Genomic DNA, 72,089 nt, shown 5'->3' with positions numbered 1-72,089 from the left:
AGTGGGACACAATCATGAAGTGGAACGACATTTATTGGATATTTCAAACTTTTAACAAATCAAAAACTGAAAAATTGGGCGTGCAAAATTATTCAGCCCCTTTACTTTCAGTGCAGCAAACTCTCTCCAGAAGTTCAGTGAGGATCTCTGAATGATCCAACGTTGACCTAAATGACTAATGATGATAAATACAATCCACCTGTGTGTAATCAAGTCTCCGTATAAATGCACCTGCACTGTGATAGTCTCAGAGGTCCGTTAAAAGCGCAGAGAGCATCATGAAGAACAAGGAACACACCAGGCAGGTCCGAGATACTGTTGTGAAGAAGTTTAAAGACAGATTTGGATACAACAAGATTTCCCAAGCTTTAAACATCCCAAGGAGCACTGTGCAAGCGATACTATTGAAATGGAAGGAGTATCAGACCACTGCAAATCTACCAAGACCTGGCCGTCCCTCTAAACTTTCAGCTCATACAAGGAGAAGACTGATCAGAGATGCAGCCAAGAGGCCCATGATCACTATGGATGAACTGCAGAGATCTACAGCTGAGGTGGGAGACTCTGTCCATAGGACAACAATCATTCGTATATTGCACAAATCTGGCCTTTATGGAAGAGTGGCAAGAAGAAAGCCATTTCTTAAAGATTTCCATAAAAAGTGTTGTTTAAAGTTTGCCACAAGCCACCTTGGAGACACACCAAACATGTGGAAGAAGGTGCTCTGGTCAGATGAAACCAAAATTGAACTTTTTGGCAACAATGCAAAACGTTATGTTTGGCGTAAAAGCAACACAGCTCATCACCCTGAACACACCATCCCCACTGTCAAACATGGTGGTGGCAGCATCATGGCTTGGGCCTGCTTTTCTTCAGCAGGGACAGGGAAGATGGTTAAAATTGATGGGAAGGTGGATGGAGCCAAATACCGGACCATTCTGGAAGAAAACCTGATATAATAATAATATATGCCATTTAGCTGACGCTTTTATCCAAAGCGACTTACAGTCATGTGTGCATACATTCTACGTATGGGTGGTCCCGGGAATCGAACCCACTACCCTGGCGTTACAAGCGCCATGCTCTACCAACTGAGCCACAGAAGGACGATGGAGTCTGCAAAAGACCTGAGACTGGGACGGAGATTTGTCTTCCAACAAGACAATGATCCAAAACATAAAGCAAAATCTACAATGGAATGGTTCAGAAATAAACATATCCAGGTGTTAGAATGGCCAAGTCAAAGTCCAGACCTGAATCCAATCGAGAATCTGTGGAAAGAACTGAAAACTGCTGTTCACAAATGCTCTCCATCCAACCTCACTGAGCTCGAGCTGTTTTGCAAGGAGGAATGGGAAAAAATGCCAGTCTCTCGATGTGCAAAACTGATAGAGACATACCCCAAGCGACTTACAGCTGTAATCACAGCAAAAGGTGGCGCGACAAAGTATTAACTTAAGGGGGCTGAACAATTTTGAACGCCCAATTTTTCAGTTTTTGATTTGTTAAAAAAGTTTGAAATATCCAATAAATGTTGTTCCACTTCATGATTGTGTCCCACTTGTTGTTGATTCTTCACAAAAAAATACAGTTTTATATCTTTATGTTTGAAGCCTGAAATGTGGCAAAAGGTCGCAAAGTTCAAGGGGGGCGAATACTTTCGCAAGGCACTGTATTTACTTTCAAGATCCCTACAGGTGCTGATACCATGGAGGTCATCCTGATGCTCACAGCTTGAAGATGGATAACCAAGATCTATGTCTGCTCTGTTCTCTCTCCTTTCGCTCTTCTGAAAGTCAGCAGCCTACTAATTCTTGCTCCAGTAATTTACGCTCCTTCAGGGCTTAAAGCAATATAACATATTATCCATAGTATACGTTGTCATTTTTGTATACATAATATATATTTTAAATGCCTTTTCTTATACACACAATACAGTAGGTCTTATGTGATCACTACAGGGGTATTTTCTGAGTTTGCACACTATTCAATGTCCTTAAGTTGACCCAAATGATAACTGCATGTGTGGAATGTCTTAGCACATTTAATTTAAAATAGATTCTAACTGTGCATACAACATGTGCGTTAGATTTTTTAGAACAAACCCTCCATGTCTCTGTGTGTGAGAGTAAGGGATCTAAATTGTTCTGTTGTTGATGCTAGACTAAGGGCTCTGATGTTCTCTACTCAATGAAGCCCTGGGCTGTGGGTGTATTTGTGTCATGATTTCCATGGTTACCCCCAATGATGATCAAGAGTTTGACATTCATGTTGCTTTGAGAAATTCTTCATGAGCCAATTAGAGACTGGGAAAGAGAAAATTGTGAAAGACTCAAAATAATGTATTGTTGTAATATTGTGAGTCACATATCTACTCCATTCTATCGTATCTTTCCTTTAGGCAGCCGCACGTCTGACTCCTATTACTTTTCCATGCAATGGGAATGTTTTACAGAAGGTGACCACTTTAGAATATACATGTCCTTATGCTCTTTTGGCAACAGAATGAGAACAGAATGGCTACTTCTGTCCCACAGACCACAGTTTACCCCCGGTTGCCTGCTTTCTTTCATTCTGGTGGCCTATACAGCAAATGTGTACGCCACCAGTGTCATCCTGTAGATGAAATGGTAATACACAAGGAGTTAACCATGAGATGTAAAGTCATTCACAGAGGTAATTGTAACAGCAACAGTCGGAGTGCAACATCATTTCATGAAAAAGTCACATGACATTTTAATGTTTTGCACATGTGGAATCATGTGAAAACATCTGTTTTTGGAACACGTGTGATGATATTTCACATGAAGTTTCACGTGGATTTTCACATGTGATCATATAACCTTTCACATGTAAAATCATGTGAAACCATTTTGTTTTGGGACATTTCACATGAAGTTTCACATGTGGATTTTCACGTGATCTCAACCTTTCACATATGGATTCATTATATTGTGAATATGTTTAACTTTCATGCAGCAGGTGATGTCCTGCAAACAAAAAGGAGCCATTACGATGTCCCTGGAACATCACAGAATATTTGCAGTGTTTTCAATAAACATGATTACATTGTTTATGTTCATTTATACAGTAATTATTATTCAACATGTCCTTACCTGGGATTTTAACTCGCAACTTCTTGGTTCACGCCATTCTGATCTTCCTGCTACTTCACCATGTCTGTTGTCAATGACGAATTTCACTTGTATTCCTACACTTTGGACAAAGTAAATCTCGGCTTTGTTAAAAATACACTAAAGAAAAATGATTATAGTTATTATAGTTATTCAGGAGTAACATTAAACAGAATAATATGCCCCACCAACATTAGAGTATACAGAAAACCCTCAAATAAGTCAATTAAATCAATGATGATAGGGCAGTCAGATTAACCGATAACTAAAATAGAAGTACAGATGGTGCTTTATTTGTAGGTAAGGAATGTGTAGGGGACTGTGACTGCTATAGACGTTGTAGCACTGCGGCAAGACCAGTGTACTCTAAATCCAGAGGTTGTGAGTTCAAATTCCAGTCAGGGTGATATTGAAAAGTCAGTACTATGTAATCATATTGTCATTGATTAAAGACTTTTACTCTATATTAGCTGAACAGCGTTCCACTTACCTTAACATCCCATTCCGTTACTTCCCATAAAAAAAACCTCATGCGATTAAAAAACCTCAGCCAAATGTATAGACCCGTTGGAAAATAGAAATATTTTATAATGTGAAGATTTTTTTTTTTTAAATAAATAAATACATTGCATTTATATTTCAAAATCAAATCACATTGTATTGTTCACATACACATGGTTAGCAGATATTAATGCGAGTTTAACGAAATGCTTGTGCGTCTAGTTCCCACAGTGCAGTAATATCCGACAAGTAATCTAACAAATTCACAACGATTACCTTATTGACACAATGTAAGGCGATGGAATAAGAATATATAGATGGTCGTGTGGCATAGATGCAGTAGATGGTATTTAATTTTTTTCCCCCTATATTTAACTAGGCAAGTCAGTTAAGAACAACTTCTTATTTTCACAAATGGCCCAGGAACAGTTGATTAATTATCTTGTTCAGGGGCAGAACGACAGATTTTTACCTTTTCAGCTCAGGGATTCAATCTCGCAACCTTTCGTTTACTAGCCCAACACTTTAACCACTAGGCTACCTGCCGTATAAGATACAGTATATACATATAAGATGAGTAATGTAATATGTAAACATTATAAAAGTGGCATTATTTAAAACTACTAGAGATACCTTTATTAAATCAATGTATTAAAGTAGCCAGTGATTTCAGTCTGTATGTTGGCAGCGGCCTCTCTCTGTTAGTGATGGCTGTTTAACAGTCTGATGGCCTTGAGATAGAAGCTGTTTTTTCAGTCTCTCGGTCCCTGCTTTGATGCACCTGTACTGACCTCCACTTCTGGATGATATAGCGGGGTGAACAGGCCGTGGCTCGGGTGGTTGTTGTCCTTGATCTTTTTGGACTTCCTGTTGGGCCTTCTTCACCACACTGTCTGTGTGAATGGACCATTTAAGTTTGTCAGTGATGTGTACGCCTAGGAACTTGACTCTTTACACCTTCTCCACTGCAGTCCTGTCGATGTGGCTAGGGGGTCGTAAACATAATTTTTTTTTACAGTACAATGGGATAGTCATGTGAAAAAAATGGATGTTGGGGAGGGGGGTGCATTTTCTTATGACACCTTGAGTTCTGTTCTCCCCATTCATTCTAGTGGCCTGAGTATATCACATATATGTACCCTGTTGTTGTTTGTGTGCTATATTTTGGCATGTTATTTGTGGCTAGAAAGGGTTAATCTGTTCTGCTCTTTTTTTCTGAATGACTTCCACACACCAAGTGTCCTTAGAAACCACAATACGACAGAGCAGACATACTGTAGAGAAACAAATGATCTGATAAGTTAGCTTTGACATGGAGAATCAGTGAACCAAATGTCATTAGGCAGGTCAGTAATGAAATAAAGAGGATTATGTAAGGATTTGTTGGTGCGTCATGGACTTGTCTTCATGTCCTGGTAAGACCTAGACAGAACCCACCGGCATATCTTGTGAGTACAAGCTGTACAGAGTAGTGAGCCTGAGGGTAAAGACTACCTACAGAGCAAATTGGCCAGTGTTATTGATTTTTCAGTGTAACATTTCTACTGTTGATTCAGGTGTTAACTCTGAAGGTGTTCAATTAACACTCATTGGGGTAAAACAACCTAAGTGTTGGTGTTGATAACCAGTGTTAAACCAAAACAACACCATCATTATCATATTACCAGCATGCTCTATTGCTGGTTGGTTTTTAGAATTGTTTGTTTCTATATCTATCTGTACATTGCTACTCAAATAAAAATGTTTGTCACTGATCGCTCTGGAAATTTCATTATGCACACCTGGCCCCTATTGCCAGTGATTAGTAATTGTATAAGTGTGCCCTTGGTTTACCATTGTCTGGTCTATTATTGTTACAATGTCCGTGGGTCGTGCGGGTACCTGTGCTGTGTGATTTGGCTTTCGTGCCATTGTGGATTATGATTACGGGTCTTGTCCCGTGTGTTAATCATTGCGCTTGTGTTATTCATTTGAGGTACTCCTCGCCCTTCTGTTTGGGTTTCAATCCTTTGTTGTGTATGGTGTTTGTTTGGTCTTCGTCCCTGTGCCTTTACACGGCACACCGTAATTGGGTATAATAAATTATGCATTCCTGCGCCTGTCTCCCGACCCTTTTACCGACGTGACAATGTTTCTGAACTAATCCAATCTGTGAAGTGGACTGACTGCACCCGTTACCGAAGTGGTTGTTCCAGTTTAGATGGTTTAGCCTCCTCCAACGTCATTTTAGAGAAGGTATTCACAAACTGGGGTAAGTGCATTGCCATTGTGGGTACACCAAATATTCTCTGTTTCACGGAAACATGGCTCATTCGGGATATGTTGTCAGAGTCGGTACAGCCACAGGGTTTCTTCATGTGTTGCAGCGACAGAAACAAACATCTCTCTGGTAAGAAGAGCGGGGGTGTATGCTTCATGATGCCTCCTGATTAACGACTCATGCTTCTACACCTGCATTGCTTGCTGTTTGGGGTTTTAGGCTGGGTTTCTGTACTGCACTTTGAGATATCAGCTGATCTAAGAAGGGTTATATAAATACATTTGATTTGATTGATTTGATTTGTGTAATCATAACAACATACAGGAACTCAAGTCTTTTTGCTCACCTGACCTAGAATTCCTTATAATCAAATGCTGACCGTATTATCTCCCAAGAGAATTCTCTTCGATTTTAGTCACAGCTGTGTGCAGATACTTCAAGCAGATTTTAACAAAGCTAATTTGAGAAAAAGGCTACCTAACTTCTACCAGCACACTGATTGTAGTACCCACTTGAGCAAAACACTGGACCAGTGCTACCCTAACTTCTGTGATGCATGCAAGGCCCTCCCCCGCCCTCCCTTTGGCAAATCTGACCGTGACTACATCTTGTTTCTCCCCTCCTATAGGCAGAAAATAAAACAGGAAGTGCCGGTGCTTAGGTCTATCCAATGCTGGTCTGACCAATCGGATTCCATGCTTCAAGACTGCTTTGAACACGTGGACTGGGATATTTTCCAGGTAGCCTCAGACAATAACATCAACGTATACACTGACTTGGTGAGTTTTTTTAGGAAATGCATTGGAGATGTTGTACCCACTGTGACTATTTAAACCTTCCCTAACCAGAAACCGGGGATTGATTGCAGTTTCTGCGAAAAACTTAAATTTAATCATGGCAAGGCGACTGGAAACATGACCGAATACAAACAGTGTAGTTATTCCCTCCGCAAGGCAATCAAACAAGCAAAGCGTCAGTATAGAGACAAAGTGGAGTCGCAATTCAACGGCTCAAACACAAGATATATGTGGGTGGGTCGACAGACAATCACGGACAACAAAAACAAAACCAGCCCAGTCGTGGACATCAATGTCTTTCTCCCAGACAAATTAAACAACTTCTTTGCTCGCTTGAGGATCATACAGTGCCACCAACATGGCCCGCTACTAAAGACTATGGGCTCTTCTTCTTCGTGGCCAACATGAGTAAAACGTTTAAACGTGTTAACCCACGCAAGGCGGCACCCCAAGTCACGTCCTCAGATCATGCGCAGACCAGCTGGCTGGTGTGTTTACGGACATATTCAATCAATCTCTATCTCAGTCTGCTGTCCCCACATGCTTCAAGATGGCGCGCATTGTTCCTGTTCCCAAGTTAGCTAAGGTAACTGAACTAAATGACTATCGCCCCTTAGCACTCACTTCTGTCATCATGAAGTGCTTTGAGACTAGTCAAGGATCATATCACCTCCACCCTACCTGATACCCTAGACCTACTACAATTTGCTTACCGCCCCAATAGGTCCACAGATAATGCAATCGCAATTGCAATCACACAGCATTTATTAATGTCTTCATATCTCGCATTTTGTTATTCTCTTATTTATTTTTGCTTTTTTGATTGCTCCATTTTATTTAATGGTACAGTGTTGTATATTCCCCATGGGCTTTAAAGGGATGGTTTTGACCATATATGGTTAATTAGGGCGTTTCAAAATGCAAATAGGCAAGGTTGGCAAGGTATGTTGATGAATGGTTTTCTTTAGTGCAGAGTTGTGTCAATGGGGTGGTCAGTTTTCATTTGGCTAACTCTTATCAAGTGGTTTGTGCAGGGAGAAATATAATGTGTTGAGATGCTATCGGAAACTTTAACATTTGTAACAAGCATGGTAACAAGCATTCATTGTTACACCCCTGTAATCAAGTTGTGCAGAGGTCTAAGGCACTGTATCTCAGTGCTAGAGGCATCACTACAGACCATGATTTGATTCCAGGCTGTATCACAACCGACTGTGATTGGGAGCCCCATTGTGCGGTGCACAATAGGCCCAGCGTCGTCCGGGTTAGGGTTTGGCTGGGGTAGGCCGTCATTGTAAATGAGTATTTGTTCGTAACTGACTTGCCTAGTTAAATAAAGGTTAAATAAATAAGTAAATCAAATTACTGAATGTAATTGGTCCCTTGTAGCTCAGTTGGTAGTGCATGGCGCTTGCAATGCCAGGGTTGTGGGCCCATGATGGACCAGTAGGACAAATTAATGCACTCGGTCTGGATAAAAGCATCTGATAAAATACTAACATGTATTTGTAAAACGCAATTACCACCAGTAACATGTAGTTATTACAGTGTAGGTATGAATTATTATAATTAATTGCAATACTTGTTACAGTGTAATTACATATGTTCTTACCAGATAGACTCTTATATTGTGGCGGCAGGGTAGACTAGTGATTAGAGCGTTGGACTAGTAACCGAAAGGTGGCAAATTTAAGCTGACAAGGTACAAATATTTTGTTCTGCCCCTGAACAGGCAGTTCACCCACTGTTCCTAGGCCATCATTGAAAATAAGAATTTGTTCTTAACTGACTTGCCTAGTTAAATAAAGGTAAAATAAATATATATTTATAACAGTGAATCTTAGTCTCTGGCTGGTGGACATCTCTAACAAATGAAAAATTGTATAGGTACCTGGGGGTGGGGGTTGAGTCCATAATAATTCTTTGGACCAGACCAAGTTGAATTAATACTACTCTTTTTTCCACAGATAGCCAGCCTAGCTGCTTAATATGCTCGACCTCCAGATGAGTATGAGGGGAGAGTTTAGGTACAATTCTTACAAGCTTGTTTTGGCTGGTCTGTAGCTTATACTTTAGATGTTTGTGGCTGCTGGTGAGGTGAATAAATAATCAAAGTGACACTGGACTAGCGTACTTGCCAGAGTCTTTAGGGTGTCTATAGCTAGTTTTCCATCCACTGGCTGGCTCCCTAGCAAACATTAAGTGTATGACATTATTATTCGTATCCCAGATCCATTTGCTTTACTAGTTAGATTTACCTAGCTAGGTTCATTGTTTACCTCGCTAGCTATCCACATGTCTTAAGCTAAAGTGTACTGTTAGCTAGCCAGCTAACGTTAGCTGTCTGGCTCCCTAGCTGGTGTTATTATTTGTATCCCAGAGCCGTTTGTTTGGCTAGTTAGATCGTAATGTTAGATAGCTAGTATTGAACCTGGTTAGTTAGCTCCCAGCAAATTCATGCAGGGCAGTCACAACATGATTTGGCACTATTGTAACGACCCTGGGTTTATAAGCACGGACATCGACTCTGCCGCTCAAGCATGCTTTTGCGGCACAGTCGATAGCGCGCCGGACCTCGGGCTCGAAGGTCGAGGGTACGAGACCTGCTCCATGCTGTTTCATTGCACTATGTTCATTGTTGTTTAACTATCTAATGTTAGCTGGCTAGCTGGCTTGTTAGCTAACATCAAGTAACGTGTGTGATCTTACACGTTGTTAAGCTAGCTAGCTACATGTCTTAAGCTAAAGTTGAATATGGCCTGTGTGAAGTAGACATCTACAATAAAGCGTAATGAAATTGTTGCCAGCAGAGCTGGTTAGGCTGTTTTCATGTTATCCAGAGGTAAACAAATCATTGGCCAGAGTGTCAAGTGTGCGCTCTGAACGCTCCGAGAGCGAAATGAGATGGGTGGGGCTAAAGCTTAAGAGGGTGTGAACAATGCTGAATGGGTGCAGACAAAGAGGAGCTCTTCACTAGATACCAAAACTCAAAAGTGAGTTTACAAGTTTAGAGGAATTACTGTCCAATTGTTCCTCAAAAATGCAGTGTTTGATATGCCATTTTGTAGCTCTGAGTCTCTACTTTTATCCAATGTAGAAAACACAATTTCAAGTTTTGCTACGTAAGACCAAATCCAGGAGGGCAGGTAGTTTTGAAGGAGCCTAATCAGATTAAAACATTGTGAATGCTTGGGTTTATCCCACACATAAAAGGTAATGCATTGTGAAAGTTCAATGACAAATAATTACTCTATATTGAAGCATTAGGTTCTGGGTGCGCAAGGAATAGCCGCTCTGATTGGAGAGGAGGCAAATCCCAGAATAACTTGGCCTTCCGGGAGGCTATGTGGCCGCATTATTATAGGACTTGGGAGAATGATGATCTGCAACAGACAGCACAGTATCAGTAGTAACAAATATAGCCAGACTGGCCTGCTACTGTGCCTTTCTAGACCTTCTAAATTTTTAAGAGTAGACCTGTCTGACAACAGTCTCATGGTCAGGCAGTCTCAGGGTCAGGGCAGGCAGGGGTCAATAATCCAGCGAGGTGTGGCAAGGTATAGAACGGCAGGTTCAGGGTCAGTGCAGGCAGAAAGGTCAAAACCAGAAAAGACTAGAAAACAGGAACAAGAACAGACAGGAGCAAGGGGACAAACACTGGTAGGTTTCACAAAAGAAAATGAACTGGCAACAGACAGAGAACGCAGGTATAAATACCTGCAAACAGGAGACAAAGGGCTGTGAGACATACGTTTAACCTCTCTTGGGTAGTGGACAGTATTTTCACATCCGGATGAAAAGTGTGCCCAAAGTAAACTGCCTGTTACTTAGGCCCAGAAGCTAGGATATACATATAATTTGTAGATTTGGGAAGAAAACAGTCTAAAGTTTCTAAAACTGTTAAAACTCCGCATGTGAGTATAACAGAAATGTATTTATATAGCCCTTCGTACATCAGCTGATGTACAAAGTGCTGTACAGAAACCCAGTCTAAAACCCCAAACAGCAAGCAATGCAGGTGTAGAAGCATGGTGGCTAGGAAAAACTCCCTAGAAAGGCCAAAACCTAGGAAGAAACCTAGAGAGAAATCAGGCTATGAGGGGTGGCCAGTCCTCTTCTGGCTGTGCCGGGTGGAGATTATAACAGAACATGGCCAAGATGTTCAAATGTTCATAAATGACCAGCATGGTCAAATAATAATAATCACAGTAGTTGTCGAGGGTGCAGCAAGTCAGCACCTCAGGAGTAAATGTCAGTTGGCTTTTCATAGCCAATCATTAAGAGTATCTCTACCGGTCCTGCTGTCTCTAGAGAGTTGAAAACAGCAGGTCTGGGACAGGTAGCACGTCCGGTGAACAGGTCAGGGTTCCATAGCCGCAGGCAGAACAGTTGAAACTGGAGCAGCAGCAAGGCCAGGACTGGGGACAGTGGACAGCAAGGAGTCATCATGCCAGGTAGTCCTGAGGCATGGTCCTTTATTTCCTCCGAGAGAGAAATAAAGAGAGAATTATAGAGAGCATACTTAAATTCACACAGGACACCGGATAAGACAGGAGAACTACTCCACATATAACAAACTGACCCTAGCCCCCCGACACAAACTACTGCAGCATAAATACTGGAGTCTGAGGCAGGAGGGGTCAGGAGACACTGTGGCCCCATCCGATGATACCCCCGAACAGGGACAAACAGGCAGGATACAACTCCACCCACTTTGCTAAAGCACAGCCCCCACAGCACTAGAGGGATATCTTCAACCAACAACTTACCATCCTGAGACAAGGCCGAGTATAGAAGAAGCATGTGTTTCAGACATAAGGAAGTGGATGGCTGCAAACTTTCTACTTTTAAACTCGGACGAAACAGAGATGCTTGTTCCTGGTCCCAAGAAACAAGGAGATCTTCTGTTGAATCTGACAATTAATCTTAATGGTTGTACAGTCGTCTCAAATAAAACTGTGAAGGACCTCAGCGTTACTCTGGACCCTGATCTCTTTTTTGAAGAACATATCAAGACTGTTTCAAAGACAGCTTTTTTCCATCTACGTAACATTGCAATAATCAGAAACTTTATGTCCAAAAATGATGCAGAAAGATTAATCCATGCTTTTGTCACTTCTAGGTTAGACTACTGCAATGCTCTACTTTCCGGCTACCTGGATAAAGCACTAAATCAACTTCAGTTAGTGCTAAATACGGCTGCTAGAATCCTGACTAGAACCAGAAAATTTGATCATATTACTCCAGTGCTAGCCTCCCTACACTGGCTTCCTGTCAAGGCAAGGGCTGATTTCAAGGTTTTACTGCTAATCTACAAAGCATTACATGGGCTTGCTCCGACCTATCTCTCTGATTTGGTCCTGCCATACATACCTACACGTACGCTACGGTCACAAGACGCAGGCCTCCTAATTGTCCCTAGAATTTCTAAGCAAACAGCTGGAGGCAGGGCTTTCTCCTATAGAGCTCAATTTTTATGGAATGGTCTGCCTACCCATGTGAGAGACGCAAACTCGGTCTCAACCTTTAAGTCTTTACTGAAGACTCATCTCTTCAGTGGGTTATATGATTGAGTGTAATCTGGCCCAGAAGTGGGAAGGTGAACGGAAAGGCTCTGGAGCAACAAACCGCCCTTGCTGTCTCTCCCTGGCCGGTTTCTCTCTTTCCACTGGGATTCTCTGCCTCTAACCCTATTACAGGGGCTGAGTCACTGGCTAACTAGGGCTCTTTCATACCATCCCTAGGAGGGGCGCGTCACTTGAGTGGGTTGAGTCAATGATGTGATCTTCCTGTCTGGGTTGGCGCCCCCCCTTTGGGTTGTGCTGTGGTGGAGATCTTTGTGGGCTATACTCGGCCTTGTCTCAGGATGGTAAGTTGGTGGTTGAAGATATCCCTCTAGTGGTGTGGGTGCTGTGCTTTGGAAAAGTGGGTGGGGTTATATCCTTCCTGTTTGGCCCTGTCCGGGCGTGTCCTCGGATGGGGCCACAGTGTCTCCTGACCCCTCCTGTCTCAGCCTCCAGTATGCTGTAGTAGTTTATGTGTCGGGGGGCTAGGGTCAGTTTGTTATATCTGGAGTACTTCTCCTTTTCTATCCGGTGTCGTGTGTGAATTTAAGTATGCCCTCTCTAATTCTCTCTTTCTTTCTCTCTCTCTGAGGACCTGAGCCCTAGGACCATGGCTCAGGACTACCTGACATGATGAGTCCTTGCTGTCCCCAGTCCACCTGGCTGTGCTGCTGCTCCAGTTTCAACTGTTCTGCCTGTGATTATTATTATTTGACCATGCTGGTCATTTATGAACATTTGAACATCTTGGCCATGGTCTGTTATAATCTTCACCCGGCACAGCCAGAAGAGGACTGGCCACCCCACATAGCCTGGTTCCTCTCTAGGTTTCTTCCTAGGTTTTGGCCTTTCTAGGGAGTTTTTCCTAGCCACCGTGCTTCTACACCTGCATTGCTTGCTGTTTGGGGTTTTAGGCTGGGTTTCTGTACAGCACTTTGAGATATCAGCTGATGTACGGAGGGCTATATAAAATAAATTTGATTTGATATAGCCCACAAAGATCTCCGCCACGGCACAACCCAATGGGGGGGCGACAACCCAGACAGGAAGATCAGTGACTCAACCCACTCAAGTAATGCACCCCTCCTAGGGATGGCATAGAAGAGCACCAGTAAGCCAGTGAGGCAGAAAATCCCAGAGGCAGAAGCAGAAAATCTCATCCATGGGAATAGAGAGGGCTGAATGTGGATTTCCAGTACGGAAGCCAGGGTAGCGTCTATAAAGCTCTCATCGGCCCCAGAGTCGATACGTTCCCAGAGAGATTTCGACTAGTTTCCACACAGCAAGTTCTCAGTATGAACCACCAGAGTACTCACTCCTACCGGGGAGCCTGGTCTTTTAGTGGACAGGTGGAGACGAAATGACCCGTAGTCCCAGAATACAGGCAACTCTTGGTGTGAATCCAGTATAGCAGCTCAGCTGGTGAGAGCCTAGCTCTGCCTAGTTGGACAGGCTCGGGAAGATGTGAATCGGCAGTCTTCGGAGACTCTCGGGGGAACTCAGGTAGCCTCGGGTTCTCCCGGCAACGGAGCCATTGGGGACTTCCGGGATACCTCGGCAGCGAGGTGGAATCCGTGGAAGGGTGAATAAAATCAAATCTCGTCTACTTCCTTCGTTCCCGTAGTCGCCCAGCGATTCAACTGGTCAAGACGATGAGCGAGTTGAGATCTGTCGGTATTTCCCGGGCAGCAAGCTCATCCTTTCTTCCTCCAAGACTCTGTGCAGAAACATGTCGAACAATGCTTCCAGGTTCCAGGCACTCTCAGCCACCAACTTGCGAAAATCCACTGCGTAGTCTGCCACATTATGAGAATCTTGACGTAGCTGGAGCAGCTTACGAGCAGCTTCTCTCACGGACTACGGAGAATCAAACACCTTCCGAACTTCCTCCACATACTCCTCCAGACTGTGGCAGATGGTGAATGGTTGCTCCCACACCGCTGTGGCCCAGGCGAGTGCCCTCCCGGACATCAGCGTTATGATGAACGCTATCCTCGAGCGGGAATGAAGAACGGAATGAAGAAGGTTGCAACTCGAAAATGAGTGAGCCCTGGGAGAGAAAAGCCCGGCAGGTTCCCAAATCTCCAGTGTAGCGCTCCGAAGGAGGTAAGCGGGGTTCTCGGGACACTGGGGTTGGCTGGAAGATTACGGGTGTGACCCGCTTCCCAGTGGGGAATCCGAGGAATTTCTCCAGCAAAGTATCGAACGCCTGGTCATGGCGTTCTGCCAGGGTATGGAGTCCCTCCATAAGACCTTGAAGTAACTCTTTGTGTCTTCCAATGGTTGCTTCTTGTAGGGAGACAGCACTGTGGAGCTGGTCTGAGTCTGCTGGGTCAGTCATGGCCAGTTCATACTATGAGGTTTCAGGTATGACCCAGAAGTGTCGAAGTAATAAAAGTTTAATTCTAGTACAGGGGCAGGCAAATAACTGGTCAAGTACAGGCAGAGGGCAGTAAACTTAGAAAAAAATGTGAACAGCTTTTTAATTGTATAAGGGAAATTTAGAAAAGGCATAAGCAACATCAGAACTGTATTTACTGTAATTGACATGAAGTCAAAATCAATTAATTTTGAAACATTGAAAAGTTGAACTGTTTGATTTGAATACCATTGTCAGCTAAATGTGAACTTGGATTAAGACTGAAGATGCTATGAAAACAGGTCACAGACCCTATTTTTTTTATTAATGTTTTTTTTTTAAACATAGCTTTCTATTTTCTCTTCATATTTGACTTAAGCTACATGGCCTTGTAACTATCACTTTCCGTTGAACTACAAAATACCCAATCTGGGGTGAAATCTCCCCATTGTAGGTGTAGATGCACATTTGAGTTCTGGGCTGCATAGTTTTGAGCTGCGATGGATGGTTCTGGCTCTGAGCTGACTGCTTGCACATCAGATATGTAGTAAAAGATATCAGGTGTTTTTGGCCATATTGTTTTTTTTCTCAGAATTTACCTCAAATTCATACCCCACCAGCTCAAAGACTTGGCCGACAAAACGCTGGCCATCATGCTTCACGACAACAAACTTCCAAACGAAATCCTGTGTTCTTTTGTGTAGGCTGTGGTGTTGAGTTTGATCTTGTAGTGGCGGTTTCCTCAGATCTTTCTTGTTTTAAGTCCACCTCATTTGGACTATAGCATTCACAATGGTTCCCTCCGCAGCTGCAGAAGCAGGACAGCTCTCTGTGACTTATCTTCCCGGGGGGTTTGTGAGGCAACTTGGTGCATTTTCATTTTGCCTTTAATTTAACAACTTGCAACTGACTCAGCTCTTCATCATCATGTCTACACGTCATCTTCAGATATCCAAAGGTGCTTTATGCTTGAAATTGTGTTCTCCTGTAGTTTGCGGTACAGATCATTGGCATGATGAATTGAGTGACCTGTGCATACTTCACTGCTGCCAGTTTTTTGGCCCCCCTCGGCTTATATTTCTCCATCACAATTCTCCTTTTCCATTTAAATAGGTGAATAACAGAGCCCAACAAACCTGCCTTGAGTTGAGGCGTTGTTAATGCGGAGATATTCCAGATTATTACGGTCGGTCCACACTAAGAATGGATGTTCCGCCCATTCTAGCCAGTGTCTCCACTCCTCCAGTGCCATGTTGACCGCAAGAAGTTCCAGATTTCCCTCGTTGTAGTTCCTCTCGGTGTGATTAAGACGATGGGACAGGAAAGCGCAGGGATGCAGCTTTCCGTCCCGGGCAGAACGCTGGGACAGGGCGGCTCCTACTCCAACATCCGAGGCATCGACCTCCACCACGAACTGACGGGATCCGAAAATTTGAGATGCTTGAGATCCGAAAATGCCCGGTCTGCAGCTGGGGACCATGTGAACGCAACCTTAGGTAAGGTGAGTGCAGAGGCGGGAGAAGCCAGGGTGCTGTAGCCCTGGATAAAGCAGCGGTAGAGATTAGCAAATCCCAAGAAACGTTGAAGCTGCACTCTGGATGTGGGTTGGGGCCACTCCACCACCGCTCTCACCCTGTTAAGATACATCTGAATGTTCCCTGCAGCGATGACGTATCCCAGAAAATAGATAGTGGAGCGATGGAATTCACATTTCTCAGCTTTACCAAACAACTGGTTCTCCAGGAGGAGCTGGAGGATTTGTCGGATGTGGAGAACATTCTCTCAACATGTCATCAGAGCACTTTGTTGACCAGGGCCTGGAACACTGTGGGAGCGTTGGTCAGTCCGAATGGCATAACCAGGTACTCAAAGTGCCCACTAGCCATGTTAAAGGCTGTATTCCATTCTCCTTCCCGTATCCAAACCAGATGATAGGTGTTCCAAAGGTCCAACTTCAAACAAATGGTTGCCCCCTGGAGAGGCTCAAAAGCCAAAAAGAGGAGCGGTAGAGGGTAATGTTTTTTTTTTTACTGTGATGTCATTAAGGCCTCAGTAGTCGATACACGGGCGCAGGGTTCTGTCTTCCCGTCAGCCCCAGAGTCCATGAGCACCCGGAGAGATTTAGACTGGTCACGCCACAGCAGGATAGCATGGAACGGAGTATGAGAAATGGGAGACTCCCTTTCTGGCCCACCAGCGTACTCGTACCTACTGATGAGCCGGGTATTTTACTGGACAGGTGGATATGTAATGTCCTGTAGTACCACAATACAGATAACTTTCCAAGCTCAGTTTGCGTAAATGTTCCGCAGGAGGCAATCTAGCCCTGCCCAGTTGCATGGGCTTCGGAGGAGACGAGTCTACAGTCCTCGATGATTCCAGAGGGAACTCGGGTGACATCGGATTCTCTCGGGTATGCAGGGGTCAGGGACTTTCAGGGATTCTTCGGGGGCAAAGGGGAATCGGGAACATTATTAACACTATTTAAAGCTCATCTTTAATTTCCTCTGATAATCTGTGAAGGGAGGTGTCAAACAGGGACTCCGGGTCCCAGGCACTCTCGGCGGCCAACGTGCCAAATCTACCGCATTGTTTGCCACAATACGGGAGTCTTGTGGCAAACGAACACCTTCCTTACTCCACCATGAAATCCTCCAGTCTAAGGCAAACAGTGGATTGTTGCCGTAGCCAAGGGGAGCACCCTCCAGGACATCAGCGTTATAAGATACGCCATCTTCAAACAATCCAAAGGAAACAATGTGGGCTGTAGCTCAAAGATGAGGGAGCACTGGGAGAGAGGCGCCTGGCAGGTTCCAGGATCCCCAACGTAATGCTCCGGAGGTGGCCGGGTTCTCGGGAAGCCGGGGTAGGCTGGGGAGAAGCACCGCTGGTAGCGGGGCAACTGGGAGTCTGTAAGGTTACCGTTGTGGCCTGCTGCCTAGTAGACAGTCCAAGGAATTGTTCCAACAATGCATTGAAGGCATGGTCATGGCGTTCTGCTAAAGTATGGAGTCCCTCTACAAGGTTATGCAGTAATTCCTTTTGTCTTCCAATGGTGGAGACCGTGTTGTGGAGCTGGTCTGAGTCTGCTGGGTCAGTCATTGCCAGTTTGTAGTATCATGACTCAGGATATGACCCAGATGCAGACCCAGGAGCCCGATTTTTCGATTCTCAGAATATTTATTATAAAAAATGGGTAGGCAAAGGGCAGGCAGAGGTTTGTTATCCAAGGCAGAGTCAACCAGGGACAGAACGGCAGGCGTGCTCAGGATCAGGACAGGCAGAAAGGTCTAAACCAGGAAGACTGAAACTTGAGAACAAGAGAAACGGGAAACACGCTGGTAAGACCTAACAAAACAAGACGAACTGGCAACAGAGAAACAGAAAATGCAGGGAATGGGGAAAAATAAGCGACACAGATCAGGGTGTGACATTTTAGCATCCCCAGTGGCTCTGCAAGTGCACAGCTCTCCAGGCACCATCGAATGGGCCTGACTCACAGACTCAAATTCGTGTTCTAAAAGTGAATTCAACGGCACCGAGCATAATAAGGCATTTTTTTGTTTTACTATTTAATTTAACGTCATAGCCTTTATGCACAATTTGTAGACTATAATGATTTAATACAACGAAACGTTATTTAAATGCTGAGCGCTTAATGCATTTCTGCCCAGCCTGGCAGAAGTGGCCAAAAAGGTGTTTATTATCTCCAGTGGCTGGCTCTCCAGGTACCATCACATGAGCCTGAAGCCACAGACTGGCTAAACTCTTGTTTCTAAAAATGAATTCAAAGCACTAATAAGACATGATTCATTTAATTTGTATTCAATTCTAAGTAAGTCACAGCCTATATGTGCAAATGTTTAAATGCTAAGATCTTTATGTCCCTACCAGCCTATTGTGTCACACACAAATACTTCACAATGTATTTCTTGGTAGGCTATAGCCTTGAAATAATTGGAATAATATGAAAATAATAGTAATTCATTTTCGTTCCCTCTTAGGCTCCCTGTCTGGCTCCTAGCCCATTTAGAGTGTTTATATGGTGTTTAATATGACATGGAGCCTATTTGAACTCATGTACATTTCTTACATTCACCTTTTCATGTTTATTCATACGTTTAATTAAAATCTGTCACGACTCCTAACGAAGGTGGCTCGCCTTCCCGTTCGGGTGGCGCTCGGCTGTCGTCGTCACCGGCCTTCTTGCTGCCACTGATCTTTTCCTCCCGCTCATTGTCTGTTCATTAGTTATAACCTGTTGTTAATTAAGGTTTATTATTTGGGCTTTATTAGCCAGCTGGCCCGCCTGCTGGGTGTGCGGGATTGTTTATTGTGTATACTTTAAAAACAATTGGTAGGTCCAGGTAGTCACAAAAAATAGATGGGTGTTGATTCAATTGTGATTTTAATGAAGCAGTTTCATGAAGCAGTTTTTTTCCCCTGTGAGCATGGAGCAGTTTTTAGAGACCTGGGCAGTAGGAAAGGACCATGGAGCGCTGGAGAGGGATTTCCAACAGCTCATCTGCTCAAATACTCTGTTTGACACCATCCGGTGTGTCTGGCACCTACTACCATACGCCGTTCAAAGGCACTTAAATCTTTTGTCTTACCTATTACTCCTCTGAACAGCACACATACACAATCCATGTCTCAATTATCTCAAGCCTTAACCTGTTTCATCCTCTTCGTCTACACCGGTTGAAGTGGATTTAACAAGTGACATCAGTAAGTGATCAAAGCTTTCACCTGGATTTTCCAGGTCAGTCTGTCACCGAAAGAACCTAATGTTCCTAATGTTTTTTACACTCGGTGTATATCAACACTAATCAAATGTAGGTATTTTCGTACACGATCGAAAAACAACATCCAGCCCATGGCAGTTAGATCAGCATGTGATTGGACATGTGCAGCCTTTTCTCTCCATTTTCTGTAGCAGTGATTTTTGACCAATGTGAGCGTTCTCTGCGTGATCATACGTGTGAGTTTGCCAGCTCCAAATGTCTCTTTGTTGCTTCCAGAAACTTTGAAAGTGGGTTCAGTCAGTGGCACTCAACAACAATGAAAAAAGGGTGAAATAGGCTTAAAAATGATATTGTTTTATTGCCATGAGTCACCAATCTAATTCAATACATATGTGTTAAAATGCATATTAAGTAAGAAGTTGTTTTGAAGGATGTGATCGAATCCTCTCAAAGTTCTAGACTGGCCCTGTGATGTCCATCAGGTATCTGGCAGGTCACAGACAAAAACTCCCAAAATAGGGGGCAACATGCAGCTCGAAGCCACAGAGATGTGTTGTCTCCCATCACAATGGAGGTCCCCTACTCTCCATTTTCCATCTAGAAAGAAGACGATTAAAAATAGGATTTAGCCTACAGTAACTCCTCGAGTGAATATTTTCCTTCATAGAAGACTGTGTGAAATATTACATTTACAAACTCTCTTTTCATTGCCCTTGCCTTAAATAGCCGGCATACTGTAGTCTATGAGAGCTGGCTGACATGCATCTCTTTGCCAATTTAAGACAATGGCGTGACTGAGAGATTCAGCAGACTGACATGAAATCAACATTGTCTGTCTGAGGGAGAGACCCAGACCTAGGTTCAAATACTTTTCATGTTTGCTCTAGTCTGCCTGGAGTGCTAGTTGGGCAGGGTTTGGATTTTGGGGACTTTTTTATTGGTTCCATTGTGTCAGGCAAGCTCAAACAAGGCCAGATAAAGTACTCCTTTCAAAATGGATTTGAATAGTATTTGAACCCAGGTCTGGAACAAACGTTCTCAGTCAGCCATCCCAACAAACCAGGTCTGACGGCCGCATAAACATCCCTCTCAAAAAAGAGAGGAGAAGAACTAATGTTTTTATGAAAAAGGGGGGAGGAGGAGTGAAGGAGATGAAGAGAGGGGAAAGGAAAATTAGGTCCCAATTTGAGAGAGAGAGAGAGAGAGAACTCTTGGGAGTCTGGAGAGGGACAGCGAGTGAAGAAAGGGAGAAGTGGATGGATAGTCATCTCTGTCTGTTTTCCCATTTCCATCCCTGCTATCACAGTCCAATGTCTCCTCCTCTAGAGCCCTAAGATTTGTATTGATATAAAATATTGAACATATTTCCTTTATTTTACAGGGTGGAAGAGTTCACATTCACATTTAGGGCAGTAACAACAACGACCTGTGAAAGTGGAGAGGAGGATGTGGTGACCACATTGAGCTGGACAGAAGAAACCAATCAATAGACAGGAAATAGACAGGATTTTAAAGTGGAGAAATAAGTGGAACGGGACTTCTGGCCTGTCAATTGACAAAATATCACTTTGTTTGAAGATTTTTGTCAGTACAGGAAGACTAATGTCGATCAATGTAAGGAAGCAAAGGGTCACACATTTTACCATGGTCACTTACTAACCATCAGAGAACCATCAGTATGTTCAATCCAAATGTTACAATACACCTACAACTTTAAGACGCTTGTTTTAAAACAGTCAGAACCAGAGACACCAACATGGTTTCAGAGAAATTCATATTATTCTGTACAAAATCTATGCCACTCAATTTAGTATAATAGGTAACATTACCTTAGTTTACATTATGAACAGATTAGCGGTCGTACAATATCATACGTTTTACCTGGTCATACAATATGGAGGATGTAACTTATCATACATCTTGAATTTACGTAGCCGGTTAGGCGAATTGGGTTAAGTTTAGAATAAAGGTTAGCGAAAATGCCAGAAAACGACTCCAACATGCAACCTTTGGATTGCTAGACTGTTGCGGATTACGCCAACTCATCTCCCTACTTTCGTTTCTGCTTCAAGTAACTAGACTATTAGTAGGTATCATACGTCTTGGAGGTGCTCAGAAATATGTCAAGTATATTTCGTATGGCTCTGAGGCCAGGCTGGAGAAGCAGATGTCCAAATTGCCTGTATATGGCCAGTGGTCAGAGAGGAGAGACAGTCATATGGTTTGAATAAGTGAAGTGGCATGTTGACAGTCAGTGTTTCAGAAGGACGTGGTGTGTGCGCGTGTTTCAGAAGGACGTGGTGTGTGCGCGCGTGTTTCAGAAGGACGTGGTGTGTGCGCGCGTGTTTCAGAAGGACGTGGTGTGTGTGCGCGCGTGTTTCAGAAGGACGTGGTGTGTGCGCGCGTTTCAGAAGGACGTGGTGTGTGCGCGCGTGTTTCAGAAGGACGTGGTGTGCGCGCGCGCGCGTGTTTCAGAAGTATGTGTCACGAGTGAACTCCTTTGACTTGTTAGGAGTTGATAGCTCTTCATTTCTCCTCGGGTGAGGAAACATAGAGGCCCTCTCTCTCACTCACCACCGCCATTAAGTCTAGACCTGAGTCTAAACAACACAGGTTGTAATGTGGCCTGGAGCGCCACCTACAGACAGACTAAAGCTATAACTCATTGTACTAAACAGCCTGTTGACATACAGTATTTCATACAGAATCTAAGAATAGAAAGACAGAGATACAATCCAAAGTTCATGTAAACTTAGCATTCAACAGGCGGTAGGGGAGAGTGGGGTAAGTTAAGCCATTTTTTACATTGAGCATCACTCCATTAAGCAAAATAAAGTATTCTTTCTAACAAATATATCTACATATTTTCCAAACACAATTCAACACAATCACAGTCACTTTTAGTCTTTTAATCATTTTAAGCATATTTTAACACAGGCATAACACCTAACAGACATTTTGTACTTTAAAAAAACACTTAACATAGACCAGGCCCTGTTGTTACCTCATATCCCAGTGATAATGCCTTGCATCATGCCCTGGAAAAAAACAACTTAAATTTACTCAGCTTGCCATTGGCACAACCATTGGCTCAACTCATTAGCCCCACAGCTACAAGGGTGCACTTTAATGCTAGGATTAGGAACTCATATTGAAGCTTAAAGAGACCCTTTGGTTTAGACTGATGAATCTAAACCAAAGTATCTAGTTTGGTTTAGATACAAGCATTGTGTAACCTCTAACACAATACATTCATTTCACTTGGTGAAAATCTGTATTTTGGACCTAACTTGCTTACCACTTTTTCCATGTGGTGTCTTCCTTCACAGACTCCATGAAATGATGACCTCTTCCTAAATGGTAAAATAATACATGTTGTGTATGGTTTCCTATAAACAAGGGCGGCTCAACTTAACCCTTTGGCTCATCTTACCCAACTATCCCCTACAGTCTAGTTTCCCAAGACCAGATTTAACATTAACCTGGACTAGAAAGCATTCTCAGTAGAGAATCTCCTTTGAAAGTACTTTATATTGCAGTAATCTGGGTCTGGGAAAGCTTCTCAAAATATATCTAAATTACTGTGTATGTTCAACCTTCTGGATGCATCTATTAACTTGCTATTTCTTCTTACCCTATGCATCCCTCTGTCCTCTCTAACTAACCATCTCTCTCCTACATACAGTTGAAACTGGAAGTTTACATACACCTTAGCCAAATTGTCTTAGGTCATTTAAGATCACCACTTTATTTTAAGAATGGGAAATGGCAGAATAATGGCAGAGAGAATGATTTATTTCAGATGTTTACGTGCACTGGGTCAGATGTTTACGTACACTCAATTAGTATTTGGTAGCATTTCCTTTAAATTGTTGAACTTGGGTCAAACATTTCGGGTAGCCTTCCACATGCTTCCCACAATAAGTTGAGGAATGGGCCAAAATTCACCCCTGACAGAGCTGGTGTAACTGAGTCAGGTTTGTAGGCCTCCTTGCTTGCATACGCTTTTCAGTTCTGCCCACAAATTTTCCATGGGATTGAGGTCAGGGCTTTGTGATGGCCACTCCAATACCTTGACTTTGTTGTCATTAAGCCATTTTGCCACAACTTTGGAAGTATGTTTGGTGTCATTGTCCATTTGGACGACCCATTTGGAATTATGCTTTGGAAGTATGCATCTGTATGCAGATGATACAGTCTTAAACTCAGTTGGCCCCTCCCTGGATTTTGTGTTAATTCTCTACTACAAAGCTTTCTTAGAGTCCAACAAGCTTTTTCTACCCTTAACCTTGTTCTGAACACCTCCAAAACAAAGGTCATGTGGTTTGGTAAGAAGAATGCCCCTCTCCCCACAGGTGTGATTACTATCTCTGAGGGTTTAGAGCTTGAGGTAGTCACCTAATACAAGTACTTGGGAGTCCTCCTCTCAGCACATATCAAAGCTGCAGGCTAAAGTTAGAGTAGACCAAGTCTAGATTTATCGTAATCACTCTTCTTTCACCCCAGCTGCCAAACTAACCCTGATTCAGATGATAGTCCTACTCATGCTAGATTATGGAGACATAATTTATAGATTGGCAGGAAAGGGTGCTCTCGAGTGGCTAGATGTTCTTTACCATTCAGCCATCAGATTTGCCACCAAGGCTCCTTATAGGACACATCACTGCACTCTATACTCCTCTGTAAACTGGTTATCTCAGTATACCCGTCGCAATACCCATTGATTGATGCTTATGTATAAAACCCTCTTAGGCCTCACTCCCCCCTACTTGAGATATCTACTGCAGCCCTCATCCTCCACATACAAAGCCCGTTCTGCCAGTCACATTCTGTTAAAGATCCCCAGAGCTCACACATCCCTGGGTAGCTCCTATTTTCAGTTCACTGCAGCTAGCGACTGGAACGAGCTGCAACAAACACTAAAACTGGACAGTTTTATCTCAATCTCTTCATTCAAAGACTCAATTATGGACACTTACTGACAGTTGTGGCTGCTTTGCATGATGTATTGTTGTCTCTACCTGCTTGCCCTTTGTGCTGTTGTCTGTGCCCAATAATATTTGTACCATATCTTGGACTTCACATTTTCCAGAAGAAAGCAGTTGGCCGTTTCTGTGGAGTGTTTCGCTCTGAAGCCAATCTGCATGGAGTGTAATGTGAAGGGGCTGTTGTTGAGGTGGGCAATCATTTGTTCTGCTATACACTTTTCAACAACCTTTGACACCACAGGTAGTATACTAATGGGCCTGTAGTTACTCACGTCAGCAGGGTCGCCCGATTTAAAGATGGCCTTTAATTATGGCCGACTTCCATACCCTTGGACACACCCCGAAACCAATAGATGTGTTGGTGACCTTAGTAATGGGGCCAATGAGTGACTCTTTGTAGTTTCAAAGAAAGGTAGAGTCCAGCCCAAACACATCTTTGGCTTTAGAGTTCTTTAGTGAGCTAATCACCTTGTTCACCTTTGACTCAGAAACCTCCCTTATGATGAAGGCAGGTTGAGTGTCATTCACTAGCACTGAGCCCAAAAAACCAGTGGAGGAGTTCTGTGTCAGTAACCTGACAGAGCCAATAAAGTAGGAATTGAAGGCTATTGCTATTTCGACTGCATCCTGTGTTAGATTGTTATTCACCATGATTGCTAGTCTTTTTGCAGTGTTACTATGGTCTTTCCCTGTTAACTTTTTTAGATTCTCCCAGATCAATAAAGAATTTCCCTTTGCTTCACCAATTTATGTTAATAAAAACGTTTGCCTTGGCCTGTCTGATTTCTTTCATCACCTTATTTCTCAACATGGTAAACCTACGTCTGTCATGCTCTAATTTGGATTCCCTTCTGTAAGCTGTTAAGTGTCTTAACGACCGTTCCACAGGTGCATGTTCATTAATTGTTTATGGTTCATTGAACAAGCATGGGAAACAGTGTTTAAACCCTTCACAATGAAGATCTGTTCAGTTAATTGGAATTTTAAGAATTATCTTTGAAAGACAGGGTCCTGAAAAAGGGATTTTTTTGTTGTTGTTGCTGAGCTTAGTTTGCAGTTCGCTTCAGTGTTGTTAGCACCGGTTAGACATGGCAGCGAACATTCCCCCTCGAGCCGTTATGAAGCTCAGTGGAGTTTGGAGCACAAACTGGGATACGTTTAGAAGTGAATAGGAGGACAATGCAACAGGACTTCTGGAAAAGGACGATGATGTAGTGGCTGTCACTTTGAGGTCTATAATGGGAGTCAAATACAAACACATCCACAACACTTAACAGCAGCTCAGCAAGTTAATGCAACAGCTATTCTTGATGCTCTTCAACATTACTTTAAGCCAGCAAAGAAGGGTTATCTACGAGCGTTATGTTTTCGGTCGTTGCAAACAGGAGGACGGGGAGTCCATTGACAGCTTTGTCACTAGGTTAAGGGAAAAGGCAGCTACATGTGACTATGGGGCTTTAAGAGATGAACTGATCCGAGATAAGATAGTGCTTGGTATAGCTGATGATGGCACGCGCAGACGTTTGCTGAGAGAACGGGACCTGAGACTGGTCTTGGCAGTGGAGACATGCTGTGCAGCAGAGCTTACTGATATACGGATAAGGTCCATAGAGCTAGAAAGGCAACATATTGACAATGTCAATGCTACATTGCCAGTAAAGAAATTCCCCTTTGACACAGCTAATGCTAATACTAGAGTCAACTCTGCAGTAGACAACCCCGATACGTGCAGATATTATGGTATTTCTCATGGACGGGGAAAAGAACAATGTCCAGCCTATGGGAAAATATGCTAATTCTGTGGTACAGCTAGTCACTTCTCAAGGGTCTACATGAAAAGCAAGAGAAAAGTGGGTAAAGTGCACTCCATTGAAACAAATACAGATGAAGGCAACAACAGCACCAAGGATGTACAGTATATGCTAGCGAGTGCATAGGGGCAAAAGGAAAAAAGTGGTTTGTCAGTATACTACTTAATAATAGACCACAGCTAGATTTGGGGGCCACGTGTAACGTTATGAGCCTTAAAGACAAAAGGAGGCTCGCGCCCAGAGACAAACTCACACAGAGTAGCACCAAGCTGAAACTTGCGTCCCAACTAGCGTCCCACTCTAGCGTCCCAACTGGCCAACATCCAGAGAGATTGCAGAGCGCCAAATTCAAATAGAGAAATACTCATTATAAAAATTCAGAAAACAAAACATATTTTACATAGGTTTAAAGATTAACTTCTTGTGAATCCAACCACGGTGTCTGATTTGAAAAATGCTTTATGGCGAAAGCATACCTTACGATTATTTGAGAACATAGCCCAGCAGACAAATCATTACAAACAGTAACCAGCCAAGTAGAAGAGTACACAAGTCAGAAATAGAGAGAGAATTAATTCCTTACCTTTGATGATCTTTATATGGTTGCACTCAGAAGACATTCATTTACTCAATAAATGTTCCTTTTGTTCGATAAAGTCTCTTTATATGCAAAAACCTGTTGTGTTTGCGGATTTTCTTCAGTAATCCACAGGCTCAAACGCAGTCAAAACAAGCAGACACAAAATCCAAATTGCATCCATAAAGTTCATAGAAACATGTCAAATTATATTTATAATCAATCAGGTTGTTTTTAGCCTAAATGATCTATAATATTTCAACCGGACAATAACGTTGACAATATAAAAGGTAAACAAGAAAGGCACTCTCTTGGGATTGCGCATGAAAAAGCTCTGTGACGTGACAAGGGTCCACTCATCCAGACTGGTCTTACTCCCTCATTTATCAGAATACAAGCCTGAAACAATTTCTAAAGACTGTTGACATCTAGTGGAACGCATAGGAACTGCAATTTGAGTCACTTTCATGGGCACATCTTGTCCTCCACCGGATTGAAGCCAGATCCTGAGAAAGTGAATGCTGTCTTGGCAAAAACCTGTCAGGAGGGCCAGCCTGTGGCATTCGCCTCTAGGGCACACTCCAGACCTATCCCCAGATAGAGAAAGAGTGCCTCAGCATTGTGTTTGCATGCCAACGCTTCCTGCACTACCTGTGCGGCCGCGACAATATTACCGCAGAGACAGATCACAAGCCCCTTATTGCTATATTCAGCAAGCCTTTCCTGAATGCCCCGAAACAACTGCAGAGCAGGCCCTACAAAGCTACAACCTCAAGGCGGTGTATTAGCCAGGGCCGAAGATGTATGTGAGTGACACGCTCAGCAGGGCTACTGCATCAGGCACACACACACGCTCCACGTATGAACAACACACAGTGTGCAGCTTACAAACAGAGCAAGTGGATGTTGAACACATCAACCAGGCTGACTCCCTCAATGTTACGGACCAGCGCCTTATACAAATCAGACGGCACACAGACAGGGACGAGCACCTCCAGGCATTGAGGTCTGTGATTCCGACTGCAGAGAAGAAAATGCTCTCGTCGTCAGAGAATATTGGCCAGTCTATTGGCCAGTCAAAGAGGAGCTCAGTGTTCAAAACTGAGTAATATTCAAGGGTCAGAGAGTCGTTATTCCCTGGTCTCTGCACCCTGAGATGTTGGCGCGCGCGTGCACTCAAGTCACATAGGAGGTGAGGCCTGTTACAGACAAGCATGTGACACACTGTATTGGCCAGGAATGCAGAGTGAAATCAAAGACTATGTCTATCTATAGTGAATGTGCCTTTGAGCAACAGAGAGAGAGACGATGATGTCCCACGAGCTACTGATGCGCCCCTGGCAGATAGTAAGTCTCAATCTCTTCCAGCACAGTGGCAAAGACTTTCTGCTGGTAGTTGATCATTACTCAAACTTCTGGGAGATTGACCTCTTCCCCGACTTCTCAGCAGAGACAACAATCAATCACTGCAAGGCTCAGTTTGCCCGCTATGACCAGCCAGATAGTGTAATTTCAGATAATGGAGCCCAATTCTCTGGAATTCAGTTCCAAACATTTGCTGTAGAATGTGAATTTGAGCAAGTCAGCTCATCACCATGACACCCAAAAGCTAATGGGAAGGCGGAGTCAGCAGTCAAAATCGCAAAGAACCTCTGCAAAAAAAGGCTCTGCGAGAGGGCAAAGATGCACGGAAAGCAATCCTGCAGTGGCGCATTACCCGTACAGAAGGCATGGCTAGCAGCCCGGCACAGTGCCTCAGGGCACGGTGCTTAAAAGCAGCTCTGCCAGTAGCCAACACTCTCCTGGGGCCCTGTGTGGTGACAGACGTGCTGGTGAAGCTACATCACAGAAGACAGGTCTCCAAGTTCATCTACGACAAATCAGCAAAAGACTTACCTGAGCTCAGGGTGGGTGAAACAGGGCCTCTGGAGACTCGGATCCTGTGTACAGAAAGTTGCACCATGCTCCTGCTTGGTCAAAGTGAATGGATCCCTTTAACGTTGTGACAGGGTTGACCTGTCGCAGGACAAAGGACGGAACCCCAGCAAGTCACATGAGGCACTGGGCGAAGAGCCAGGGGATCACAGGTCGGCCGCTCCCTGGTTCATCAGTACTCCCCTTAGAGTGTCAGGTGACATGTCTGTGCGGGAACTCACAGTCCTCGCAGACAAGCCCCCTGTGTTTTCACGCTGCAGGCGTCTGCCTATCTGTAGGTTTCCCATTAGTGATTTCTGACAGACATAGATATAAAAAAAATGGGGAAAAGTGAAGAGACTGTTAAAATGTGTTAAATTGATACGTGAAGAAAACCTCAAGTCTTTATGTTGGAAATTATTACTAGGTTTGTTTAGTTAGTGAATTGACAGCTCCTGTCCTATTTTATAAAAGGCACAGTGTTATGGCACAGTGATGCCATCTGTTGGTAAATGTTAATTACTGCAACTCCAGTGTTTTTACCAGTGTGTGCTTGAGGTACACGGATGTATTTAAATGACCTGAACAAGACTGGTTCCTCGCATCAATGCCTCTGTCTCGTCATTTAACATTCAAACACTCACCACCACAGATCAATGCAGATTATGTTTAGAATTACAAAATGTTAATTTCTACAAGATCTACAGACCTGCACTTTGGTAACGACAACTTTGCAGCTTGTAAAAGTACATATTTGCCTTTGTTACTATTTCCATCCCAGGAAGATGCTCAGGAAGACAACTGCTGCTGCAGATAAGTTACTCAAAACCTAGTAATATTTCAAAAAAGGGTCTTCATCCTTCTTTAACATGGCATTTATATGATTAGGGTCCTAAATACTGAAATAGTCTTTTAATTTGTATAGTACAGTACAGTTAGCATAATAAAGCACATTAAATTAGCATACAGTAATGTATACTGTACTTTATTGTGCTATACTGTAATGTACTAAAGTCTAGTTTGTTCATGTTAGCTTACTCAATCATACACCAATGCATAGATACATAACATTAAAAGTCTGCAGTGGCAACACAGCTAACACTGTTACACATATTGTTTTAAAACAAGGTCACATTTCCTGTCAGCTTATGGCCGTATACAGCCCATTGAGTGCGTGTCTTAGTGCCAGTATCGGTTTGTGGTGGTAAATTGACAGTTATGAAGAATATAGATTAAATCTCACTAGGTAGATAGTGCGGTCTACAGCATATCATGAGATACTACCTCAGGCGAGCAAAACCTCGAGACGTCCTTAGATTTACAAATTTACAAATATACATATACTGCCACACCTTGTCTTACCAGAGACTGCTGTTCTATCCTGCCGATACAGTGTATAACCCACCAGCTGTATGTTATTCATGTTGTTGTTCAGCCACGACTCATTGAAACATAAGATATTACAGTTTTTAATGTCCCGTTGGTAGTATTTACGTGCTTTGAATTTGTCCACTTTACGGTTGGTTAAGAGCCAATAAAACGGCAGCCATTCCCTCAGGCGCTATCTTTCCAGAGGGCATAGATAACAATAACCTGGCAAATTATCGAACTAAATAAAGCCTAAAAGAAAAATTTGTCAAACTCAGGTTGGTCAGCATGTAAAGCTGGGTAGTGTGCAGCTTGACTAGACAACCTATGATAGAAGGAGAGGAGAGTATGCGTAAGCTGTCACGTAAGATGTGAGGTATTTTTTCGTAAAGAAAACATTATGTAATATAAATAAGATGCATACTATATTTGGTGTTTGTGAAGCGATGCACTCCTATCTTCAACATTTCAATCGGGGAGTATAAGGGCCGGTGAATTGTTACATCTTTACTCAAATTCAAACATTCATAGACTTGTTTCATTTGTATTGGTATTGAATTACTGTTATGCTATAAAGAAACATCCCTTGTCATCCCGACTGCCTCTGATCTGGCGGACTCACTAAACACATTCTTTGCTTGTAAATTATGTCTGAGTGTTGGTGTGCCCCTGGCCATCCGCCAATAAATACAAAAAATAAAATTGTGCCTTCTGGTTTGCTTAATATAAGGAATATGAAATTGTACTTTTACGTTTGTACATTTTAGAAATTACATTTACTTTTGATACTCAAGTATATTTAAAACCAAATACTTTTAGACTTTTACTAATTTTACTGGGTGACTTTCGCTTTTAGTTGAGTCATTTTCTATTGATTAAGGTATCTTAACTTTTACTCAAATATGACAATTGAGTACTTTTCCCACCACTGTTCAAGTCATTGAGTACTTTTTCCAGCACTGGAAACTAGCAAGTTATACTAATTTATACTACCTTGGCTACATCAATTTAAGGTAAATTCTAACGTTAGCTTGCAAAAATATTTTGCATTCATTGAGCCAATATAAAACTATGGTTATTGCGGGGAGTGGAAGGCTCTTTGTAATTCATAAGAACAGGTCTTATTATTATTATTATTATCCTAAGAACAAGTGCAGCTGTAGTATCTTAATTTGAGCCAGTTTGCTACAGCAGAAAAATAATCCTGCAGCAACAGGAATTGTGAATTATTATGTAGATTATAATTAATGGACATTTTATAGGGGTTGATACATTTTTCTCAAGGCAAAAACATGTCTAATATTTCTAAGTGAAAATTACAAACTTCCCGAGGCTTTTTTATACCTCAAACACACTACACGTTTTAAACAGGCCTAAGGAAAAGTTATCCTGCAATGGGGTGGTCAAATTAAGATCCTACATATGTAGCAGTGTATTTACCCAAGCAGAATGTGCACCATGGTTTTACAAAACCCTATTCCGTGGTTAGATTACAGAACCAGTTTGGAGCCAGGCAGAGAATTTGCGCACTTTAAAAGACTGATATGTATTAACCATAGAATGCATTCAGGGGCGATGTATTGAAGCCACCATGCAGCCATCTTGATACTCCTCCTCTGAAGTTAAAAAAAGATTTTGGAAGCTATAGAAATGCATTTATTAATGTCTACATTCGTTTTGCCAGGTATATTCTTTTACAGACACCTTAATGCACACTTTTAATTTATATTATGTGAACTAAACCTAAAAATGTTAAATACATAAAAATATAAAAACATATTCCTTAAAGTACTTATTTTTACAGAGTACTAATGTTACTCTCCAAACTACAACAATACATACCTAAATACGTTTGTTTTTATTAAAACCATGTAGAATTCCTTTCATTCCTATTGAGGACTGCGCTTCCTGGGAATACCAATATGGCGGCCAGTGGCTTGAAAGCCTCTCATTGGACATGACATAATAAGCAATTCAGGGTTTATAAATATCACCTGAACCAACCCACTGGGCGGAGATTTCTCTCTCCCCAGAATTGTTTTTATCAAGCCTGCGTCATTCCGAATGTTACTCTGTTTGTTGTGATAAAAGTGTTTTTCGTTATAGGTCCCTATCCTAACACCAGACGTAACTTCAGTTGTCTAACTGAGGGAGTTTGTCATGGATATTTTTGCGATAAAGGAGAGCTTTATTTTTGCTCGACTCTTCAACTCCATTGAACTTTTACATTCAGCTATCATCTGCCGTTTGGGATAACGTTGAGGAATTTAAACGTAAGATTTAAAAAAAAAAAATGTTTTTACCTTGCATTACTTGAACAGAATGCTAAACACTGTCTGTTGGCCTCGAAAATAAGCGTCTATGCATGAGGGGTACTGATTGTCATATTTCTCAACTTCTGATAAGGAATCAAGCACTGCAGACTTGTCAGGCCATTACATAAAAAAAATATCCGATATGATTGCCTTGGGTTTTTATTAGTAATGCTTAGGTCGTCTAAATTGTATAGCCCATATGCAGTATTATAGTTATGTAGTAATGTATTATAATTACTTGTGTTAATTACATCGCATAAAATTCGTCACCCTTTGAAATGAAGGGCACATAGATTTGCTACTTGCATTATTAAATAGCGCTATATTGTGCCTTCAGAAAGTATTCACACCCCATGACTTTTCATTATGTAATGTTACAAAGTGGGGTTGAAATGGATTTAATTGTATAAAAAAATATATATATAAAAAATGTATCTACACAAAATACTCTAATGGCAAAAGTGAAACACTTAAAGAATTAACCTAAAACACTAATATTTTACCTGCAGACAGCGAGTATGCTGCTCATCCTCAGGTAAGGTCCCCTCTTCATTAGGTGTTTTGGCGCTTCTCACTACACTGTCCGGCCTGATCTGAGCCAGGTTGGTTTAACCACTGCTCCTCCCTCTTCAGCCACACCCATTGTGATGTCCTCTCTGCCTTCTGCCCAATTGTGCAACATATCCTATTCCTCTGTGCTCCCTTTCCTCTGAAGATACTTAGTGCCTTGCACTGAGACTGGCCTGGGAAGTCTCTTGCCCCAACCTCCACGGGTAAACACTTGTCTGTGCATTCGTCCACTACCTGGTACTTCAACAGCTTCCTCTCTTAGACTTCCTCAATCCTCTCCCTCCCATGGATCTGTCAGCTCGGGCATGATGGTGTTCTTTGTGCTCCTCAACCAGATCAGCAGGTCTGGTCTGAGTGATGTGTTAATGATGTTCTGGTGGAAGATTAGGTGTCTTCTGAGGTCAGCCTGCAACTTTTATGGGGTGCCAGCTGATTGTTCCTCACTACTGACAAAATGGATGAAGCCTGGTCCTTTCTGTTTTGGCCTGATCTTTTTGGCTGTGTCCTCCAGCTGGGATGTTATTGCTGTCAGGACCTTGTCGTGTCTCCACCTGTACCTCTCATCAGTGTTTTCCTGCAGGATTATAGTATTTGCTCGAGGTTGGCTGATCTTCCACACAAAGTGCAGTTTGGGTCTTGTTTTAGTTCCCACACAACAAGGTTTGTCAGGCTTGGTAGTACATCGTACATGCTGCGGAAAACACACTTTATTCTGCTGGTCCTATCATCTAGATGTCAGCCCTTATTATTTTCCTCTCCCTGGCTCCTTCTCCGCATGTCAACATGCCCTGCTGCCTCAGCCCAACTGCAATGGTTTGCCCTCCCTCCTCCACCATGTACCGTATCTCTGTCAGCCTGAGGTCCCTTCTCTTCCATGTACTTGCTCTAGTCCAGGACACCCGTTTCACACAGCCAATACCCAGGCATCCTAAGGTCACGGTTCTGACAATGTCTTTGTGGTGTAGTCTTGCTTCCAACTCTTCACTGCTGATGTTGCTGACCACTTTCTCCCAGTGCGGCCCTCAATCCCAGCTTTCCTTACTTTCTCGTCCTTGCATTCCCGTAGCATTAGGACCTGCCTTGCTTTGGTCACCTGCAATTCCACCGGCAGGCCTCGGACGGGCAGCTGAGCTTTTCCCACCCTCTGCATCCAATCATTCGCCTGGTCAGTTGGCCTTTCAACACTTTCTGTGTCAGAGTTGTCAAAGCACTTCCCTAGGCTCATGACTAGTTTTTCTGTCAGCGGTGGAATTCGCTGCCATTCCACCTTGAACCGCTGCTGTCGTCCACTTTGCCTTTTTTCAGTACCAGGCTTTGTGATTTGCTTGGTTTAAAGATCATCCTAGCCCACGTGACAAGTTTTTTTTCGGATCTTCAAGCATCCATCTTGGTTGCCGTACCTTGGACTTCATGGTGGGTCCTCTGCTTGGTCTTTCAGCTGACTTCACAAGGAAATGGATTGCTGCAGCAAAAATGGACAGATATTGTACACCTGGTGACAATCTCCACCTCCAACCTCTGCAAATTGGGGGTGTAGTCCCCGACAATGAGTCTCATCATGAGCTCGTCAAAGTCGTCCTGTAGGAGCACTTCTAATTTCAAATCAAATTGTATTAGTCACATGAATACATGTGTAGTAGACCTTATAGTGAAATGCTTACTTACAAGCCCCTAACCAACAATGAAGTTTAAAAAATATGAATAAGAAATAAAAGTAACAAGTAATTCAAGAGCAGCAGTAAAATAACAATAGTGAATGTGCGAGTTAAAGTGACTATGCATAGATAAGAGTAGCAGCAGTGTAAAAGAGGCTAGTCTGGGTAGCCATTTGATTATATGTTCAGGAGTCACATGGCGTGGGGGTAGAAGCTGTTTAGAAGCCACTTGGACCTAGACTTGGTGCCCCGGTACCACTTGCCGTGCGGTAGCAGAGAGAAGTCTATGACTAGGGTTGCTGGTGTCTTTGACAATTTGTAGGGCATTCCTCTGACATTGCCTGGTATATAGGTCCTGGATGGCAGGAAGTTTGGCCCCAGTGATGTACTGGGCTGTACGCACTACACTCTGTAGTGTAGTTGCATACCAGGCATCGAGGCAACCAGTCAGTCATGCTCTCGATGGTACAGCTGTATAACATTTTGAGGATCTGAGGACCCATGCCAAATCTTATCAGTCTCCTGAGGGGCAATAAGTTTTGTTGTGCCCTCTTCACGACTGTCTTGGTGTGCTTGGACAATGTTAGTGTGTTGGTGATGTGGACAGCAAGAAAATTGAAGCTCTTAACTTGCTCCACTACAGCCCTGTCGATGAGAGTGGGGTCGTGCTCGGTCCTCCTTCTCCTGTGGGTCGTGCTCGGTCCTCCTTCTCCTGTAGTCCATGATAATCTCCTTTGTCTTTATCACGGTGAGGGAGAGGTTGTTGTCCTGGCATCACACAGCCAGGTCTCTGACCTCCTCCCTATAGGATGTCTCTTTGTTGATCAGGCTTACCACTGTTGTCATCTGCAAACTTAATGATGGTGTTGGAGTCGTGCCTGGCCATGCAGTCATGAGTGAACAGGAAGTACAGGAGGGGACTGTGCACGCACCGATGAGGGGCTCCTGTGTTGAGGATCAGTGTGGTGGATTTGTTGTTACCTACCCTTACCACCTGGGGGCGGCCCGTTAGGAAGTCCAGGATCCAGTTGCAGAGGGAGGTGTTTAGTCCCAGGATCCTTAGCTTATTGATGAGCTTTGAGGGCAATATGGTGTTGAACGCTGAGCTGTAGTCAGTGAATAGCATTCTCACATAGGTGTTCCTTTTGTCCAGGTGGGAAAGGCAGTGTGAACTGCAATAGAGATCATCTGTGGATCTGTTAGGGCGGCATGCAAATTGGAGTGGGTCTAGGTTTTCTAGGGTAATGGTGTTGATGTGAGCCATGACCAGCCTTTCAAAAGCACTTCATTTAGGCAGGTTACCTTAGTTCCTGTGCCCAAGAACACGATGGTGTTCTGCGAAAAACATGCTGGTATTACAGACTCGGACAAGGAGAGCTTGAAAATATCAGAGAAGACACTTGCCAGTTGGTCAGCTCATCACATCCTGGTAATCCGTCTGGCCTTGTGAATGTTGACCTGTTTAAAGGTTTTACTTGCCTGAGGAGAGCGTGATCACACAGTCGTCCAGAACAGCTAATGCTCTCATGCTTGTTTCAGTGTTACTTGCCTCGACGCGAGCATATAAGTAGTTTTGCTCGTCTGGTAGGCTTGTGTAACTGGGCAGCTCTTGGCTGTGCTTCCTTTTATAGTCTGTAATGGTTTACAAGCCCTGCTTCATCCGACAAGCGTCGCAGCCAGTGTAGTACGATTCAATCTGAGCCCTGTATTGACGCTTTGCCTATTTGAAGGTTGGTCAGAGGGCGTATCGGGATTTCTTATAAGCTTCCGGGTTAGTCCCGCTCCTTGAAAGCAGCTCTAGCCTTTAGCTCAGTGCGGAGATTGCCTGTAATCCATGGCTTCTGGTTAAGGTATGTACATACAGTCACTGTGGGGACAACGTCATTGAGGCACTTATTGGTGAAGCCAATGACTGTGTTATACTCCTCAATGCCATAGGAAAAATCCTGGAACATATTCCAGTCTGTGCTAGCAGAACAGTCCTGTAGCTATTGATCTGAGCACTTTTTTATTGACCAAGTCACTAGTGCTTCCTGCTTGAATTTTTTGCTTGTAAGCAGGAACCAGGAGGATATAATTATGTAGGGCAAGGGAGAGTTTTGTATGCGTCTCTGTGTGTGGAGAGTTGGTGGTCAAGTTTTTTTCCCCTCTAGTTGCACATTTAACATGCTGATAGAAATTTGTTAACTGATTTATTTTCCCTGCATTCATGTCCCCGGCCACTAGGAGCACTGCCTCTGGATGTGTATTTTCCTGTTTGCTTATCGCGGATTTCAGCTCATTGAGTGCGGTCTTAGTGCCAGCATCTGTCTGTGGTGGTATGTAGAAAGCTTCGATAAATACAGATGAAAACTCTCGAGGTGATAGTGTGGTCCACAGCTTATCATGAGAAACTCTATGATAAGTCGAGCAAAACCTAGACACTTCCTTAGATATCGTGCACCAGCTGTTGTTTACAAATATAGATAGTCTGCCCCCCTTGTCTTACCAGACTCAGCTGTTCTATCCTGCTGATACGTCATCGTTCAGCCACGTGAAGCATAAGATATTAAAAATTTGAATGCCCCATTGGTAGTTTAATCTTCCTTCGTCCTCTTTTTCTCTGTCTTCTCTTCATGCAAATGGGGATTTGCACCTGTTCCAGGGAAAGCAGTAAGTCCTTCACGTCAAGCTCGTCAGACGGGGGAAAAAAAAGGGGAAAAAAAGTTTCTGCCAGTTCCTGGTGAGTAATCGCTGTTCTGATGTTTATTTTTGGTCATAAGAGACGGTAGCAGCAACATTGGGTACAAAAGAAGTTTAAAAAATAAGTTACAAACAATGCCACGTGTTGGTACAGATGGCAATGTAGTGAATAGCAGCCATCTTGCGGGCTCCTGACCAGTTCTGTCACTGCATTGTTAGTCAACACCTCTTGTTTATGAAAAAAGTGACAAATAAAATGTGATTTTAATTTGAAAGATCAAGCCACAGGACAGCTACTTGTAGGCTTCCTTTGTTCTCTAGTGCCTCTGTGATGATCCGTGTTAGTGCGCTTGTATGTTCTAGGCACCCTTATATTCCCAGGATTCCTCCCTTCTGCACTGATGTATCCCGGTACTTGTTGTCCAGCATGAACTTGGTCATTCTTCTTCCTACGATGGCAAATAATATTTCCCTCCACATTCAAAAGAGAGAAGCTGTGAGATTTGTGTGGACTCCTCCTTTGGGATGAATCATCCCTCTGCTGACTTCAAGCCCTCCGCCTCTTTCTTTCTTCCACACAACCCTCAACAGCTTACAGAGCCTTGTTGGTAGTCTTGGGCAGTTCTTGTACACTTGGTATGGGATCCCTCCTGGTCCTGGTGCGGACTCTGCCCGTGCCTTCCTGATGTATTTCACATCTATCGGTCTAGGTTCCATCATGTCAAATTCCTCCTGGTGTTCGGGAGGGTTGAGGAGTTGTATTCTTCCAAATCCTGTTCTTGGAGTGGGTCGCTGTGTGTTTTCTTCAGGTGGTCTTCAACCTCCCTCTTGGGGCATTGCAGTCTTCTACTCTTCTTGTCCCCTAGTAGTTTGTTTGTGAACTTGTAGGGGTTACATTTCTGCCCTTTTCTGAGCTCTCCCTCGTGTACCTGCAGTGGTTTCCAGCACACCTCAGGCTGCATTGTTGCTGTCATAGTGTGTCTTGAAGTCCCTTGTAGCTCTGTTCTCCTATTCTTCCTCTGCTGCTGTTTACCTTTTCTTTAGTCTCCTCGGGTATTCTATTATTTCCGCTATCTCCCTCTCTTGCCTGTTTGGTTGTTTTGCTGTGCATGTCATTTTTTGGCATGGGTCCCAAATCTACCTTGCCCCATGTTGCACATGATCGCAGCAAGGGCTACCAACTTGCTTTCTCCGCTCCCGGAAAGTGTTGTCTCATGCACCATGTCTGTGTCACTGTCAAACTGTGTCCAGCTGTTCTTGTTCACTCTCTTGGGCCACTATCCTCTTTGTAATTTCCTGCTGTTGAATGCTTTCTGATCGGCCTCTGTTCACTGGCCCTCTCTGTGATTCCTTCAACCGGCTCTAACTCTGTGGTTTGTGTCCTGGTTTGGTTCCTTCACCGTCTCACCAAGGTCTTGCCTTGTGCTTGTCACTTGTTGTTGGGGTGCTAAACAGCCCATTTTGTTACGGTGGATTTTCAGCCCTCTCGTTCTTAAGCACTTTTCCACAACTGCATGTTCTAGAGTCCATGTCCTCTCTCGTTGTCTTTTTTTCAGGAAAAGTCATCTGTGTCTGGCCAGTGAGCCGTTCATCCTCCCCTCATTGGGTGAAAAGGATCAATATCAGGGTCTAGATAATTCCGGATATCTAACATTTTATTTCCCTCACTAACTTTAAGCACCAGCTGTAAGAGCAGCTTGCAGATAACTGCACCTGTACATAGCCCATCTGTAAATAGCCCATCCAACTACCTCATCCCCATACTGGTATTTTTATTTTTCTCCTTTGCACCCCAGTATCTCTACTTGCACATTCATCTTCTGCACATCTATCACTCCAGTGTTTAATTGCCATATTGTAATTATTTCGCCACTATGGCCTAATTTATTGCCTTACCTCCCTTATCCTACCTCATTTGCACACACTGTATATAGACGTTTTCTATTGTATTATTGACTGTATGTTTGTTTATTCCATGTGTAACTCTGTGTCGTTGTTTGAGGCACTGCTTTGCTTTATCTTGGCCAGGTCGCAATTGTAAATGAGAACTTGTTCTCAACTAGCCTACCTGGTTAAATAAAGGTGAAATACAAATAAATTTAGATATAAGAAGTAGACATATCCTTGATTTCATATATTTTCAAAATCTCCCATATGAGTCCAGGGAGATATCTAAGGTGAGACACATTGAGTTCAACTTACTTACATTGTCCAATCTTTCTTGCTTTTACCGCCATTATCGTCAAGTTCACCACCTACTATGTCCAGAACTGAACATTTACGAATTCAACAGTCGTGTCTCTGTCACTAACAAATGCAGTCATGGGTGGTAAACTCTACATTTTATATCGAAATGGCAATGCAAATCAAATCAAGTTGTATTGGTCGCATACACATATTTAGCAGATGATATTGTGGGTGCAGCAAATGGCTTGTGTTCCTAGGTCCAGCAGTGCAGTAATTACCTACCAATTCACAGCAATACACACAGATCTAAAAGTAAAAGGATGGAATTAAGAAATATAGAAATATTAGGACGATCAATGTTGGTTTCCGGAGTATAAATATATATACACGTGGTGATTTATACACATTATGGACAGTATGCGGATATACTAAATATTCTATCTGTAGAATATGTAGGATAGAAGAGTAGGAAATAAGAAACACTATGTAAACATTAGTGACCAGTGATTCTATGTACGTAGGACATCAGCCTCTAAGGTGCAGGGTTGAGTAGCTGGGTGGTAGCCAGCTAGTGACGGTGACTAAGTTCAGGGCAGGGTACTGGGAGGAGGCCGGCTAGCGATGGCTATTTCACAGTCTGATGGCCTTCAGATTGAAGCTGTTTTTCAGTCTCTCGGTCCCAGCTTTGATGCACCTGTACTGACCTTGCCTTCTGGATGATAGCGCGGTGAACAGGCTGTGGCTCGGGTGGTTGATGTCCTTGGTGATCGTTTTGGCATTTCTTTGACATCGGGTGCTGTAGGTGTTCTGTAGGCCAGGCAGTGTGCCCCCGGTGATGCGTTGGGCAGACCGCACAACCCTCTGGAGTGCCCTGCGGTTGCGGGCGGTGCAGTTGCCGTACCAGGCGGCGATACAGCCTGACAGGATGCTCTTAATGGTGCATCTGTACGAGGGTCTTAGGGGCCAAGCCAAATGTATTCAGCTTCCTTAGGTTGAAAAGGCGCTGTTGCAGCTTCTTCATGACAATGTCTGTGTGGGTGGAGGTGATATGATCCTTAACTAGCTTCTCACTGGGAAATGATATTGGCTTTGCGGGGGCGTTACTTAAAATGTTAAAGCTGATCCAATTCATATCTGGTTGGCCTGTCAGCACGCAGTCCTGTGTGACAACAAATGTTGTAGTTCTTAATGGATCCCTATTTATTTATCTACATTTATAGAGAATGTTAAAATAATTCAGTGGGGATTGAACTTAATCATAATGAACTAATTTTGGAGCCCAAAATTGTTCGGGTGATCTTAATTTATTTACAAATATTTTCTAGGGCAGACCAGGGCTTTTGGCACTGCTCGGTGGCTACGCAGTATTTGACCAGAAGAGTTCATTACTTCACGCTCCAAACCGGACACCGTGGGCCTGCATGTATCCAGTGGCAGTACAGTTGTCATTCCTGTCTGAACCTCAAATATTCAACTGTCTCTCTTTTCTCTCTCTCGTTCTCTCTTTCCCTCTCACTCTTTCACCAACTCCCTTTTTTTTCTCTCAATCTTTTGCTTTCTCACCAGGCATCACCACACAGAGAAGAGGTGGGACGAGGAACACTGCTGGTGTTAACCTGGATATTATCCATCAACAACAGAGCTGCTGATGTCATATAAAAAGCAATAAACTTCAGAGAAGGGAAAAAAAAGTACAAATTGGATGGTCATCGTTGTGGCTGGTCACTGAGATTCTGAGGTATGGCTTCTAGCCTAACAAGTGCTGGCGTGGTGTGGGCCCTACTCTCCTTCCTGTGTGCGGCGGCCTCTTGCGTGGGTTTCTTCATGCCCTACTGGCTCCTGGGGTCCCAGATGGGTAAACCAGTCTCCTTCGGGACCTTCCGGAGGTGCTCGTACCCGGTGCGTGATGAAGCTCGCCAGGCCACGGTGATGCTGGAGCAGTGTGGCCGCTACGCCTCGTTCCAGGGCATCCCTAGTCTGGAATGGAGGATTTGTACGGTGATAATCGGGTTGGGCTGTGGCCTGTTGCTCCTGGTGGCACTCACGGCCCTCATGGGATTCTGTTTGTCTGATCTCATCTCCAGGACCATTGGACGCGTGGCTGGGGGCATCCAGTTTTTTGGGGGTAAGTTAAAATCAAGTCACAGCCTGCTGATTTGAAAATTGGATAGTGATGGAACGATGGATGGATTGGTGGAGGAGTGGGTGGGTGGGATAGATGGATGAAGGCGGGTTAACTTGAATTTCAGTCATGGGATTTTTTTGTTTTGCTGAAAGAACGAGTCCCCTCTTAGAATTAGTGTCGACTCAAGAAACCCTGGAGATCCTCAAGGAGCCATTGCCAGTTAATGGTTCATATTTGCACCTTCAGTTAGTTGTGCGGTTCTTGGTGGATCCTTTAATGGTTCAATGTAGCAATGAGTTTCTGGAGGAACCCTGAAGTGTTGAGGTGACAATATTAATGTGGGGGGTGTATTGATCATATTCTGGCCTCTATTAGAAAAGGGGACCGTCTTAAACAATTAAACGAAAGGGAAAATGTTTGGATTTACAAACTACAGGCCACTAAGTACCCGGGTTTAAATGAAGATATGGATTTCTCTCCCTATAGGGTCATGATGGGTCCATTTTCTGTCATCTAGTGGACATTTGCTCAATTTCCCTCAGCTATGGTTAGACTGTTGCTCATGTTTTGCTGTGTTCTAGTGTACTATGGAATATTTAGCTTTCTTATTCTTGACATTTCCCCCAGTCATATTTAAGGTTAGAACTACCTTTTAGTGTTCTGATACTTCTAGCTTGGAGTTGTATTTTTATGATAAGACAGCTACAGTATTTCACATTTTAACGTGTATAGTATTTCTTACTAGGTGTGTCCAATCAATTTAGTAAAAAAACTCACTCTTTCAATTAGGGCTACTTGGAAAAGCTGTTCAAAAGAGGACATTGTCCTTCTTTTTTTTGTACTCCCTGACGAAGGCCATGCAGCCGACACGCACCAGGTTTAAAAAAAAACGTTTCTATTGAACATGCCGTACAAATAAAGGCATTTTAATTCATTAAATGAAGAGTGCCTTGGTCCTCCCTTCTTTTTGATGAACAATTTACCCCTTTTACCAAAGAGCACCTTCTATCTACCAAAATGTACTATCATGTACCTTAGCAGTGCTTCCTTTCCTCCTCTTTCTACGATTTGGCATTGTTGTTTAGTTTTCTTAGGATTTATGCTTGAATTTAAATTTGATATGTTAGCTGTTAGGTCAAATATACTGTTCATGCTTCCTACCACTAAGTTTACACCTTAACCATTACAGTGAAATATTTTGCCCAGGAAGTTGTCTAGGAGGAATTGGATTTGTTGCTGGCCAATCATTTTTTGGTAGGCTTCTACAATACCCTCCTTCCATCTATAGCATTTCTTAGCAGCATGCAGTTTGTTTTCGGCTTTGATGCTTCATAAGTATTGCTCTATTCAGGTAGATTGATTATTATAGTTCATATATTTATTACTATATAGTATTGTGGTCTGATAGGGATGTTCGTTGGCTAAATGTGAGCGCCCTGAGGGACTGAGTTGTGGTCGGTGATAAAGTAGTCTACAGCACTAAGGCAAAGAGATTAACTATAGGTGTACCTACCGTAGGAGTCCCCTCGACGCCTACCATTGACTATGTACAGACCCATCGTGCGACAGAGCTGCAGGAGTTGTGACCGTTTTCATTTTTCCATATTTGTGACATATTGGGGAGGAAATGCTGTCACCTCCCAGGTAGGTTTCTATACCCCTGTGTACAGAGTGTCAGGTTCTTGTCCAGTTTTTGCATCTAGATCACCACAGACTGGTACATGTCCCTGGGCTTGGAGATGGTTGATCTCCCCTCTAGGCTGTAGAAACTGTTGTCATTAAAGTATGGGGATTCTATTGGGGGGATATAGGTAGCACTCTCTCTCTCTGATCCTGTGAAAAGCCTGCTGAAAATAAAGGTCTGAGGTTCCACTTCACATTACTGTTCCAGACTTGTACAGGTTGACACAGTCTGTCTCGGTGTCCTCAATGTCCAGTATTCTGGGTTAATACCCTCTCTCTTGACAGAGGGTAACTGTACTTTGATGGCCTCTGCATAGTGGTGTGAAGCCTCATCCTTTGGGAGGGGGAAGCAGGCTTTTGGTGCTCTGCTGCCATTATTGTATTCAAGGAAATTCACACCTCTCACTTCACACCTCAGTGAAAATTGAAGTTGCTGCTGGGAGACTGTTTGTCATCCTAAATTCTGTTCTCTGGTCTTTTCTAAATTCTATTCTATGGTCCATGCACTGGTTCTTACATGCCAGTCATGTGCGTTGAGGCTAGATTTAATCACAAATAACCTCGGAGTAGCTCTAAAAAGTCAATTTTATTCTATGCAAATGACAGCCTATGCATTATAGCATATAGCCTGCCTGATTGGGCATTTTTTTCAGGATGAATCAGCTAAGAAACATGCTAATATAGGGATTTCTAGTGAGGTGGGGAGTAAACTGTTGTATTTCTTCCATAAGAAGAAACTTATCCACCTCATTTTTAAAGCAAGGAAGTCAAACGCGGAAACTATGGATGCAACTTCCTCCGCTATCTCGCTGATAATGCAACTAGAAATCCCTATATTAGCATGTTTTTGTTTGCTGATACATCCTGAACAAATACACCATATTACTGGCCTGCTAATGTGCCTTGACCTTGTAGGCGACAAACAATAATATAACATTCTTCAGTACAATGTGTTATTGTAGCCTAGGTAGGATACATTTCTTGCGAATAAAAACCTGGAACAATAGGGTAGCTTTTCAGCTGGTACCTGGGGACCGGGAGGGAGCGCGCGCTCAGCGCAGCCTCGGGAATGCACATAGTGTAGGCTAACTATGATTTCCTTATCTGATAAAAAAAAATATTAATCATTTCACTGTTTAACCTGTTGCGACGAGCAATCCCGTATCCGGGATCCTATTTATAGCCTCAAGCTCATTACCATAACGCAACGTTAACATTAACTAAATCGCAAATGAAATGAAATAAATATATTAGCTCTCAAGCTTAGCCTTTTGTTAACACCACTGTCATCTCAGATTTTCAAAATATGCTTTTGAACCATAGCTAAACAAGCATTTGTGTAAGAGTATTGATAGCCTAGCATAGCATTAAGCCTAGCATTCAGCATGCAACATTTTCACAAAAACAAGAAAAGCATTCAAATAAAATCATTTACCTTTGAAGGACTTCAGATGTTTTCAATGAGGAGACTCTAAGATAGCAAATGTTCAGTTTTTCCAAAAAGATTATTTGTGTAGGACAAATCGCTCCGTTTTGTTCATCACGTTTGGGTAAGAAAAAAAAAAGAATTAGTTCATTACAACGCAAACTTTTTTCCAAATTAACTCTATAATATTGACAGAAACATGGCAAACGTTGTTTAGAATCAATCCTCAAGGTGTTTTTCACACATCTATCGATGATAAATCATTTGTGGCAGTTGACCTTCTCCTCTGTAGAAAATGGAACGCGCATGGAGCTGTAGATTACACAATAATTTTGACGGACGACACCGGGCGGACACCTGGTAAATGTAGTCTCTTGTGGTCAATCTTCCAATGATATGCCTACAAATACGTCACAATGCTGCAGACACCTTGGGGAAACGACAGAAAGTCCAGGCTCATTCCTGGCGCATTCACAGCCATATAAGGAGACATTGAAACACAGGGCATCCAAAATCTGGACCATTTCCTGTATGAAATTTCATCTTGGTTTCGCCTGTAGCATTAGTTCTGGGGCACTCACAGATAATATCTTTGCAGTTTTGGAAACATCAGTTTTCTTTCCAAAGCTGTCAATTACATGCATAGTCAAGCATCTTTTCGTGACAAAATATCTTGTTTAAAACGTGAAAGTTTTTTTTATCCAAAAATTAAAAGAGCGCCCCCTATCTCGAAGAAGTTCAAATAGACAGGATATATTCACTGCAGTATTAAGCCTAACATTGAGCTTGTAAATTATGGCCTTATATGCACACGCTTCTAGGCTATAAGGCTACATCTCGAGGCCTGTCTGTCTTTGTTCTGTTGCGCAATTACGCACATGGCTCCTCCGCTGACCCAGTTATTCCTCTTAAGTCTTTTGGAGTTTCAGGAAAATGCTAAAGTTTGTTGGACACTTATTTAGACTTATTTTCTTTAGTCTACTAATAGCCAATTGGACGAGAGATGCACGCTTCCTCTTGCTTGCTGAACGTAAAATATTCTACAGCATTAAGAACGGGCAGGGGGTTGGAAAGGAGAAGCCCTTATTTTCCTATAAGTCAATCTTAACACTGGGCTACAGCCAGACAGAATACATCATATGAGTGGCCTGTTAATGTACCTTTCTGGACCTTTTTTTTTAATGTTGAGAATAGACCCAAACTGATTCAAATGGTTGCATAATCAGCCTAGGTTGTCGGCCTATGTAGTTATTTCGGCATGATACAAAACAGGACGTTTGAGCGGTTACTCAAATTAGCCTATATCACTGTATTATACAGCCTATGGACAATAATTGCATACTCACTTGATAACAATAATACATTCATCATTGTTATAACCCAGATTTTAAAAAACGTAGCCCTTGGTCTAATCAATAGTAGAGCTTTGAGCGCCCGGGGACCACGCACCTGGAGGAACGCACTGCAGATCTGCCATTTCATCTGTTCACTATGTTTCTTGCATTTTGACTGGCAAATATTGATATTTATCCCATATCCCAAATATCTAGCTCATTTTTAACTTCTTACTTTGGCAACACATCACAAGACTCTCTTCCAGCTGTTCCCTTGCGCAACTGGCTATGTCAAGGGTAGGCAGCCCTGGTCTTGGGAGTGCCAAGCAGGCTCTTCATGTTTTTGATTAACCAACCTGGAAGACCAGGTGTGTTGACTTCAGTCAATCACTGAACTGATAAATTAGCTCTGTAGCTCAGGTGTGGTGCCTAGTTGGAACAAAATCCTGCAGGACCTGTGGCACTTCAGGAACAGTGTTCCCTACCCCCAGGCTATAGACTATGCAAGCCTCTGCAATAGGCCATTTCTTTTTTTTGTGAAATCCCAGGAATAGCTATAGTAAAGGCTATAGGTCATTTATTTGTATAATGTTTTTTATACAAGGCCTATTCGAGGAAATAATTAAAATAATTTATATGCCCAATGTGCTGTGGCAACGGATCAAATGTTTCCAGTGCCAGTGTTTGGTTAATGGACCCTCTCTCTCCACCGTGTAATTCAAATATCCTGTTTGTCTATATAACAGGGTGAGCAGAGCTGAGTGCAGCTTGACAGGTGCTCTTGCCTGTTATTTGTCCGTGAGGCGAATACACAGCCGTATTGACCTCGAACAAGCGCCGAGTCGATGGACATTTGGATGTATTCTGTCATGAAGTAGTCAAAAACAATACCACTCATACTGGACACACACCTTTTCAACATGACGAGATGATGCTTTATCAATAGCCAGGCTATATCCCAAACCAGTGGTCATCATTATCAATGTGCCAAGATACGGTTTCAACTCCATCAATTCCTTACGAACCCTTCCATGTCACTCCTGAACAATACATGTGATTCAAATGTCATTCAAAGTACCACAACCTTGAATTGTCAGTAGAATGTGAAATGTGGGAACTCACTTTCTCTAGGTCCCCTGGTCGTTCGCAAATTGCAACCACTCGGTTCTCCCGATCCACTTCAGAAAGAATACAATTCCTTTCCTTCTCATTCTCGCCACCCACCTTTTACTCTACCACTCTTCCACTCTGACGTTGCAAACGAGGTGTTATGTTATTTAAACTTGGAAAATCGTTTCAGTTGCAAATGTGTCCATTTATCAGGTAACGTGTTTTTTTTGCTCACTATCTAGCTTTGTTCAGTTCAAAGGGCCCACCAAGTTACGGAGACACCCAAATGTACACAGTTTACCCCAGGGCAATACCCACACAACATGTCTAGGCAATAAGCATGCGCAAAATATGAAATCGTCTCGAATGAAGCTAGGCAAAGGAGAGCTGCGTATGCTGACCCTATGCGTTAATGTTCAAACTTCCGACTGGGGTCATTTTGAACCAAGAGGAATATTTTTTTTATGATAGCCCAAAGGTGGTTTATTCAATTCTTCTAATATTTCATGATGTTGTCAATCAACTTGTTCTTAATACGTTACAGTGCATTCGGAAGGTGTTCAGACCCCTTGACTTTTTCCAAATGTTGTTACGTCACAGCCTTATTCTAAATTGTTTTTTTCCCCTCATCAATCTACACACAATACCCCATAATGACAAAGCTAAAAACAGGTTTTTAGACATTTTTGCTAATGTATAAAAAAAAACGAATCACATTTACATAAGTATTTGGACCCTCTACTCAGTACTTTGTGGAAACACCTTTGCCAGCGATTGCAGCCTCGTCTCCTTGGGTATGACGCTACAAGCTTTGCACACCTGTATTTGGGATGTTTCTCACTTTCTTTTCTGCAGATCCTCTCAAGCTCTGTCAGGTTGGATGGGGAGTGTTGCTGCACAGCTATTTTAATGGTCTTTCCAGAGATGTTCAATCGAGTTCGGGTTCTGGCTGGACCACTCAAGTACAGAGACTTGTCCCGAAGCCACTTCTGTGTTGTCTTGGCTGTGTGCTTAGGGTTGTTGTACTGTTGGAAGGTGAACCTTCACCCCAGTTTGAGGTGCTGACTGCTTCGGAGCAGGTTTTCATCAAGGATCTCTCTGTACTTTGCTCAGTTTGTCTTTCACTCAATCCTGACTAGTCTCCCAGTCCCTGCCACTGAAAAATATATATGCCATTTAGCAGACGCTTTTATCCAAAGCGACTTACAGTCATGTGTGCATACATTCTACGTATGGGTGGTCCCGGGAATCGAACCCACTACCCTGGCGTTACAAGCGCCATGCTCTACCAACTGAGCTACAGAAGGAAAAACATCTCCACAGCCTGATGCTGCCACCAACTATGATTTACGGTATCCTCAGAGGGTGGAGTGATCTTGACCTTTTTATAGGTCAAGTGGTATAAGTAATTGGTAGAACTGTAATACAGAAACCAGTGACCATCTGAATGTGCACATAGTGCTATATTGTGTGTATTCTCCCAAAAATAGTTTTTCTATGGAATATGCACTTAGTACTAATGTGGATTCTGCTTTGGAAAAAATAGTGTTTTTGTTATACAGAATATTCTACATAACTGTCCATTTTAGTTTGAAAAAAATCAGAACATTATTTACATGTATAATGCTGTTTTTGATGCGAATAAAGTAGATATTTCGCTGTGATTTGTTTCTTTTTCTTTTGCTTCCTAAGCTGTGAGGAAGTGAGGGCAGGCCATGCTCAAGTGTTCAGGGTGAGCTTCAGTATGCTGGTCTGGTTGGTTGGCTGCTCTCATTTTCACTATCCAACATGAGATCTTGTCAATTCATTAATGTGTGCAAGGAAAGCTGATGTAGCTATGGGTACACTCACAATACCACATCCAGAAAATATTCAGCTTTGCAGTTCAGCTGGCAAGAACTAACGGATCTGCTGTGCTGATAAGATCTTCCATTACAGGGTTTTTATATCCCTGTGATTTAGCCATCGTGGATCTGTTTAACCTGAACATATCCCACAGACAACATCTTGCATTTGCTAATACCCACATTCCTGAGCTGAATAACTGTAGCATTACTGTTTGAAGATATCACCGCAACACAAATACCCAAGGTTTAGATTCCAATCCACCCTTTTATCAAGTCTTTATATGAAAACATCAGCAATGAGGCCAACTTGTAGAAATCATGGAAATGGGAGATTCTCAGATTTTCTTATATTGCATCATCACAATTTGCATAAATCCAGTTTCTTGTAGATAGTAAATCAAACATCACAACTTGGGAAGTTTAGAAAAATCTTAACAAGTAAAATACACAGTAAAAGGGTTAATTCCAGAGAGAATGACAAATGTGTACAAAATGGGTGCCAGCCTGTTGAGATCAGGGGCACAGTACAGGCAGGCTTGGATGCAGCCCAGAGACCTTTGAAAGCTCTGCAACAGTCTCCTTTGTTCTCCAGCCTCACAGACCACCTACGGAAAATGAATTGGCTGTCATATTGGCTTTTATAATTCATTGGCTTTCATTATAGCTTACGAATACAGACAACATTTTACGTCAGTTGATCACTGTAGCTGCCAAAATTAGTCTCAGAAAGCGAGGTTAGTCTCAGACATCATTCATAATCCTGACCCCCAAACACACACTCGCAGGCACAAACACACAGTAGAACAGTAATTTAGACATAGATACATATCCAATCTGTAGTAAGTAAATCACTGACTCTCAGTCAGGTGGTTAAATATGCAGACAGGTTCGATGCATAATTAACAGCTGTAAATTGCTGTAAACAGCTGTAAATGTTCATCTCGTCTATCTGCTTGTGAGTCTACTTGTCTGTCTGTCAACACTGCTGCTGCACATACTGTCCTGAGTTTAGAAGCCAACCCCGGTAGATGTTTTCTTCTCCTTGGTTATAACAGCTGGGTTGGTGGCTGTCTGCTGTTCTTTACTGTGTTGTCAGGGTTCTGTAGGTGGTGTAGGGGTGGGACGGTCGACTACTATGTTGTTCTGTGTGGCCATTGGTCCAGGCAGGTTTAGGTGCTCTAGAAGGCCAAATGGAATGGTGCCACCATGACAACCTGGCAGAACATATGGCTCTGAACCCACACAGTCACCACAAACAACACAGACGTTAACACAAACATGGCACACACTTGCTGTGTGTCTTCCTATTGTTTCTTCTCCCACTTCTGATTCCTCTAAAGCTCTTCTTTTGCAGTCGTTTTAATCCCACACAATTTATACCCCTCACTCACTCTCAAACCTACATCCATAAATCAACCACTCACTTTTTCTTAGTCTCTCCTCTTTATTACGTGTGCCGTGCTTGTGCAGCTCAAGACTTTCTCCTCCAAGCGAAATTATAATGAACTGAACGTTGATCTTACAATCAACATATGAAGCTGTAACTTGTCAGCTACATATTGCATGCTTAAGTCGAATCATGATCATAAATAAGGAAAACCAATAACTTTCCACAACATGAACAGACACAATCATGTCAATGAAATTGATATATTTTTTTTTTCTTACACCAATCTTTTTCTTTCTTTCTTTTTCACTCTGCATTACAGATTTCTAACTAGGTATGCCTGTTCTTATACTGTATCTGTTACCACAACACTGTAACCCAGCAGGCAGTGGTGTGGTGACACTCCCCCGATCCTGTTTGTGTCCATCGCCTCTCCTTCACTGAACTCCCCTGATCATGCAGGGAATATGGGATGATTGTTATGAAAGAGCAGAGGCATGGAGTCTACAAGGTGTCGAAAGTGTTCCACAGGGATGCTGGCCCATGTAGACTCCAATGCTTCCTGCACTTGTGTCAAGTTGGCTGGATGTCCTTTGGGTGTTGGACCATTCTTGATACACACAGGAAACTGTCGAGTGTGGAAAAACCCAGCAGCGTTGCAGTTCTTGACACACTCAAACCAGTGCGCCTGCACCTACTACCATACCCCGTTCAAAGGCACTTAAATCTTTTGTCTTGCCCATTCACCCTCTGAATAGCACACACACAATCCATGTCTCAATTGTCTCAAGGCTTAAAACTCCCTCTTTAACCTGTCTCCTCCCCTTCATCTACACTGATTGAAGTGGATTTAAAGTAGGCATCAATAAGGGATCATAGCTTTGACCTGGATTCACCTGGTCAGTCTGTCATGGAAAGTACAGGTGTTCCTAATGTTTTGTACACTCATTGTAAACTGTTGCCATCAAGTTAGACGCAAAGAGTTGTCTAGAATGTCATTGTATGCTGTATGCTAAGGGGCCTAGCACAAAAGATGCAAAACAACCCTGGACCATTATCCCTCCTACACCAGGTGTTTAGGGAGGTGTTTAGTCCCAGGGTCCTTAGCTTAGTGATGAGCTTTGAGGGCACTATGGTGTTAAACGGTGAGTTGTAGTCAATAAGTAGCATTCTCACGTAGGTGTTTCTTTTGTCCAGGTGGGAAAGGGCAGTGTGGAGTGCAATTGAGTCATCTGTGGATCTGTTGGGGCGGTTTGTGAATTTGAGTGGGTCTAGGGTGTTGATATGAGCCATGACCAGCCTTTTAAAGGACTTCATGGCTACCAACGTGAGTGCTACGGGGCGGTAATCTTGTAGGGCAGGCTACCTTTGCTTTCTTTGGCACAGGGACTATGGTGGTCTGTTTGAAACATGAAGGTATTACAGACTCGGCCAGGGAGAGGTTGAAAATGTCAGTGAAAAAACTTGCCAGTGTGTCCACACACGCTTTGAGTACACGTCCTGGTAATCCCTCTGCCCCTGAGGCTTTGTGAATGTTGACCTGTTTAAAGGTCTTGCTCACATCAGCTGCGGAGAGCGTAATCACACAGTCATCCGGAACTGAGCTAGAGCTCTCGTGCATGCTTCAGTGTTGCTTGCCTCAAAGTGAGCATAAAAGGCATTTAGCTCGTCTGGTAGGTTGCTTCCCTGGGCAGCTCGTGGCTGGGTTTCCCTTTGTGGTTCGTAATAGTTTACAAGCCCTGCCACGTTCGAGTGTCAAGAGCCGGTGTAGTAGGATTCAGTCTTAGTCTTGTACTGACGATTTTCCTGTTTCATGGTTCTACTGAGGGCATAGCGGTATTTCTTTTACACTACCAGATTAGTATCCCTCTCCTTGAAAGCGGCAGCTCTAGCCTTTACTTCGATGCGGATGTTTCCCGTAATCCATGGCTTCTGGTTGGGAAATGTATGTACGGTCACTGTGGGGACGACGTCGTCGATGGACTTATTAATGAAGCTGGTGACTGAGGTGGTACACTCAATGCTGTTGGATGAATCCCGGAACATATTCCAGTCTGTGCTAGCACAACTGTTCTGTAGCGTAGCATCCGCTTCATATGACCACTTCCGTACTGAGTGAGTCACTGTTACTTCCTGCTTTAGTTTTTGCTTGTATTCAGGAATCAGGAGGATATAATTATGGTCATATTTGCCAAAGGGAGGGCGAGGGAGAGCTTTGTATGCGTCTCTGTGTGTTGAGTAACGGTGGTCTAGAGTTTTTTTGTTTTTTTCCCCTCTCTGGTTGCACATGTGACATTTTAGGTAAAAAATATTTAAGTTTGCCTGCATTAAGTCCCCGGCTACTAGGAGCCCTGCTTCTGGAATAGCATTTTCTTGTTTGCTTATGGCCTTATACAGCTAATTGATTGCGGTCTTAGTGCCAGCATCGGTTTGTGGTGGTAAATAGACAGCTACGAATAATATACATGTGAACTTTCTTTGTAGATAATGTGTTCCACAGCTTATCATGAGGTATTCTACCTCAGGTGAGCAATACCTCGAGACTGAAATATTTAAATATTAGACATCACGCTCCAGCAGTTATTGACAAATACACACACCCCCGCCCCACATTTTACCAGATTTAGCAGCTCTGTCCTGCCGAAACACGGATAAGCTAGCCAGCTCTATATAATCCCTGTCGTCGTTTGGGAAAGTGTCAGTGAAACATAAGAGATTACAGTTTTTAATGTCCCGTTGGTAGGATAGTTTTAATCGTAGATTGTCCAGTTTGTTTTCCAATGATTGCACGTTGGCCACTAACTAATACAGAGGGTAGTGGTGGTTTACTCATGCCGACAAATTCTCACAAGTCACCCAGATCTCTGCCTCCTGTATTTTTGTCTTTTCTTCACGCGAATGAAGGGGATTTTGGCCTAGACTCCGGGAAGCAGTATACCCTTTGCGCTGGACTCATGAAATAAAAAATATTCGTCCAGTTCGAGGGGAGTAATCGCTGTTCTGATGTCCAGAAGCTCTTTTCCGTCATAAGAGACGGTAGCAGCAACATTATGTACAAAATGCGTTACAAACTATGTGAAAAAAACTAACAAAATAGCAAAGTTGGTTATATCACTCCCTGATCTGTTTCACTTGTCTTTGTGATAGTCTCCACCCCCCTCCAGGTGTCGCCCATTGTCCCCATTATCCCCTGTGTATTTATACCTGTGCTCTCTGTTTTCTGTTGCCAGTTCGTTTTGTTTTGTCAAGCCTACCAGCATTTTTCCCTCTATTTCTGTCTCTCGATTGTTCCTGTTTTCTAGTTTTCCTGGTGTTGACCTTTTACGCCTGCCCCGAGCCGGGCTGCTGTCCTTTACCTTTGCCCCACCTATCTGGATTACTGACCCCTGCCTGCCCTTGACCTGTCCTTTGCCTGCCCCTTTTGGCTTAATAAACTTTTGTTAGTTTGGCATTGTCTGCATCTAGGTCTTACCTGAAATGTGTTAGGTTAGGAGCTTGTAAAACAGCAGCCATCCCCTGCAGCTCCATTATTATTCAACAACTGCGCTATGCATGGGGGCAGGTAGCGTTCTCCTGGCATCCGCCAAACCCAGATTTGTCCATTGTCCTGCCAGATGGTGAAGCATGATTCATCACTCCAGAGAACTCATTTCCACTGTTTTGTTCCACTAATTTCCACTGTCCAATTGCAGCGAGCTTTACACCACTCCAGCCGACGCTTGGCATGGTGATCTTAGACTTGTGTGCGGTTGCTCGGCCATGGAAACCCATTCCATGAAGCTCCCAACGAACAGTTCTTGTGCTTTCGTTGCTTCCAGAGGCAGTTTTGAATTCGGTAGTGAGTGTTGCAACTGAGGACAGATGATTTTCATGTTCTATGCACTCAGTAGTGAATATTGAAGACATCAAAACTATGAATTAATATATATGAAATAATGTAACTAAAAAAGTTGTAAACAAATGCAAACGTTATTTTGAGATTCTTCTAAGTATCCAAACTGTGCCTTGATTACAGCTTTGCACACTTGTCATTATCTTAACCAGCTTCATGGAATGCATTTCAATGAACAGGTGTGCCTTGGAATTTCTTTCTTTCCTTAATGCATTTGAGCCAATCAGCTGTGTTGTGACAAGATAGGGGTGGTATACAGAAGATATGAAATTAGTTGCAAAATGAATAGGAAATATAGTAAAGACATTTACAAGGTTATAAATAATGATTTTTAATTGAATTAATAATTGTCCTTCAAACTTTGCTTTCATCAAAGAATCCTCCATTTGCAGCAATTACAGCCTTGCAGACCTTTTGGCATTCTAGTTGTCAATTTGTTGAGGTAATCTGAAGAGATTTCACTTCATACCTCCTGAAACACTTCCCACAAGTTGGATTGGCTTGATGGGCACTTCTTACGTAGCATAAGGTCAAGCTGCTCCCACAACAGCTCAATAGGGTGTCACGCGGAGCAGAACAGGTGAACCCAAGAGCAGATGAGGAGACTGGGATGAGGTAACCAAGGTATTTATTGAAACACAGGTGGAAGATGGGGTGCAGGCCAGGGGAAGGTCGGGCAGGTTGCAGGAAGCCAGTGGCTGAGGCTGGAGCGAGGAGAGTTGGGATTGGTTAAGTAGGTCCGGAAAACAATCCAAGGACGCAGTGGAGTGGAGGGCTCAGGAAGAGAGTAGCAGGACTGATGAGACGTGGGACTGGAGACTGGGGCCAAAGTCAGAGCGGGCAGAACTGTAGCAGAGAGGAAAACGGCATCAGGCAAGGGAAACCAGGCATAACACGAAAACAGGATCTAAGCATGAACAAACGGCTAAAACCGCAGACTGACCGAGCAGAGGTTTACGATCTGGCTGCATGGAAGTGGCAGGGCTGAGTATTTGTAGAGGTCTTGACTATGGAAGAGGTTGCAGCTGATGGGGATCTGCTCTGCCTCCAGTACACCTGTCTCACACACACACACACACACACACACACACACACACACACACACACACACACAGGGGGAGAGAGCACTGGGGGAGTGGTGGCAGGTTAGGGATACACAGGATGAGAAGTAGAGGTCGTGGCAGGAGCAGATGCAGATGTAACATAGGGTTGAGGTCCGGTGACTGTGCCATTATAGACAGAATACCAAGCTGACTGCTTCTTCCCTAAATAGTTATTGCATAGTTTGGAGCTGTGCTTTGGGTCATTGTCCTGTTTGTAGGAGGAAATTGGCTCCAATTATGCGCCTTCCACAGGGCATGGCGTTTGCAAATGATAGTGAGTGATAGCCTTCCTTCTTCAAGATCCCTTTTACACTGTTCAAATCTCCCACTTTACCACCACCAAAGCACCCCCATAAAATCATATGACCATAAAATCGCTTCCACCATGCTTGACAGATGGCTTCAAGCACGCCATCTTTTACTTTTTTCCTGCGTCTCACAAATGTTTTTCTTTGTGATCCCGAACACCTCATACTTAGATTCGTCTGTCCATAACACTTTTTTCCAATCTCCCTCTGTCCAGTGTCTGTGTTCTATTGACCATCTTAATCTTTTATTTTTCTTGGCCAGTCTGAGATATGGCTTTTTCTTTGCAACTCTGCCTAGAAGGCCCGCATCCTGGAGTCGCCTCTTCACTGTTGACTTTGAGACTGGTGTTTTGTGGGTGAAGCTGCCAGTTGAGGTCTTGTGAGGCTTCTGTTTCTCAAACTAGACACACTAATGTACTTGTCCCCTTGCTCAGTTGTGCACCGGGGCCTCCCATTCCTCTTTCTATTCTGGTTAGAGCCAGTTTTCACTGTTCTGTGAAGAGCGTTGTACGAAGACCTTCAGTTTATTGGCAATTTCTCACATGGAATAGCCTTCATTTCTCAGAACAAGAATCATCTGACGGGTTTCAGAAGAAAGTACTTTGTTTCTGGCCATTTTGAGCCTGTAATCGAACCCATAAATGCTGATGCTCCAGATACTCAACTAGTCAAAAGAAGGACAACAGTTTTCAACTGTGCTAACATAATTGCAAAAGGGTTTTCTAATGATGAATTTGCCTTTTAAAATGATACATTTGGATTAGCTAACACAATGTGCCATTGGAACACAGGAGTGATGGTTGCTGATAATGGGCCTCTGTACGCCTATGTAGATATTTCATTAAAATAATAATAAATTTCCAGCTACAATAGTCATTTACAACATTACCAATGGCTACACTGTATTTCTAATCTATTTGATGTTATTTTAATGGACCAAATGTTTTATTTTCTTTCAATAACAAGGACATTTTTATGTGATCCCCAAACCTTTGAACGGTAGTGTGTATATATATTCTGGACTCTGGCATTGCTCGTCCTCATATTTCTTAATTTCATTTAGCATTTTGGGGATTATTTGTGCATTGTTTTAGATCGCTGCACCTGTAGTAAAATCTGCAAATCTGTGCCCAATGAACTTTGATTTGATTTTAATTTGATCCAAAATAGGAGACAAATTATAACTAAAAGATTTCCCTTTGTTATAATTGGCCATACTTAGAGAAAAGCGATCTGTGATCACAGAATCCAGGGAATCAGCAGTGTGTTGTTCAGTATCTCCAAGGCAAAGGAGTGGATGTGGGAGAGAGGGAATGTAAGGTTTTTGATATGTCGTTCGCTAAGCCTTTGGTGTGATTATAACCCCAGCTGGAACTGCAGACAAAATACTCAGTGGAGACGATACCAACGTCAAATGAGTATAGGGATTGCTGCTACTAAAGAAAGGCACCACGATGGGGGAGAAAGGCGATGGTGGAGATGGTTGATATGTCAATTCAGACAAGGGGAAATAAATAATAATAAGACTCTAAGATGCATATCCAGAGGCAAAATAATGAAGAATCCTTGCAGAGGGTGTCTTGAATAAAGCATCTGAAGGAGCTGAGTGAGAGGATGAGAGAGAGGAGTTAGGAATAACAGACTGACTGAAGCACAACTTCTATTATGCTCCACCACTATTAAACCTGCAACATTTTATTGAATAAAGCATCTGTAGGAGCTGAGTGAGAGGATGAGAGGAGGCCGGGATTATATATGACCGCACCGTTGGAGTTGACATCTGCAACATTTACCTTGAATGCAATCTCCCCAAACACAGGAACATTGCCTTTTATTGTTGACAATGCACGATCGTATTGAATCCTGGCCTCAGTGTTAGGTCAGTGTTGTGTACACAGAGAGATTTATACTGTAAGCAATGCTCTTGCTTTAGTAGAACGAATGCCATCACCATGTGATAGTATAAGAAGTCTTCTACAGTGCCAGATCGAAGCACAGAATATGCTCCTGGCAATATTTCATCTGTTGTTTTGTGGCCTATGGCACTTCAGAGATTTGTAGTATATAGGACATCGACACATGCTGTGCTCTGTAGTGCTGCTGCTGCTCAGAAGTTCAGTCAGTCTTGACCTAATTTCCCCATTCCCACTCACACGTATCTAATCCAGCCCAGCCTCTATTACCATAGTCACGGCCTCACTGTAATCCGTATAACTTCACACTACATTCCTTTATAATAATAATAATATAATAATAACTACATTCCTTTCCTGCATCATTACACACCCCTGTCACTCACTCACTCAACTCCTACTCTATAAACACCATATTTAGCAGTACATACTGCAATTATCATCTCCAACTCGTCTCCTCTCTGACACTGTTTTTGGCGTTTCCAGTAGAACAAGGACAGTCAAACTCCTTTATTTCACAAATATCTCCATTGTGGTTTGGTAGTGAACACGTTTACATACACCGGGATCAAATGAATATAACATAACAAATACAGCTAGCACACTGACTACTATACTGTTGATGTCTGCAAGAGTCAGATTTGTAGGATTAAACCCCCTCTCTGCTCCTCTCTTCACAGAGCTGCGGTAGAGTTCCGAGTATAGTCTCTGTGGCGTTATAGGTGTTGAAGTCGTGAGTCCCTGGGCTCGTCCCAAATGGCCCTCTATTTAGGGAATAAAGGGAATAGGGTGTTCATGTGGCAGGCAATAGAACCTCGGCAGGCTTTGGCTGGCTGCTCCTCTGTGACCATATGGCCTGCCTGCTCCCTTGCTGTCTCTTTCATGCCTCAACACTGACTAGGCGAGGGAAGGGGGGATTAATATGTATCTATCTGAGCCGGTCTCTTTCCCCCGGTCCTCTGCTTCCTGCGCAAGTCAGGCCAGCAGGGTTAGGATGTGGGGCCTGCATCCACAGTCAGGAGATAGACGAGGAGCGCTTGGCATGCTCTGACTGCTGCAGCAGAGACGTAAGCTCCAGGATACCAAGACCATACCGTAGATGAGAGAACTGTTTTGTCTTGGTGTTTGCAAAATAGAATTCATGAATCAAGCCTACATCTATCTAGATTAAATTAAGATTTGGGGTCTCTGGCCTACACACAATACCCCACAATGTCAAAGTGGAATTATGTTTTAGACATTTTTACTAATTTAATCAAAATAAAAAGCTTAAATGTCTTGAGTCAATAAGTATTCAACCCCTTTATGTTAAGCCTAATACGTTCAGGGGTACAATGTGTGCTTAACAAGTCGCATGAACATGGTCTGTGTGCAAAAATAGTGTTTAATATTATGATTATGACACATACTATGATCTGTAAGGTCCCTCAGTCGAGCAATGGATTTCAAACACAGGTTCAACCACGAAGACCAGGGAGGTTTTTCAAATATCCCTTTGAGCATGGTGAAGTTTTAAATTACTCAGTGGATGGTCTATCAATGCACCCCATCACTTCAAAGATACAGGTGTCCTTCCTCAGTTGCCGGAGAGGAAGGAAACCGCTCAGGGATTAACACCATGAGGACAGTGGTGACTTTAAAACAGTTAGAGTTTTTAATGGCTGTGATAGAAAACTGAGAATGAGTCAACAAAATTGTAGTTACTCCACAATACTAACCTAATTGACAGGGTGAAAAGAAGAATAAAACTTATTTCAAAACACTAAAGGCACTACTACTTAAAAAATGTGGCAAAGCAATTCAGTTTTTGTCCTGAATACAAAATGTTATGTTTGGGGCAAGTCCAATACAACACATTTAATTAGTTTTTTCAAGCATAGTGGTGGCTGCGTCATGTTATGGGTATACTTGTAATCGGAGGACTGGGGAGTTTTTCAGTATAAAGAAATGTAATGGAGCTAAGCACAGGCAAAATCCTAGAGGAAAACCTGGTTCAGTCTGCTTTCCACAAGACACTGTGATTAATTCACCTTTCAGCAAGACAATCTAAATCACAAAGCTAAATCTACGCTGGAGTTGCTTACCAAGAAACAGTGGAAGTTCCTGAGTGGCCGAGTTACAGTTTTGACTTAAATCTACATGAAGATCTATGGCAAGACCAAAAAAAGGTTGTCTAGCAATGATCAACCAATTTAGACAGAGCTTGAAGAATTCTGAAAATAATAAATGGCACAATCCAGGTATGGAAAGCTCTTAGAGAATTACTCAAAGACTCAACTATATTCGCTGCCAAAGGCTCTTCTACAAAGTATTGACTCAGTGGTATGAATACTTATGTAAATTAGATGTCTGTATTTAATTTTCAATAAATGTACAAAAATGTCTAGAAACATGTTTTCACTTTGTCATTATGGGATATTGTGTGTAGATTGGTGAATTGAATCCATTTTGAATTCAGGCTGTAACACAATGTTTTATGAAAAATTTATGAAAGCACTGTAGATCCATTAACAAAAAATATAAACGCAACAATTTCAAAGATTTGACTGTGTTCCAGTTCATATGAGGGAATCAGTCAATTTAAATAAATCAGGCCCTAACCTATGGATTTCATATGACTGGGAATACAGATATGCTGGTCACAGATACCTCAGGATCTCGTCGCTGTCACGACTTCCGCTGAGGTCGGGCCCTCCTTGTTCGGGCGGCGGTCGGTGTCGCCGGCCTTCTAGCCATCGCCGATCCAGCTTTTAATTTTCCATTTGTTTTGTCTTGTCTTCCCACCCATCTGGTTCCAATTCCATAATTACATGTGTATTTAACCCCCTGTTTCCCCCATGTCTTTGTCCGAAATTGTTTGTTGTAAGTGCTTATGCACGTAATGTCTGGCGTGCGAAGGGTTTTTGTCTCCGTTTTGTTCACAGTGATTTTGATTATTAAACTGCGCCATTGCTCTCCTGCGCCTGACTTCTCTGCCGCCAGTACGCATTCCTTACCGTCACGGTACTTCTGTGATTTCAAATTTCATAAATAAAATGCAATTGTGTTCGTTGTCTGTAGCTTATGCCTGCCCAAACCATAACCCCAACACCACCATGTGGCACTCTGTTCACAAAATTGACATCAGCAAACCGCTCACCCACACGACGCCATACACGTGGTCTGGGTTGTGAGGCCGGTTGGACGTACTGCCAAATTCTTTAAAACAACAGGTCATTTTTCTACCATCTACCAATCAATAATCTGGCAAAAGCTCTGGTTGACATTCCTGCAGTCAGCATGCCAATGGCAGGCTCCCTGAAAACATGAGACATATGTGGCAATGTGTTTTTTTTTTATGGTCCCCAGCACAAGGTGCACCTGTGTAATGATCATGCTGTTTAATATGATTCTTGATATGCCACACCTGTCAGGCTGATTAATTGTCTTGACAAAGGAGAAATGCTCACTAACTGCAATGTAAACACATTTTGTGCACAACATCTGAGAGAAATAAGCTTTTTGTGCATATGGAACATTTCTGGGATCTTTTATTTCAGCTCATGAACCATGGGACCAACACTTTACATGTTGCGCACCTTTTTTTTGTTCAGTGTAATTACATGTTGAACCTATGAGCATTTTTTTTTAAAATGTGAATTTCATTTCATCCCGAGTGTTTAATTGACTTTGAAAGTGGAAAAAGGATTAAACCTACATATCATTCTGATGAGTGGAAACTTGTCGGTGGTGTAGGCTACACAGACCTCGCCAAGCACAGGAACAAACCCACTGTGGATGGTGTCACAAACAGAGCAACCTGACGGTATACTGTTAAAACGCATATAATAATAAACCCACCACCCACCAGTTTATGAACTGTTGTAGCCACATCTCCATGTCCCAATGGACCATGAAAAAGAAGAGGGAAGGAGTAACATACAGTAACACTGGTTATATTGGTGTCTGTCTCTGAACCACAAACAGATCTGTTGTAGAGCATTTACAATCTCTAGGTATAACTGAAGGGAGCCTATCTATGACTTGTTTACCTCTTCCTTTATCTGTGAAGTGGCTGGGCCTGGCAGGAATGTCTGTCTTGGCATGGGACGCTGTGCTGTTTCCATGTGACCAGGACGGAGTGCTTGTGTATGTGTTTGGGCACGTGTGTGTGTGTGTGTGTGTGTGTGTGTGTGTGTGTGTAGATTGGGAATAGACTAGCATCCTGTTTAACACAGTCCACCACTGATCTTTGGAGCTTATTGGAGCTGTTTGTGACAGACTTATAAAAGTGTGTCTCAAACAATATATAGTTGTGATTGCTAGGCATACAAATAAGAATTTTTTTCATACCTTTTGAAACGAGGTCTAGTTACGGCCGCAACCAGACTAGATCGTGAACTACTCTTCTCAATCAATAAATCAATCAATCAAATATATTTAGAAAGCCCTTCTTACATCAGCTGATGTCACAAAGTGCTGTACAGAAACCCAGCCTAAAACCCCAAGCAGCAAACAATGCAGGTGTAGAAGCACGGTGGCTAGGAAAAACTCCCTAGAAAGGCCAGAACCTAGGAAGAAACCTAGAGAGGAACCAGGCTATGAGGGGTGGCCAGTTCTCTTCTGGCTGTGCCGGGTGGGGATTATAACATGGTCAAGATGTTCAATTCTTCATAGATGACCAGCAGGGTCAAATAATAATAATCACAGTGGTTGTAGAGGGTGCAACAGGTCAGCACCTCAGGAGTAAATGTAATTTGGCTTTTCATAGCCGATCATTCAGAGTATCTCATCCGCTCCTTCTGTCTCTAGAGAGTTTAAATCAGCAGGTCTGGGACAAGGTAGCATATCCGGTGAACAGGTCAGGGTTCCATAGCTGCAGGCAGAACAGTTCAAACTAGAGCAGCAGCACGGCCATGTTGATTGGGGACAGCAAGGAGTCATCAGGCCAGGTTGTCCTGAGGCATTGTCCTTGGGCTCAGGTCCTCTGAGAGAGGAGAAAAAGAGAATTAGAGAGAGCATACTTAAATTCACACAGGATAAGACAGGATAAATACTCCAGATATAACAGACTGACCCTAGCCCCCCGACACAAACTATTGCAGCATAAATACTGGAGGCTGAGACAGGAGGGGTCAGGAGACACTGTGGCCCCGTCCGAAGATAAAATGAGGTGACATATGTAAGCTCTTCGTGAAAGTGACATCTCAGGAATGTTATCTTTTGTGGTATCTTTCTAGCTTCATTACATCAAAAGTGGTTTTGAATAATGCAAGCTGCACTGTTCACTGTATTATGTACTGTATGAGTTTGTTATGACTTAGCTTAGCACATGTATGCTGTAAAGCATTTCTAATGATTTTCTCCCTCCCTCTCTCTCTCTCTGTACAGCGTTGCTGATTGGGTCGGGGTGTGCGCTCTACCCTCTAGGTTGGGACAGTGACGAAGTTCGACAGACCTGCAGCAATAGATCCAACCAGTTTGAGCTTGGTATGGGTCAAACATCCACACGAGAACACCATCATATTCAAGTCACAAGTTGATAATCAACAAGTCATTCAAATTGGTCACAGCTCATATTATGGTATGTTGGCTCAGATTCAAATTCGCTGTGTTTGTGTCTGTGTCTAGGTTCTTGTGAGATTGGCTGGGCGTTCTACTGTACCGGAGCAGGGGCATCAGCAGCCATGATGTTATGCACCTGGATGGCCTGCTTCGCTGGGAAGAGACAGAAGCAGTACCCCTACTGATGTCATCAAGGCGGGACAGCCACAGAGACCATGATGTTATGCACCTGGATGGCCTGCTTCGCTGGGAAGAGACAGAAGCAGTACCCCTACTGATGTCATCAAGGCGGGACAGCCACAGAGACCATGATGACCACCTCCCCCAACACCCGTCATCACTGGCAATTGAAGAGACTCAGAGCAAAGGATAATATCAGGGGGACAGTGTCTATGGGCGCGTTCGACATTGCAGTTGACTTTAAAGGCGAGTCGAGACTGATCTACAAATCACCATCATAAATGACTACTCAATATTATTTGTAGATCAGTCAGTCACTATTTACCCATGGAACATCACAATTTTGATGCTCTTGAACACGGCCTGTATGCCATAGGCTAGTTATGCACTCTGTCATCATAATTGAAGCAGAGCGGACTACCTTGTGGTGCATTTGGTACTGAGGCAGAAAATAATATAACACAACACAATACATTCGCAATTACACTCCATTGTCCAACAGAGCATTTCAAAAGAGTGGAGTCGACATACTTTGTATTCATTGACAGCAAGAACAACCAACATCTGTTTCTGTCTCTATTTTCCTTGGGTTGTATGGTTGCTTCTCTATTCCTCCTCCTATTCTATTCTGTCATGTCCCTGTACTATAACTTTGTGGTAACTGGCACAACCAGTGGTAAAGATATATTAAATTACTGTACTTTTGATATTACTTATTGTATTTTACATCCTGTATTTAATAAATATGTTATGTACCCCCACCTTGGCCTAGTATTGCCTTAAAGACCTGTAAAAAGCAAATTCTCATGGCGTCGATATGAGTCCGAAACATTTATTGTAGCGTCAAAATGTACTACCAAGTGTAAATTGTATAATGTTGGTCATAAAGTCAGTCTTGTCCAAAAGGGAGATTTGCAAGATTATAGGAAAGCTTGTATGTCACATAATGAAGGGTAACGTAAGAGTTTTCCTTGGGTTGGGTTTATTTAAATCCTGCCCACAGCTGGCAGCACCCAAGTAATCATCAATTTGGAGCGCAGCTGCACGCAACCTGATGCAATGTTCAATTTGGTTTGGCATTCAATATCCCTCTGGGGCTGGTTAGGGACCATCAGCAAATTACACAATGTACCTGGGACTATATTTTAAAAGGTCCAAATTTCAATGACTTAAAAATCTCAAACCAACTATAAATTGGAGAAATTCATATACAAATATTGAAAGCTAAAAGATGTGCAACATGACAATATTGAACCATACATTGTGTCGTTTATTTGTCCCTAACTAGAGCCAGAGATAGGCTGTCCAATGTCAAACCATGTCAAACAAACTTTGTCACTGTGTTACACCAGTGAGCTGTAGCTAATTGGTGAAATAAGTTTGCTTGCACTAGCTAGCCTAGACTTCAAGACTCGGAGACCTGGTTCGACTGTTTCAAGTTATCTGGAAGGTTGAGTGACTGTGTACTGTTGTGGCAGAGTGATTATACACACATGAGACACCCACATTAAACCACCACTCCAAAACAACTCTTGTTTTGGCTTCAGTCATGACTGCTGCATTTCTTAATGTCCAAACCGAATAACGAGGCCAAAAGTTCAGCACCCCTTTAAATATATAAACCCTTACTGGTATCTTGCAATCATTTTGAACTGTTATCATGTCAGTAACTATTTACAGTATAGCTATAAAACAGGGAATGTTGAAGTCCCTGAATGTATGTCTGTCATATGTTTGTGTTTTTGTGTGTGTATGATGTACAGTATATTGCATTATATAACATTACATTTGAATGAAACACAATAGATTTGACCCTGTAAATGAATTGTTACTTTAAATAGTCTTAATAAATATTCACAAACCTTTCAGAAGTGGAGAAGTTCTAAAGCTGGCATGAGACTATTGGTCTTTCTTGAAGCCTTAACAGCCATTTGTTTATCATCTGTTCAGATTATTGGTGAATCAATTAAATGTATTTATAAAGCCCCTTTTACATCAACTAATGTCACAAAGTGCTGCACAGAAACCCAGCCTAAAACCCCAAACAGCAATTAATGCAGGTGTAGAAGCACGGTGGCTGGGCAAAACTCCCTAGAAAGGCAGGAACCTAGGAAGAAACCTAGAGAGGAACCAGGCTATGAAAACGAGTAGCTCTCGTCGTCGATAAACTATATATTGATAACCAGCTGTTCAAAGACTACTCCATGGCTATTTTAAAAATTACAATGTCCTCAGACGAGGAAAATAAATGAAACACAATTTTAGCCCGGTTATGGATTGTAACAATACAATAAGAAATATAGCTTTTCTATATATCTTCAAATATAACTAATTGGAACACAACAGCACTAATTCAACATGGTGAAGATAAAAACTCAGTAAGCAGAAGGCACAGAATGTGTGGATGGTGTGGTGTGTGTTTATAATTATTTATTTTTTGTTATGTTTGGGAAAGTGTGGCGTTGAGTGAGAAATGAAATGGTTGCATATCCCAGAACCATTGTATTGCTGTGAGCGGGGGTATGAGAGAGCATTCAATGTTGTTCAGATGATAGATATACTTTTTATAATGAATTATACGTCTTATTTATTTATTGTCCTATCATGGTGGAACTGTTCTAAGATAAATTACATTTATAATTTATTTATTGTCCTATCATGGGGAACTACATTTTAAAAATCAATTATATCTCATTTATTTATTTATGATCCTTGATGGAACGGTCCAAAACCATATCCCCTAGACACCCACATGAATGACCCAGATACTAAGGAGAAGTCCCTAACTGTTTTATGGGCCTGCTGTAAGCGGTCTGTATGCAGCCAAAATGAAGTCTGAGAGCAGCACTGCCCCCTCAAGATTCTGAGCCTGCTTGGCAGGGTTGGTCCTGCAAAGCCAAAGTCCCAAAAGGGAGAGCATACTATACATTGAAATTCTCAAAGCTGCTAATGAGAACCTTGATGACCTTGTACCTAGCCAGTGGGGATTCCGGTGGGGTGCCCCCACCCAGGCAGTAGCAGTGCTGGCATTACTAGCTGCAGTAACCCATAGGGAGGGGGTCACACTGTGACATTTAGAGAGGGGGTATATTATTGTGGCCCTCGTGTCACAAAATCAAAAGTCTGACTGCATGGAGATGCTTGGAAATATGGTAAATACAGGGGACCGTGTTGTGGGTGTTTCAGGGAAAAGGGGTACATTTGACCTCCATCATCTAGGGCGTGACAATGGTTCATAAAATCTCTCAATTTCTGCCCATTTTTTTTGCACGGTCTTGCAGGCCTTCTCATACAGCTGCAACTGTAAATGCATTTGTAAACCAAGACCTTTCTTTGAGTTGGGCTCTGGGATGGTACAACTGTTGAGAATGTGAGCCTATGGTTGTGTGGGGGGAAAGGGTTGAGTGTGTATGAGTGTGTGTGCATGTGCGTATCCCACAACTGTTGCGAAGGAGTGAAAGATGTTAGGGATAATAGAGGATGATTTACAACAACTGTTTGCTAATATAATAATTGCTTGTAATAATGTAATTTTGACAGCGAGACTGGTGAGAGGTAAAATCCTTTTCATAAATTGCCTACATTACTACAAATATTAATAGCTAATTATGGAAAATAAGAAACAGGATTCTTAAAACATATATGTATTTTTTTATGGATATATATAATTCAAATCGAGGGCGATGGAAATGCATTTGGCAGTTGATCTACTTCTGTTCTCTTTCGGGGGATGGATCCCAGTCTTTTCAGGGCTATGGGATACAGGGGTCGGGGGTGGTGAGGAGGGCTTTTAGAAGGTGGAATAGTGGGGACCAATTGGAGGTTTACTTAGTAGCAATGCAAATATCATGGTACAGCTATATAGACACTCAATCATCATGTTACTTTTTAATGGTACGTTTACAAACATATATTTTGATAAATAGAATTGAAAGTTGTGTCTCATTATAGTGAGTGGTGAAATAAGTATAGCCAGTTACAATTGTAATGGCATAGCTGCTAGGCCATTACAATTGCTAGGCCCTAGCAGATAATAAGAAAAGGCGATCAGTATTTACCTGGCTAAAAGAGAAGGAATATAATATCTATTGTTTACAGGAAACCCATTCAACAATTTTAGATGAAGTTTTGTGGAAAAAGGACTGGGGGGTGAAATATATTTACTCCCATGGGCAAAGAAATTCAAAAGGGGTGATGGTGTCAATTAACAGTAATTTTGATCCAAATGTGCAAATTGTCCAAACAGAGGTAGAGGTAGATGGATTATTTTAAACAAGTTATCAGACAATAAACAGATATGGCTTATTAACCTATACGGTCCATATAATGATGATCCAAGCTTCTTTGACAATATATAAAATAATTTATCAACTCCACAAACACTAGACTCTATTATTATGGTGGGAGATTTGAATACAGTCTTAAATACCTCTATGTACATTTACATTTACATTTAAGTCATTTAGCAGACGCTCTTATCCAGAGCGACTTACAAATTGGTGCATACACCTTATGACAACCAGTGGAACAGCCACTTGCATCTAAATCTTGTTAGGGGGGGAGAAGGGGGGTGAGAAGGATTACTTACCCTTACTTATGCCCCTATCCTAGGTATTCCTTGAAGAGGTGGGGTTTCAGGTGTCTCCGGAAGGTGGTGATTGACTCCGCTGTCCTGGCGTCGTGAGGGAGTTTGTTCCACCATTGGGGGCCAGAGCAGCGAACAGTTTTGACTGGGCTGGCGGGAACTGTACTTCCTCAGTGGTAGGGAGGCGAGCAGGCCAGAGGTGGATGAACGCAGTGCCCTTGTTTGGGTGTAGGGCCTGATCAGAGCCTGGAGGTACTGAGGTGCCGTTCCCCTCACAGCTCCGTGGCGAGCACCATGGTCTTGTAGCGGATGCGAGCTTCAACTGGAAGCCAGTGGAGAGAGCGGAGGAGCGGGGTGACGTGAGAGAACTTGGGAAGGTTGAACACCAGACGGGCTGCAATCGTTCTGGATGAGTTGTAGGGGTTTAATGGCACAGGCATGGGAGCCCAGCCAACAGCGAGTTGCAGTAATCAAGACGGGAGATGACAAGTGCCTGGATTAGGACCTGCGCCGCTTCCTGTGTGAGGCAGGGATTTTTACTCTGCGGATGTTGTAGAGCATGAACCTACAGGAACGGGACACCGCCTTGATGTTAGTTGAGAACGTCAGGGTGTTGTCCAGGATCACGCCAAGGTTCTTAGCGCTCTGGGAGGAGGACACAATGGAGTTGTCAACCGTGATGGCGAGATCATGGAACGGGCAGTCCTTCCCCGGAAAGGAAATCACACCACAAACTATCACCCTCAGGCTCTTAAGGAAATCATGAATATCATGGATATATTGGAATTAGGGGATATATGGAGACTTCAACACCCTGATCTAGTGAGAAAAACATGGCGGAGGCTTAATCTAGCTAGTCGTCTTGCCTACTTTCTTATGCCATTCTCTCTGGCACCAAAAGTTTAAAAAGTGTTGATAGGGGACAGAATGCGGTTGGATTATCACGTAATTGGCATATATATTACTCTTACAGAATTTCCACGTGGGCGAGGATATTGGAAATTTAATCAAAGCCTACTAGATGATAACATTTTTAGAACTAGGACAGAATAATTTAGAACTGACTTTTTCCAGAAATAACATAAGTACAGCAGATCCCCTTATTGTATGGGACACTTTTAATTGTGCCTTTAGAGGCCATGCAATTCAGTACTCATCTATAAAACAAAAGCAATTTAGATCAAAAGAGTCCATATTAACAAAGGAAATTGAAGGACTAACAGTACAGTTAGATAGCAATAAAAACGGTACCATAGAGGCACAGAATAAGTTTGAGGAAAAACAAAAAGAAATGGAGGAACTTATTAAAGAAAGATCCAGTGTAATATATTATAAAAATAAAGCGAACTGGAGGGAATATGGGGAAAAATGCACCAAATTATTTTTCAATCTTCAATATAGAAATGCTACCAAAACAAATGTATTAAAACTTGTTACAAATGATGGAGTCACACATGATTCACTGGATGATATTCTGAAAGAGGAAGTAAAGTACTTTAAGAATATGTTTTCGTTTCGGTCTCCTCCATCTCCACTAACTGAAATGAATTGTATGGATTTTCTTCCTAATAATAATGTAAAATTGACATCTGTACAGAAAGACTCATGTGAAGACAAAATTACAGAGGAGGAACTTCTTGATGCAAGGATGGGACAACTCCAAGGATGGATGGCATACCAGTGGAAGTATGCAAAACCTTTTTTATATACTCAGAGGACCATTATTAGCATGTTTTACTCCTATATAAATGGTAAGATTATCAGACAAGGTCTGATATCATTATTACTGAAACAGGACCCAAATGAAATATATAAAGATCCAGTCCATTCAAAAAATTGGAGACCTCTTGCACTTCAGTGTTGTCGTGCAAAAATCCTAGCAAAATGCTTGGCGCATAGAATTGAAAAAGTATTGTCAGATATTATTCATCCTAATCAGACAGGTTTTTTACATGGACGATACATTGGAGATAATATAAGACAAGTACGGGAAACGATAGAATACTATGGAATATCGGGGACACCTTCTGTAGCTCAGTTGGTAGAGCATGGCATATGTAACGCCAGGGTAGTGGGTTCGATTCCCGGGATCACCCATACGTAGAATGTATGCGACTGTAAGTCGCTTTGGATAAAAGCGTCTGCTAAATGGCATATATTTGTTTACATAGCTGATTTTGAAAAGGCTTTTGAGTATGACTGGAGTTTGACTGGAGTATGACTGGAGTTTATATATAAATGCCTAGAATATTTTAATTTTGGGGAATCGCTTATAAAATGGGTTAAAATTATGTATAGTAACCCTAGGTGTAAAATTGTAAATAATGGCTACATCTCAGAAAGTTTTAAACTACCTAGAGGAGTATAACAAGGTTGTCCACTGTCGGCATATCTATTTATTATTGCCATCGAAATGTTAGCTGTTAAAATGAGATTAAACAATAATATTAAGGGATTAGAAATCCGTAGCTTCACAACTAAGGTGTCCTTGTATGCTGATGATTCATGTTTTCTTTTAAAACCACAATTAGAGTCTCTCCACGGCATCATAGAGGATCTAGATACTTTTGCTATCCTCTCTGGATTAAAACCTAATTATGATAAGTGTACTTACTATATTACATATTGGATCACAAAAAAAAAATCTAATTTTACATGACCATGTAGTTTACCAATTAAATGGTTTGATGGAGATGTGGACATACTCAGTACACAAATCCCAAAAGAAAGAAATGATCTCACTCCAATACATTTGTATAGAAAGTTAGCAAAAATAGATAAGATCTTGCTACCATGGAAAGGAAAATACCTGTCTATTTGTGGAAAAATCAACCTGATTAACTCTTTAGTTATATCACAGTTTACATATTTGCTTCCGGTTTTGCCTACACCTAGTGACCTGCTTTTTTAAAATTAAAAAGACTCAATTTGATTTGGAACGGCAAGCCAGACAAAATTAAAAGGGCCTATTTATATAACGAATATGAATTCTGGGGGGCAGTAATGATTAAATATTAAAGCATTAGACCTCTCACTAAAGGCATCAGTCATACAAAAGTTATACTTAAATCCAAATTGGTTCTCTAGTAAATTGGTAAGAATGTCTCATCCTATGTTCAAGAAGGGCCTTTTTCCCTTTATTCAGATTACACCCTCTCACTTTTGGTTATTTGAAAAGGAAATAATCTCAGAAATATTGTTATTTTTTAAACAAGCCTTAGAAAGTTGGTTGTAATTTCAGTTTAATCCACCTGAAAAGACAGAACAAATAAAACACCAAATATTGTGGTTAAACTCAAAAATACTAATTGATAAAAAATCATTTTTTTTCAAGTACATTTTTTTTAAAGGTATAATTTTAAGTGAATGATATCAAAAGGACATCACACTACAAACTACCACCCTCAGGGACTTTAGGAAATCACGAATGTCATCGACATATTGGAATTAGTGGATATATGGAGGCTTAATATCCTGACCTAGTCATATATACAGTTGAAGTCGAAAGTGTGTGCATGAATGTGCATGACACAAGTCATTTTTACAACAATTGTTAACAGACAGATTATTTCGCTTATAATTCATTGCATCACAATTCCAGTGGGTCAGAAGTTTACATATACTAAATTGACTGTGCCTTTTAAACAGCTTATAAAATTCCAGAAAAGTATGTCATTGCTTTAGAAGCTTCTGATAGGCTAATTTACATCCTTTGAGTCAATTGGAGGTGTCCCTGTGGATGTATTTCAAGGCCTACCTTCAAACTCAGTGCCTCTTTGCTTGACATCATGGGAAAATCAAAAGAAATCAGCCATGACTTCAGAAAAGAAATGTAGACATCCGCAAGTCTGGTTCATCCTTGGGAGCAATTTCCAAACGCCTGAAGATACCATGTTCATCTGTACAAACAATGGTACGCAAGTATAAACACCATGGACCACGCAGCCATCATACCGCTCAGGAAGGAGACGCGTTCTGTCTCCTAGAGATGAACATACTTTTGTGCGAAAAGTGCAAATCAATCCCAGAACAACAGCAAAGGACCGTGTGAAGATGCTGGAGGAAACAGGTACAAATGTACCTGTATCCACAGTGAAACGAGTCCTATATCGACATAACCTGAAAGGCCACTCGGCAAGGAAGAAGCCACTGCTCCACAACCGCCATATAAAAGCCAGACTACGGTTTGCAACTGCACATGGGGACAAAGATCGTACTTTTTTGA

At 42.5% G+C, this 72,089-nt stretch overlaps 1 protein-coding gene and 1 long non-coding RNA gene across 7 annotated transcripts; one reads left to right on the top strand and one right to left on the bottom strand.

The window, feature by feature from the left end:
• Nucleotides 1-19,693: 19,693 nt before the first annotated feature.
• LOC118396307 (uncharacterized) lies at nt 19,694-33,225 on the bottom strand. Its single transcript, XR_004828168.2, has 2 exons — nt 32,837-33,225; nt 19,694-19,957 (listed from the first exon to the last, which is right to left on the bottom strand). It is a non-coding gene; the product is annotated as an uncharacterized LOC118396307 (long non-coding RNA).
• Nucleotides 32,022-65,171, top strand: LOC118396306 (LHFPL tetraspan subfamily member 6 protein-like). 6 transcript variants are annotated; one of them, XM_035790420.2, is made up of 6 exons: nt 32,026-32,291; nt 32,843-32,868; nt 37,203-37,280; nt 40,994-41,552; nt 62,926-63,024; nt 63,166-65,171. In XM_035790420.2, exons 4-6 carry the CDS (start codon nt 41,168-41,170, stop codon nt 63,282-63,284), a joined length of 603 nt encoding a protein of 200 aa, XP_035646313.1. In that variant the 5' UTR covers nt 32,026-32,291; nt 32,843-32,868; nt 37,203-37,280; nt 40,994-41,167; the 3' UTR covers nt 63,285-65,171. The 6 variants fall into 6 exon arrangements, with proteins under 6 accessions (XP_052321204.1, XP_035646313.1, XP_035646309.1 ...); XM_035790416.2 differs by lacking the exon at nt 32,843-32,868; XM_035790421.2 differs by lacking the exon at nt 37,203-37,280 and having other exon boundaries at nt 32,847-32,868.
• The last annotated feature ends 6,918 nt before the right edge of the window (nt 65,172-72,089 follow it).

Source organism: Oncorhynchus keta, chromosome 17, assembly GCF_023373465.1.
Source record: "Oncorhynchus keta strain PuntledgeMale-10-30-2019 chromosome 17, Oket_V2, whole genome shotgun sequence".
Classification (NCBI taxonomy): Eukaryota; Metazoa; Chordata; class Actinopteri; order Salmoniformes; family Salmonidae; genus Oncorhynchus; species Oncorhynchus keta.
Note: the sequence above shows the minus strand (reverse complement) of the source record. Positions and strands in the feature narration are given on the sequence as shown.

What these genes read in the sequence shown, in the direction of transcription:
- LOC118396306 (XM_035790417.2), top strand. Translation starts at nt 41,168, where the DNA reads ATGGCTTCTAGCCTAACAAGTGCTGGCGTGGTGTGGGCCCTACTCTCC. An exon ending in GGGCATCCAGTTTTTTGGGG is followed by an intron (nt 41,553 to 62,925) that starts GTAAGTTAAAAT and finishes CTCTCTGTACAG; the next exon opens with CGTTGCTGATTGGGTCGGGG. An exon ending in ATCCAACCAGTTTGAGCTTG is followed by an intron (nt 63,025 to 63,165) that starts GTATGGGTCAAA and finishes GTCTGTGTCTAG; the next exon opens with GTTCTTGTGAGATTGGCTGG.